Raw genomic sequence first — 72089 nt, 5'->3', positions numbered from 1 at the left:
CAAATCCTTCTAGTGCTATTTAACTAGCTAGCAGGAAGTTTTCTAGGGACAGCTAGCGCAGTACATATACAACAAGAAAACCTTTCAAAACTGCCAACAAAATTGAAAAGACAACCAGAAAAGATACAATAATGCTTGTGCCTAACCTAAAAAGCCTCAGTCTAGTTTTACAGTTCATGTGTGCTGCAGAGTTGAAGGATCCTAAAGGGGCAACATTGGTGTCTGTCCTTCTCTGTTCTGTGCACATCAAGCAGCAGAACATGCCTGTGCATCCTCTTATTGTCTGCTCTTTCCCTTTCTTTAAGAAAGTTAAAATATATCTGGAGACCAAGTAAAAGTCTCTTCCTTATGTTTTTATGGCAGGTTGTCCAGAGTGCAAGCTAGGAGAGAACAGATTCTTTTCCAAGCCAGGAGCCCCCATTTACCAGTGCACTGGGTGCTGTTTCTCCCGTGCCTATCCTACTCCAATGAGGTCCAAGAAGACCATGCTTGTTCCTAAGAACATTACATCGGAAGCAACGTGCTGTGTAGCAAAGGCATTTACTAAGGTGAGTGTGTGAATGAGACCTATTTAAGTTTCTTTTAGGATGCGATCTTTAGCTGAAACAGTGAATAGAGAAGAATATGTTTTTGATGGAGGACATCAGAGAACTATTTGAGGGAAGCACCCTTGGCATTTATATTCTTCACACTTGGGTTCTTTTTTTTCTAAAGAGGAAATTAAAATGTCAACCAGTACTGAGTATTGTCAAGCAGTATTCAGATGGGATGTGGAAATTGGTGTAGTGCCACTGACTTCAGTGAAATTGCTTTGACTCATGACACCTGCAGTTCTGGTGACGGACTTGTCCCCTCATTTTTGACTCTTCTGGTTGTGCACCCTTCCCTTAAATGCTATGCAATGTGTATTTGATTTAGTAAGTCATTTTCCTAGCTTCTTTCCTGCATAGGCAGGAGTTCTCTGGGAAGGTGGCTGGTCAATACTATCAATTACATATATGGGAATGAGGGACCAAAACCATCTGTGCTCATTAGATTAATTGCGATTGTGTGTTAATAGAGGGAACCAAGAGGGAACTGTAAACGTGTCAAACTACTTTGAGCATTTAACACTGTCATCTCGAATGTTGTTTTAAAGAGAGATTCTGCTAAAGCTGATTATTTTGGGAGTGATTCACCTGCAGGTGGAGAAACCTTAAATTTGATGTAATAAATGGTGACCTAGTTGAAACAAGCTAAGGTGTCTTTTCTGTAGTGATCTGCACACACCAGGCTCATTAAGCGTGTCAACTAGAGGCTCAGTTCAGTTACCCACTCACAGATCTGGGGCCATTTGAGATGCCCTGGAGTACTGAAGACATCTGTGTACGGCTGGGAGGCACAGGACCCATGAAAGACCATCTCCAGTGACAACTGGAGGCTTGTTGAGATCCCCTCCGAAATCTCAAGTGGCAGTTGACAGCTCTGTGTGTGCAGCTGAATGGAGCACTGTGTCTCCATAGGCTGTGAGGATAGCCCAAACACCTGACTCACCTACAGACAACAACAGCTGAACTCATCCTGGCTCTTCATCTGAGTAAAGCACAGATCTTTATCTAGACCACAGGCAGCAACTAGATCTTTATCTAGACCACCCTGAGGCAGCAACTAGAATTTGGTCGAGATTAAAAATAAGGATTTCTCATAGTGTTTGTGGCCTCCATTTTTATAATCCCCATGTGGAATATTTTAAGGACACTTCCTGACTTCTCATAGATTGATACTTGACACTTTTTGAAAATTAGACACTCTAAGAAGTGCCAAATGAAGGACACCAACCTATATTACTGTGCATGTCACTATTGAAAACCTTCTCTTTATGGCTCTCAAAACCACTGGTGATGCAGCTTCACGGGTTGGTGTTCAGAGGCCATTCTAATACATGTAGCCCAAAAAGCCTGTGTAGCTCATGGTTAAGAAGAAGGCTTCAGACACCTTTTACTTGAGAATACTGTTTCTACTGTGTAGCTAATGCTAATTATCTGTTATGTGTGTGTGTTTTCTTTTTTTAAGATCACCCTTAAGGACAACGTGAAGATAGAGAACCATACAGATTGTCACTGCAGTACCTGCTACTATCATAAATCCTAAAGCCAGTCCCTTTGTTAATGATCAAGGACAATGGTGAATGGAATGTTTGTTTTTGAGCTTTTATAGCACCGCTGTGTAAAATGTTATGTTTTCTGGTCAAGACACTGGGTAGACTTTTGAGTAAGATGGATGGCTGTTTTATTTCCTCTTTGCTTCTTCATGCATTTAAGTAAGTTCAATTATTTCCATTCGGGATAAAATACAGCACTTGCATGACAACCGAACGCTTGATCTATTTTTAAAATAAACTATCAGTTAAATCATTGATGTTTCTTGAGGAAAAATGGTGTTTCAGTAGTTTAAAGAAAAGAAAATAGATACTGCTGCAGTTAATTTCTATTTTATCCTTTTTTTTTTTTAACGGGAGGGGGAGGGAAGGACTAGTGAGGGATGGGGAAGTGGACAGAAGAAGAAGCAATAATTGCTGTTTATTTATTTAGTTATTAGATTTTTTTAAGACTTTTTCCAGGACATTTTGTTTCTCCAGTTTATCTTCCGTTTTTTCATTACCTTATGGGCAGAAAGTGTAACAGTGTATCTATCATCCATGCACAGCCCTCTGTCTTTCCGTGCTAGCTTTTTGTTTTCTCTGAACTTAATCTCCTGCCATATAGATAGGTAAATGGATGTAGAGTCAGACGTTATAAAGAATTGTACAGTTTCATATGACAATGGTGGAACAGAGGAGAGGTACAACCATATTAGCTGTTTAACGTATGCCTGAGGAGCATGGTGCAGGGCTTTAGTAATTCCCAAATGTACTGTGCTGGACCCAGATATGCAAATGGAAAATGTAGGGAATATGTTAGGTGAGAAGAGGACCACAGAATACATAGTCTTAATATCATAAACTGAGATTTTAGAGATGGTACTTGTTCAGTTGTAGTGGATTCAGTCAGGGTCTCTGGAGGAACTGCTTTCTGGAGCTCACCCACGGGAACTGAAGTGAATGGATTCCTTTGCTTTTCGCTCTAATTTCTGAGGTAAGAACATCAGCCTTGCTATGGTTGCTGGCTGCAAGGGTTTTAAATGTGCTGCCTCAAAAACCCTCTGGTGTATTTGTGGGGGATTTCCCTGCAGCAGATGCTGTGAGAGTAGCAGTAAGAGCTTCTGGTCTTAGGGACGGGGAAACTTGCCAGGGGTGAGGTTGTGAGGGTGGCTGGTCTGTCCTGGGGCATAGCCATGGTAGGTGTCTGTGCCTGTGCTGGATGACTGAAGTAGTTTAGACAGGCCTCCAGGGCTAAGCTTTGATGGGGCGCTTGAGCAGTCCAAGACCTGTGGTCTGGGATCTAAGGGTAGTTTAAATCCACTATTCATCCACCCTTCTGTCTATTGGAGTGCAAATTCTGTGCTATTTTCTAAGAATACAATCATGGGGCTTTGAGGAGAAGAAAAGACTTATCATAGGTAGGGGAGATGAGGTTCTTAGAGAAGCATTATTCAGCATATATCCAGTAAAATTTATTAGCCCTATCTCCATGTCTGATTCAGTCTCTTCCCCACTGGGAGCCACTGATCTGGTCCAGTCCCATGTCCTAGCTGCACCATGCACCGTGCCATTCCTGAGAGATGTTTGCCTGAATTGCTCTTGGAAAAACCCTGCCAGTGGTTACTTCAGACTGTGCCAGGAGACTGGTCTTCTTGTTTCACTATTCTTACTGTGAAGGAAATTGTCAATCTTCTGGGAAGTTTTTCCATAAAGTTTTATGTCTCATTTGCTTCGACATTACTTTTGGTCAAAAGGGAGGTAGTCCAGCAGCGTGGTCTTTGGGATGAGTTTAATAACACAAACAACATAGTTTTTCACAATGAGAAGTTTCTCATTTCTCATTTCATATCATCACACAAGACAGTACAGGAGCACATGTCAAGCAGCCACTATAGCTGACTCCCAAAACTTGTTGTACAGTTTTATTAAATGTGACTGATGCAAGTACTTTTGTGGGAGAGCCAGATTCTGCCTGGAATTTCTGGGCAATGAGAAGGAGTGATTTGAAGCTGCAAGATGATTACCTTTGGGAATGGTATTGCACCTTCTTATAACTTTGACATGACTGAAAGGGAGAGCAGGGAAACACATTCTCTAAAAATCACTTGCATGGGAGATGTGCCTTTTCATCTTGCCAAACTTACTGGATTACCTCTTACTTAAGTGAGCTCCTTTGGCAGTATCAAGTACTTGCTTTTCTATCTATGCCTCTGCTGCACACAATGGCAGGTTGGTGACATGATAAACTTCTGTTTGCATCCTCTGAAACAACTTCCATTCTGTGCATTGTAAAACCATGGGAATAAGGACATAAGGGCATAGACTTGTTGGAGTGAGTCCAGAGGAGTCCACAAAGATGACCAAAGAATTGGAGCACCTCTCTTTTGAAGACAGGCTGACCTAGAGAAGATTAGGCTTTAGGGAGACCTTATAAGCAACCTTCCAGGTGCTTACAAGAAAGCTGGAGAGGGACTTTTTACAACATTCCAGGTTGCCTAGTCTTATTTTTCAATGTCTTTTCCCTCTTGCTTGTACAAAAGCATTTAGTCATGAACTTCTCAACTCATGGATCCCTCTTCCCCCTGAAGGAGACCTCAAACATCAAGAGATCTCCAAGTGCATTGTGGGGGTAAGTAAGTGGAATAGGAGAGAATCCACTTAATTAGCAGACTCCAACTCAGAAGAAACAATAGGGGACAAGGAAAGTGGTAAAATAAACACACGGATACACAAACCTAACAATAGGTGATAAAGGACACAATAAGAGAGAGCAAAGCTCTGTAGAGGCTGCTTGGTGGGCCATCAGTGGTGGTACTGGGGCAGGTGGCAGAGGGGCAGCCCCAGATCTCTAACAAGAGTCAAGGCTCAAGGCTGCCCCGGCTGTGCTGGGGCCTTGCAGGGAGGCATGGGGGTTCGCCAGACTCGTGGTGGGGTATCAGAAGGGGCTCGTAGGACCATGAAAACATTGCTATAGGGTGTTTAGAGGAAAGGCCAAAGGTGCAGAAAGGCGGCGGTGATCATCAAAGAGGACCGGGGAGAAGCAAGCGTGGGAAAAGAGAGAGGGGTATTAAAGGGGGTTGGTCATGTGTGCAAGCTGCCAGTCAGTGTGCGTGTCTGACTGAGCTACTAAATCACTGCAGTCTGTCCTATCTTCATATTCAGTCGTTTACTTAACTTTTTTTTTTGTATTTTCTGTGTAATCTCACGTTGTATCCCATATGTGAGTGCTGCAAGGCCTGAGTGCTAGCAGCTGGAGAAGAAACCTATAGGTCTTGGTGCCAACAACTAGAGACCAGTAGGCAGGAGAGACATGTCATACCAACTGGAGGGACTGTAGGCCAGAACGCTTGTAGGTCTATGTGTTTAGGTTTCAGAGGGGCCATGATGTGTGTTTATGTGGGAGAGGTCTATAGCAGTACTGTAAATACCCCGATTGACTTAATCCTGTGTGCATGTGTATGTGTGATTGCACACCAGTTTTTAAGTTGGACTAGTTGGTGAGCAACTAGCCTGCCTCTGGAAGGACTTGAGGTCTGAGCCCATGCTGGATAAGGGGACCAGGGTCTGGGCACATGTGGACTGAGAAGCTGTGCCTAATATTCAATGAATCCATGATTGTGAGGATGCTTGTGAGACAAGTGTGTAGTGCACACATCTGTTTGCTAGCAAATGTCAAGGTGGAGAGTAGGAGGAGACCTTCTTACCAGGTAAGGGAGGAGTCCAGGTATGGGTATTAGAGGGCTTTACAAGCTGGGTGGATATTCAAGGATCTGTGAATGTGACTGTGCTTGTGAATCTAGAAAGTGAGGGCAAAGTTTTCATAAAGAATTTCAGTCCTGATCAGCCAAAGAGAAGGAACAGGACTGGGCTTGAAAGTAGGAGTAAAAACCAAGGCCATAGTCAAAAGAGAGGTGGTAGTAAGTCAGTGAGCCCATAAACAGTCAGGGCTAGGAAAAACAATGCTACGTGCTGTTAGGAAGCTAATACAGTTAACCATAGTAGAAAATTAATGAGATATGAATGGGAATATATGCTGGAACACAAACTAGATTTTTATGTGTAGGGATTAAAATCAGATTTCCAGTAGGAATGGAAAACAAGAAAAAGAAGTACAGTATAGTTTTCTTACATTAGAAAATGGCTGAGATGGAGGCTAGATTGGTCACATATATTGAAGAGGGCATGGAGAAATGGTATCACAAAATCAGAAGAGAGACTAATCTCTTGTTTACATAGATAACTAATGTGCATTTTCTATATTTTAGGAAAAGGGTATTTGTGCATGGAGATAAAATGAAGTCCTTGTCAGTGTGGTTTATAAGTAGTAATAAATCAGGCTGATATTGAGGATTAAAAATGCTGAAGATCAAGCAGGCTGAAGATAAAAATGATAAGTTTTTACTGTCACAGTGACCTGTATAAACCTACGTTGCCATAGTCCTAATAACAGATTCATGCTGTGAGCAGAGGGACTAGTGAAACTTGATTTCCTGACTATCTATGCCCTACCTCACCAAAGATCCATTTTGCCATGTCCTTAGCAAACCCCTCTCCCTCCTCCCTGGGAGTCTCCATCAGGTGCCCTTCTGAGCTGCTGCAGAGCCATCAGCCAGAGCCAGGGCCATGCCACTGTTTGTCCATCCAGCATGTTTTCTTAGGGCTGCTACTGGTGTCTTTTCACTCAGGCCCCAGTTCTTATATTTTGCCATTAGCAGGTGTTGATTTTCACAAGACTGGTAAGGCCTTCCAAGGGCTGAGGTCATTGCCAGAAATGCTCAAAACTGACCAAAGGGTTATAGAGTTGCTGCGGAGCGGCTGTCAGACAGCTGTGTAGACTTCCTCACTGCTTTGAGAAGCCAGGATAAAAATCCTTCTGATGAATCATAGGTGTTGTGATTTCCAGTCCACAGCTGGTGAGCGCAGGAAGGGTGTCGTCTCGGCAGAAAGATAAGCTCTCCAGCTGTAGGGATTTAATGAACTGAAATTTCAGACCAGATTGCTTGCTTACTTTTAGCCAACCCAAAAGGCTCCAAGTGAGCAGTAGTCTTCATTACCTGTCACACTGTCTAAACAATGATTTTAAACAGTGGTGAGAGGGAAAGAGAAAGGTATTCTGGCGCTTGGGCTGGATAAGTATAGGCTGTATGTTTCCCCTTTACAGCTGGGTGAAAGCTCTTTGTTGACTTGGAAATTGCCTAAATATGCTCATATATAGCAGGAACCTCTTGCAGTGGAGGGAAGGGGGTTTTGCTGCATCAAAGAAGATTGCCATGAAAAAGATTTGAAGATGATGTCAGAAAACAAGTAAACACATTTGGTGATGCCATAAAACCAACAGTTAATCACTTTATTAGTTCCTGGAGGATTTACCCATTTAAAGGGTTTCTCTGTTGCTCGGTTCCCATGTCTCTGGCATATGTTAACCCAGCCCTCGGCCCACAATCAGGTTAGAATAAAATGCCATCTCATTATATGAACACATCTAAGCAGTAAATTTAACAGTTAGCGTCCTGCCAAACCATGCTGGGTGTTGAGGTATGACATAAACCAGTATTCTTTTGGTTGAGGGAAGCAAAAAAGCCAGCAAATTTCCTCTGGGAGGGGATTTTAGCTCAGTGTAATTTCCTGTGATGTTTCATTTTTCTTAATTTATTTGATAATTTATTTTTAATGTCATCTGTCATTCCATGTGTTTTGGATGCCTTTCTGGTCAAAGCAGTCATTCTTAGCCCAAGTACTCTTTTTCTGACTCAGGCAATATCAGATGCTGTTTCCAGCAGCGCATGAGTCTGGCCACTTCTTGCAGTCAGTTCCCTTTGTGGCACCCCAGTATCTACATTTGTTTAATGAGGGATATTTCTCTGCCTTGTTCTTTTTGTACCTACCCATGTGCTTCTTTTCTATGAATTTATATGTTCTGGTTTGAACTTGCTGTTATTATCTGCCTTCATAACCTCCTGTCACAGTATGTTAGAGAAGTGTAAAAAATACTTGCTTTACTCTGTTTTAAACTAATTTCCTAGGTATTGCCTTCATTATTTTATAATACTCAACTGTTGCTCTTCTTAGCTTTTTCCTGTCCATCACAAAGAGCCCAGCATTCATAGGTTTTCTCTTGCCATGCAGCTACTTGGATCATTTTGGTTGGTTTTCTCTGTACCTGCTTTAACTCTACTGCATCCTTCCTGAGATGCAGAAAGCAGACCATGAACTGTACTCAAGTGTGGTTTTATCAAAGTTATATGTAGCAGCAAAATGATGCCTTCTGTTTTGTCTTATGATACTATTTTGGCTCTTATCCATAACCATAACTTGTCTGATGACTCTTTTTATCGGACATAGTTCTGTCAGTTCTGTATTCAGCATCATGTAGGTGTGGTTTGCATTATTTTTCCTGAGATGTATTAATTTACATTTATATTTTCTGAAGCTTACCTGACACCTGTTTGCCCATTTCATTTTGTGTGGTTTTTGTGGGGTTCTTCACTATCAGCAGCAGAGTTGTCTGCCTGAAAAAGAGTTCAGTACAGTCTGTGAATGTGGAAATTTCACTTCGGGTTTCCTTCACTAGGTCTCTGATGAACAGTTGAGTAAAACTGATTCCAGCATTTTTCCTCAAAAGTAAAAAGCTTAATTAAGCCTTACCCTTTGCTTCCTATCCTTTAGCCAGCTTTTACTTTGTCAGAGAAAACTTCCCTCCAACACTGTGGCAACTGAAGTTTCTTTAAAAATACTCTTTCAGCATTATTTTGACATGTCTGCATTTTCTGTGGTGTCACAGTTGTAAAACATCCCAAATCTTAGTACCCTAAACCTGTCTCAAGCTGCTGCTTGACAGAGATGGAACAACCACCCAGTGGCTGCTAAGACTGCCGTTACCTTGCTGCAGGGTTTGGGGTCAGGTCTCCTTACAGCTGAGTCAGTTTTCCTTTCTTGAAAATTACATAAAGGTATTTTCTTTTGGAGCAAGCCTAACTCTAGTCAGGCTCAGAGACAGCAAGGCTTGAGCTTCCTGGCTGCATTGCCACTTCCTACATCTCTGTGTGGAGAGAGCCTGGAGAAGAATAGGTCCAGAAATAAAACCACCACTCTGACAACAGCTCCTATTCCCTATCCCTGTTTCTCCTCCATTCAGAAATGATTACAGTAAGTTACTGCCAGCCTGTATCAACACAATAACTTCTACCACACAGTCACAGATAAGCTAATCAGTGTTTACAGAGTAAGAGTCAACATGCTCCTTTTCTCTCTCTGTTCCACATCCCCCTCTAATTTTGTTCCCCCCCATGATTCTCAGTTTACCTCCTCTGCAGTGACACTCGAATGAGTGCAGAGGCCCATCAGCTTTCATCCTCAGCAGACAGGGATAGAGGATGTTCTTCCTTGTTCTCTTTAACATGAGTGCACACCCATTACTTTGCCAAGTAAGGTAAGGCCAGATGAGGGCATGAAGGGAGATTTTCCCCCCACCCCCTGCAAGTTTCTGAGTTAGCTTGAATTAGAATAGCTATGTTTTTGCATGTGTTTGTCATTTCATTTGTTTTATGTCTTTATACTAAGTGGTTCGTAATGTTCCTTTCATGCAAATACACTCCCAGAGGAGGATACAACAACAAAACAATTCTGAAAAGTCACCAAATAAATTAAAGTGCATAACACTCAGCCATGTATTCTTGGAAAAACGTAAGGGCAGCCCAGGGAGAGGAGCTCCAGCTGATGGAGCCTCCAAGTGCAGGGTTGGAGGTAAGAGTCTGAAATGGCTCTAATTTAATGGTTAAAAGAGATGGGTAATTGCATGGCCATTAGTAATGTTGAATACAAAGATAGTGGCAAGCATGAGCAAATCCAATGATTCAAGAAGTAAGCTGGCCCTGTAGGCATTCAGAACAATGTTTTTCTTCACTGTGGTTTGGTCAGATCAAATACTTGTTTGTGATAGGTTTTCTTTATTTTTATTTTTTTTTGTTACCTTTCCTTGGGCTTGAGGCGTTAATCATTGCTGGGTCAGTGATACAGGGGTTCCTAGTGAGGATCTTCTCTTGTTTCTTAGTGTTACTGAGTATTTTCTGTCTCAAGCAAAAGAGAAAACATAATCTTGCTCTGGGTGTGTTTCAGTGAGGAGACTGAAAAACAGCAGAGTGCTCACAATAATAAAGCAGCCCATGGAGACAGTGTAAAGCTATTTATTGTAACAACTAGCTTTTCTGTGCTCTGCAGTTTCCCCACCCTTGGGCAGCATTAGCTCGCTGACCTTTTGGTGGTGCCACAGGTGCAATAGATTTCTGTGAAGTGCTTGGGAAGAGTGGTGATGCTACGAATCAGTTCAGTGGTTAAGCTCTGGATCAGTCTGTTGGTTGTGTTATGGATAATCTCAGTAAGGAGCTGAGTTCCTTATTGTTGAACAGGATGTTAGGGCTCTACAGGCATAAGGTGATGACTGTGGAAGAACGTATCTCATTATCTGACATGATTCTGGGTGTTCATGTGGCTGTGAGTGTAGTGCAGGTAGTGACAAAGGGTTTCTTCCTTTTGAGCTGTTTGATTAGAGATTGGCTAAGGGGTGAAGATAGCACTGGGATTCTTAAATGAGGACTGTATTAGAACATAATGCCTGTTGAGAAATGATCATGTACTTGAACTGTGCTTTGTAGCTTCTAAAACTCAACTTACAGTCACCGTTTTGATACTTACAGTTAAAACTCTGACCTTGATGTTTCCTATTACTTTTGGTTTATATTACACTGTACTATTAAGTGTAAAGTAAGATCATAAATATTTTCTTCTAGCAAAAGAAAAATAAATGTGTTTTTCTGCTCTTATTATTTTAAAACCTCATTTCAGTGGGTTGGGCAGAAAGTCTTGTGCTTGGTAGATTGTAGTTTAAGACTGAAAACCACTGCACCTACTTTCACCTTTTAGGTAACTCTTCAGGGCGTTGCAGGGAAGAGGGTTTAGACTAGGTCTATATCTGATAAGAACTCCTCTGAGTAGGTGGTGTAAAAGAAGACTAGAATACTGCTCTGTGAAAGCCTCTCCCTGCCTTCAAGCCCTGAGGTGAAGAATAGTGCACAGGCTGGGAGAATGAGGTTGTATGAGCAGGACTGTTGTAACTCCATCCTCTTCTTTCTACATCTCATAACACATGTCAGAGAGATAATTACAAGTTAACATACATCAAAGACACAGAGACCAACAAGAGCCTCTCCAGAAAACCAGCAGCCAAGCACCCCTAAAAGTTGTGTGTAGCTGGGTTTTAAGATACCACCACCCTGTTGTGAAGAGAGCACCCTGTGTACTGCTGGGGATCTCTGAAAAAAGGACACATTTCTGGGGATTTGAATATATATACATACATATATATATGTATGGGTTTTTATGAGCTACTTGAACACTACATTTACTGCAACAGGCAGTTGAAGCTCTTTGTTGATTGATTTGATGCTCTGTTGCAAAGCGCCTGAACTAGTGAAGATCACATTTTAACTTAGGTATTTTCAGATCCTGCCTTTTTACCTTCAGGCATCTATCCCCTGAGCCATGGCAAAATCCTCACCAAAAGCAAAAATATCCTGTAGCCACCATATCCCAAATGGAACTAAACTGGAACAGAGTCCTGAGTGCATCACCAGAACCACTATGACCAGCACCCCAGGCACTACAGCCTGAAAACAGCCCACGGGACACCTTTGTATTAGTGAGACCAGACCACCACTACGAGTCACACCTTCAGCAAGTGGGAGGAACAGTGATTTCCCAAGGCAGACGTACAAAAATTAAAAGAGGGAAGTAATATTCATAGCTAGGCTTCCTAGCAAATATTACAGACTTGGCAGGAACACTGGTCTCCCAGAACATCACAGCTTTTCCTGAGTGTTTTGCTGCTTGTACCCCATCTTTACACCGCACAGGCGGTGGCTCTGTCAGCTCTCCTCTTCCAAACCTTTCTTTGTACCACAGAGGTGAAAACTACCCTTTTCTTTAAAGTCCTTTAATCGATGAAACTCAGCAAATATTGCCTGTCTGCAGCTAGCCTGAAGCTTGCCATGCTCTTTCAGACCTCATCTGTTCCTGGTCTCACACCTCTTTCCCAGGCATATTAGCTGGCATGTAAAAGCAGTTGTCTCCGCAAACCCGACCATACTTGCACTCCCAGATCTTTATGGCTACTCCCCCTTCCCCATCAAATAATGTCACTGCTGGTGGGGTGCTCTTCCCATCTATAGAAAAGTGTCAATCTGTCTTTATTCCTAATAAGGCTGTGCAAGCAGCAGGTGGTTCAGGTGGGAATGGACCCCAGGAGGTCTCCAGCCTGACCTCATACTCACAGCCAGCTCAGCTGTGAGACGGGGTGGCTTTTAATGATGCTGCCTGGTGGTAGGATGGGTCTGAGCTTTGAAGAAGGAAGACAAAGGGAGCAATGCTTTAAAGAGCTTTTTGTGTGTGCAGGTGTTGTACAACTGGACCATCGCATCTGTGTAGACCCAAGGTCAAATTAATACATCTCACTTTTTCTCTCCCTGTTGGGTCCATATCTGAAAGGAAAAACAAAAGTCCCACCTGATTGTCTACTGCCAACCTGTATTAATATTGATGTAGCTGAGACACCTAGATATGACGGTTGGATTCCCCTAATTGAAATGCAGCTTTCAGATCTCCTGTCCTGCATTCTACATGCATATTCAGTCATGTCTCAGAGGAAAGCTCCTTTCTCCTCAGAAACTGGGTTGGGTTTTTTTTTTCATTTTTCCGGATTTATTTCCTTGGAACTTCGAAAACACGAATATATTACAGAAGCATTACCAAGGATCCAAAGGCTTTTGACACTTTGTGTTTTGATTTTCTATGAGGCATTTCCTTTTGCAACAGCTCCCGGTGTGAGTATTTATGGCCTTTGAATGCCATCCAGTGGTGGGAAGGCAGGGCATCTCCCAGCCTGCTGATAAACTGCCTCCAGCCATGGCAAGTTCACACGTGAAATTTTTACATTAAGAGCATATCATTCCTGTGCCCTACTTGTAGTGAAACCAGAAACCATGAAAATGTATTTTCTACGGCAGGTCACAGCAACAGAGAAGACATCTGCTGCTTCACAGCTCTTTAAAATAACAGACAGACATATACCCTATATATAATTTGTATTTGTCTAGCTTTAAAGCTCAAGCTTTAAACAACTGCAAGGGCTGCCTTTCCCATCTTCATCATGGTTTTTATAAGGCAGAATTTTCTCTTGGGATTTTTCTAGACAGGGAGAGCTAAAATGTGAGCTCATGTGGAAGGGGACTGCTTCATTAACCATTTCCATGCAGGGCTGTGCAAAAACTGGGTATTTCGGAAACTTGACATGCAGAGATTGCAAAATATGCCTTTACATAGGTAAAAGTACTTTCTGGCTTTCATATGGTGTGGATTCAGTAAGGATTTGACCCTAGGCAATTACAAAAACACAGACTGCAGGTAACAAAAATGGTTAGTTCAGGCTGTCCAATAAACAGCAGGTTTGTTTGGGAGTTCCAAATACATACTGTTATCTGAAAAGTTTGTTTTTCATACCCTCTCCCCAAATAACAAATAAAAATAAGCAGAGTTCTTCAAAGAGTTACCATTGATCACTACTTAAACCGCTATTTCAAAAGTCAGGTTTTCACTTTTTTTTTCCTCACCCAGTTTCTGCTTTTCCAAATCCCTGCCACTTAATGGCAGCAATATAGAATGAGTGAAGAGGTAAATGGCCAGAAAACAGAAAGAAACAAATAAAAAACCACTCCAAAGCAACAACAGAACAATTTCTTATTTTCTTATTTCTTCTTGCAACAAAAAATGTCTTCATTTTTATATGATTGCAAAAATGTTGTTTTCAGTCTTTTAAAGCTCATGTCATTTGGGGAATATTTTCCCATTTAAAGTCTTTCCTGCCCAGTCACCTCTGCTTTTCAATGAGATTCATGTCAAACTATGGTTTCTTGCCCTCCAGCAAGATTCCTCACTTGCACCCTGAGCTGGGGACACTTACATTGCCCAGTGCTGACCACCAGTTTGACAATGAGGGTGTCCTCTTATCGGTTAAACCATGACAAAGGATCAGCCCTTGTCCTGAGGCCCCATGCTGTGTGAACCCTTCCTTACAGATTGCCTTGCAAGGATTTGGAGTACAGAGGTTAATCCATTACCCTCTCCCAGTCTACAGTCAGTGCCAGGGGACATCCCTAGCTACTTGGTCATTCATACTGGTGACCTGTTAGCACAGTCCATGACACTGTGTTGGTTTATGTGTTGGTAGTTGGGCACAAATCCCAGACCTGGTTCAAGAGGGATCATTGTGGGCTGTTCCAGTATGGCTCCGGTTTTGGAGGGCAGGTTTGGAGAAGGACAGAGAGCTCCTGATCTGGCCTCAGGAGCAGGGAGCAAGGACTTGTACTGTTAGTTGGATGAATGTCTGTATCTTTTTGTGTACAAGTTGTGGGCTTCCAGAATGTAGTACTCGAATATCTCCTGAATCCCAGACACTGTTTATAGTTATGTTTGGCATTGGTATTAATGGCTACTCAATACTTACCTGTTGTGTTAAGGCACAAAATAGTACATACTGCAGTTTTCATTTTATCCTGAGTATTTGGGGTGGAGGCTCTGGGATCAGCAATGCCCTAGAATTCCCTAGGTCTAATTTTCAGGGATCCTAGTGCAACAACAGTGGCACACATTTTGTGCTGAACACTCCAAGTCTGCCTGTCTCTGAACACTAATCTGAGAAAAGAGGTATCACGCTTCAGTTCTGCTGATGTTATTTCTCTTTACCCTTTGCTTTGACAAGCAGATTCCAAAAGCCTTTTTCATGAAGATCCTGCATACACTTCTCTTGATGAGGTAAATCACATCCCGCTTTTATCTGCCACATCTCGCAAAGAACAAAGTGCTTTTAGAAACCAGAATTTGTAGCAGTTCTACAAGTGCTGGAAAATAAGCACAGATTGAGCCTTGAAAATTAAGAGCCTAGCATAAAAGTAATGAAATCATCAGCAGCAATAGGTTGTAAGTTTATATGTACCCCTTAGCCATACCATTTTAAAGCTTCCTTGCCTTTCTTGTGCCCACATATCTTGGAGGAATGCACACAAGTGGACAGAGGCAGGCAGAGGGAGGCAGGGCTGCCTGTGGTCCAGGGTGCTTGGTCCTTCCAGCATTTGCCTCCACTCCCCACTTCTGACTGCCCATGGAGTTCAGCATATCCCCTGTTTTGGGGGTTAGCCTCTAATTCCTGGCAGAGGGATAGAGGGAGCTGATTCAAGAAGCAGGGAACGAATGTGACTTCTACACTGAGTTAGTCTTGACACAGGGACCGTTTGCACAGGTGTTTGTTCCTGCCTGCATGGTACCCTGCAGTCATTGCCATGTGTGCTGCAGGTGCTTGGGACAGCAGTGATACCAGCAGGCAGCACAGAGCTCTGTTCTTGGCAAAACCAGCCTTAGTTTGTGCTATACACCTGCTTTTCTGTCAGTCCTGCACAACCAGAGGCCATGGATCTCATATCTGAAGAAGCTGATGGGTACATTGTGCAGCCACATTGAGCTCCATGCTATCCCAGGGCTGCACAAGTGTCTTCTGCCCTGTGACAGGGCTTCTAATTGAATTCTCTCCTAGTACTTCTGAGTCTGGTAATGTTGCACAGTTTGATGTGTTTCTCTCTATTCGCATGAAGTATAGTTAAAGTCTTGTTTCCATCAGCACAGGCACAAGCTTGGATGTTGGGTAGAGATAATTTCCTCACTAAACAACCCCGGTTTCACCAAGACCTATCCTTACAGTTCTGTCTCGCTTTATTTTCTGTTGTGGGGGTACAGATATTCCTGTTGACAGTCTCTGTCTGTCTCCTGGCTCCTCTCTACTTCATAGCAGCATATCCCCTCTCTGCCAGTAGATGCCATCAAAACTAATAAAATGCGAGAAGCTACAGGTTAGCAAGGGAAGGACAGCCCTGCTTCTTTTCCACTTTCTCCTCCCTTCTCCACAACCAGGCCAGAAAGGGTAAGGAGTGATTAAAGACTAGGCTAAAAATAATTCAAAGAACAACTTAAAGAACGTCTAAGTTTGATGTCTTGAGGCTGACCGCATCTAATTAAACAAGTGTGGAAAGAGCTAGTCAAAGCCATCTCAGTGTAATTAACAACTATCACAGAGAGTTAAAGGGATGTGGGGAGGCTTCACATGCCTGCATTTAGAAAAGTGCAAATAGGGCCTGAATAATATCATTCCTAATAAAGAAAAACCTACAGGCCCAGCCAGACTAAGACTGACACCTGAGAAGATGTAGGACACACTTTTAAGCAATCAATCTGTATACACCTCCTCAAGTAAAAAGAAATAGCATTGATTTGTTGAAAATAAATTGTGTCAAAGAAAACTAGTTTCATTCTTTGACAGGATAATGGCTTTGTCTATGAGGGGAAATGGGAAATGTAATTTACCTTGCACTTAAGTCAGACTTCTGTTACAGATTTTGGATATATTATTTTCAAATCATGTCTGGGTCTAGAGAAAATTTTAATTCCTAGATGAGTGCATTATTATATGCATTGTGGTGAATTATCTGAGTGCATGGCTGGGGTTGATGGATAGCAGACAAAAACCTGGAACTGCAAAGTAATCCCAATCCCGCAGGAGAAATCTGACTCCAGTCAGTGCAGAGCTGAGGCTCTACCCTGCTGGCTGGGGAAAGCTCTTGGGAAACAGGCGCTTTAAATGTCAGTAGGTTAAAGACTGTCATCATTTGAGCCCCCAAAGGCCAGGAGGATCTGAACTTAAACAACCCCACAGGACAACAAACTGAATTAAATTGCACTCTGGAAGGGTCTTTCCCCTTGTAGAGGATGATCACACCATTTTTCACTTAGTTTCTTTGTTAAGAGAAATCATGGGCTGAAAGATCTTCCCCACAGAAGTTGAGTTTGTCAGAGTATAATTCATAGGAGATGGATGGAAAACTTGCACAAGAAGTTACTTGCTTTGATGCTGCCTGTTATTAGGAAACTTTTCCTGCTGCCTTACTGGAAAGTCCATCAATACTTGTGTCTAGAAATCATCTGCAGAGCTTCTCCAACAAATGCCACCTGTCAATGCTCCACTGCAATGCAAATGAATGGAAACGTTGCGTGACACTTCCTTAAGTCATTTGCTTTTCTGTTGCTTCTGCAGCCACGAATGAAGCCTAGACTTTGATTTTCTGGGGACTCTGCCAGTTTTTAAAACACGTTTTCACAGTGTTTCTGCCACCTGTTTCAGGGAGACTCTTTTCAAGGAATTGTTAAGATCTGACAAATAAACATTCGTGATTTAACACTGAGGTTAATTGGTTTCTTGCTGTTTCAAGATGCCCAAAGCATGAGTGGTTGATGGCCATACTGTTGGTTTGTATTGAAAATCTCCTGAAATAGATGACTTTGTCTAATTTATCTCCAAGAGAGGAATTAAATATTTGAAAATGGGCTTAAGGAAACATGGTTGTTCTAGTCTGTTGTCCTTTTAAATTCCCACTAGCTGCAGCTGCCACAGCACTATGCAACCATGTAGGAGGGGGAGGAGAATACATATAGTTGCATTAATATAATATTACATACATTAGTAAATCACTGAACAATAAGATGAAAAAAAATAAGATGAGATATTTGTCCTTTTAAGCCATCCCTGCACATAGGGAAGATAGGTGGGGAACCAGCACAGGACCTACAGCTGTGCCAGCTGAACTCATTGAGAATGCCATCTGAGGATAAATGGTATTTTTATATATAGGGTTTACATACTTCACTGAAAAGCAACTTTTTAATGCATGTTTGTAAGGCATATGCAAAGTGATGTACCCCTTTACCTTTACTTTAATGGGCCATTACCTAAAACTAATACGGGGCTGAGCAGAGAGCACACTGTAGAATTAGTTACCAAGGATCAATATGTTGTCTTTGAACATATCAAGGCCAGATTGGACAGAACCTTGGGTGACATGGTCTAGGCTGAGCTGTCCCTGCCCATGGCAGGGGGGTTGGAACTAGATGATCTTAAGGTCCTTTCCAACCCAAACCATTCTATGATTCTGTAATTGGTTGTAAAGCCTGGAGCCCAGAGACAAATGTAAGAGATTTCTCTGGCTGCTAGAGGTAATTCATTTTTCTGGTAAACACACGCTTGTTTAAGTGATGTGCTTTCTGGAATACTGCTCTCCTGGAATAACAGTTACTGAAGAGTATTCTGATAGTTAAATGTACACTGTGTGGGACATTTAGTACTTGTAAGTACTTCTTGTAATAGGCACTCGACTAAAGAGGAACAAAAAGGAAGTGTGTCATTCTGAAGCACTGATTGAATGTAGGCTGATTTCTTGTCTTCTACTCCTGTTGACTTGAGGGGTAGTTGATGGTTGTCTTTTTCACTTAACACCTTGTGTTAAGTGGATCTCAGGCTCCACTGAGCACTGTGCACTGAGATCTGAAGGAAAACACGGTCTTAAGAAAAGATACCTGTCTGTGCAGTGACATTTTGATACTAACCTTGACATCTTCATTATTAGGTCTGAGACAGTCCTATTTTGTTCAGACTCTCCTCCTTGTCTGAGTTTTGTGGGAGACAATATGAAATTCAATGTATTTGCACTGATGATGGAAACTATTTCTCTTCACTGGGAGTGGAATTTATTAGATCACACAGGGCATAGGACTACCTCTATAACCAGTGGAGAGAGACACATCCCTGTACAGGGGTCATTTGTGTCCTTATTGGTGTAGTGACAAATACTACATGAGTGGCTCAGGTGCCTCATTTTTTGTGGCCAAAACAATGTGAAGCAAGTCCCACCTGAGTGTTCCCTGAAGAACTAATTGCTGACTGTTGAGATGAACCTTGAAATGCTGCCACCATTATACATCGTGAGAGCAGAGCAGCATCCACCTCGTTGAGCTGTGCTCAGCTTGCTGGTTTGGGCTTTGCAACAGCACTCCTGGGGCTGAGGCAGAGAGGAGGACATTGAGGAAGAGGAGGTGGTTGGTGGTGCCTCAAGGAGAAGGCTGGTGGGTCAGGAGATGCAGAGCTCTGAGAAGCCCAGGAGGTAGAGCCTGGGAGAGGGTGCAGGTAGGAGGTGACGGTAAAGACTGGTGTTCAATATCCTCTTAGAAGTGTGTGCATTGAAACACTGAATGTCTGTCTGCAACCAAATGCTTTGGCTTGCTTCATATATATTTTTGTGCAGCCAAAGTTTACTCAGCCAATATTAACATTAAGCAAATTTGAAATCTGCTGTTGGCAAAACTCGCAGCAGAAGCTGGTGTGGAAGTATTAGTGTCTTTTTCCATGGCTGAACCAAGCAGAAGAGGTCTCAGGGGGTCTGTGAAGCAATTGCAGCAGAACAGCAGTCTTCAAATTAAGCCTTAAGAATACATGAAATTTTGAGAGAAGCTTTTCTGACCATAATGCCTGAATAGTTGCAATCTATTAATGGCCAAGACATAAGCAGAATAGGAAGGAAGATGAGTCAGGTGATAAGTGTTCAGAGGCTGCTGCAAAGAACAGTAGAAGAGATGAAAAGCATCATGCTTCAGTTACAGCAAGGGAGATTCAGATTACATAGTGAATAAAGTTTTCTGTTGCTGAAGGAAATGAAGCAGGGAAATAGGCTGTCTGAGGAAGATGAGGCTTCTCCATCACTGGAGGACTTTAAGAATAGATTGAACAAACATTTGTCAGAAGTGGCATGCCTGTAGGTGACCTTGCATTAAGGCTAGCGAATGGATGAGACCCTTCCAGCCTTATGATCTGCTGTCTGTCTGAGATGGATTACCTACTACAGAAAAGTCTGTTGGCATCACCACCACCACAATGTTTTTGTCAGACTGTTAGACCACTGCAAGTACAAACAGTAAGCCATGAGTTTAACACTTCATGTTTAATTGGGGTTAATTTCCTAAAATGAAGCGAGGGAAATATGTTTAGGAAGCTTATTTTAAAAGCTCCAAGTGTAACCCTTGCTGCTTCTAATATTGCAGATTCTCATACAGCACCACGCTTTCTGAAGAACTGGGGTTTGGAGGGTTCTTTTTTATTTTTGAAGTGTGAATTATTCTTCATTCAGGTAGGACCAGAGTGATACAGAACAGACCTGTGTGAATTACAGCATCTTCCTGACATCTCCCTGTGCGCAGTGCATCTTTCCCATGTGCTCTCTGTGCTTCCAGTCCTGGCTCTCCCTCTCTTGCTGGGCTTTTCAGCAGCCTCAGGTGACACATGATATATGTCCCCTACAGGAGCCGCATGGACCAAAGCTGCTTCCACCTGCTCAGCATCTGCTTCTCACCATTTCCCCATAGTGTGTGAGATGAATGGTTTAGTCATGGTGATCTAGGCATCCTCCTTGGCTCTGGCTGGTTTTGTAGCTAATACCAGCTGGCTTTTGGCCAGAAAAATCTGTGCTTGACAGAATCATGAGGAAATGGTCTGTCTCCCAGTGAACACTGTGATTGCTGGGATGGCAGAATGATGGTAAAATCAACAAATGTCGTCATCATTACACCCTAGGTGTCAGTATAGGTACATGACTGAGAGGAAAAAACAGGGCTTCAGAGTATGCCAGCATTATATTTGCAAATGACATTGATATGTGTGAATTATGGCAGTGACTGGTGGGGCCCCAGTGTATGAAGAAATTGCTCCTTCTGTGACTGTGATAACCGCTACTTCTCTTTGTGGGATTGTAAGTGTGATATAGATGTCCAGTGTGTGGCTCCAAAATAGTCTGGCGTACTGGTTGCATGGGAGAGGATGGAGAGGCTTGGTCTGGGACAAGTGGAGAATGACCTGGAGAGGCAGCGGATGACAGTATGACTTGAAGGCTTCCATGATAAGGATGGTCACCATAGTGGTTAATGGTTAGCTCCTAATTTAGGACATGAGGGATAGGAAGGTGATGTGACCATCTTTCAGAGGAGGACAGTTACCTGTATCTGTACAGGGGCTATGGCTGGATATTGTTGAGCTGCCACTACAAAGCTGGTGGCTGCTCTAGGCCCAGGACCATGAAGATCCACATCCTTAAATTAGCGGCCTATCATTCTCACACGTTAGAAGTATAGGGTGGTCCCAACAGGGTGCTTGTGATGTGTGTATAATGGTCAAGGCATAGTAGGTCTACAGCTCATGGCAGCAGCTCCTAGCAATAGGCCATACTTCTGGTGCATGAAAAGCTGTCTGTTGCTGGTGTTGGTGCTGGGGGTCCAGCTCCTCAGGTGCCATTGGGATATCTGCAGTAAAGATGACAGAGAGCATTGTGGTATGACCCCATGGCATGTGCAAGGATCTCCTGCTGCTTTTCTCTCCCTTCTTGGGAGTGTGGGGAAGGCTGACATAGCAAGATCAGGACTCTGTGGGTGGGAAGGAGCCTCCAATTGGACATGAGATGAGGATGGGAACCTATCTGGAGTGTTAAAACTGACTGTGAGGTAGTTTCTGTGGCTGATATTACCCTGTCTGTCTGGCAGTGTCAATGTCATGATAACCTTTAAGAGCAGGGAAGGGAAGCTGTGGTCCTGGAGTCACCCCCTGATCATGCTGCTCCTCAAAGTGCTTGTTCTCTTTGTGTTCTCAAAGTGTTCCTCTCTTGTGCAGCTATACAAACCAGGGCGTTCTGGAGAGCAGATGCATGAGGCTGCAGCTCACATATGCATTCATGGTTATTGCCAAAGCAAGGAGTTGCCACCACATTTGCATTTCCTTTCTCTGCCTGTAGACCAAAGGATGTTTTTATGCAGACATTAACAAATATTTCAGCACCACAGGTACATTATAAGTTAAAAGTTTCCCACAGGAAAAATGGTGCTAACACAGCCACATGTAGCACATGAGCTTATGAGCAGGAAAAATGTGCTGCCTTGGCTACAACTAGTATTTTTAAGCTTTATTTTTTTTCTTTTTCCTTTGGTGCAGAAGCTTATCTTTATCTCCAGGTTTTCATGCCGTTTGCTTTGAATTAAGTGACCCATAAGACTGCCTTTGTTTGTGTTCCTTTTCCCCTTTGTGCTCATGTAGTCCCTGCAAAAAGGTGGCTATTTCCTTCATCTGAACATATATCCTTACCTTTATTTCCTTGGGTAGCCATGCTGTTTCCAGCACCCTGTTGATGTACATGACTATCTTGAAGAAGTGAAGTAGAAAATACCTTTATGTGATTCAAAGGAAGACTGAAGCAAGTGCTTAGTGGGAAAAAGAAGACAGGGATATCTCCCTAGAAGACAGGCCATTCACACAGAGCACGTTTTTTAAAGACTATCTTAAAAAGGTCAAGCTAGAAAACTTTCTTGGCTGACCATGTTTCAGCATTCAGGAGTGTACATGCAGTTGTCTGTATGTAGGTCAAGGCAGGAGTCCGAAGTCCCATTGGAGCCAGTGAGAATCTCGGGCGTAATTGAGTTGCCCGCAGGTAGGCAACTAGTGGTACCTCAGGTGCACTAAAGAATTCTGCTGTTGCTTCGCAAAGGTACAAGTCTGTGAGGCCTGTGTCATGCCTGGGTGCAGGTTTCTCTTCCAGGATGAAATTAATCACAACCCCTGACTTCAAAGGCTGCATCAGACAGATCTCTCTTGGTTGTAATGGGAGTAGACAAAGGCAGCACACATGTAGGTATTTCTCAGTATAAATCTAAATTTGGGTGTCTTCACATGCAGCCAGATCCCATCCTATCTGTGTCCATTCCAGGGCCTCCCCGATAACTCTTTTGAGCTCCCAGTCTCAGCCTCACTAGACTGGGGATATGATGCAGCCTTTATTATTTGGATATTCATTTTGCATCTGCTGGCAAAGAGCAACTGAGCTCTACACTCTCTTGTTTTTAAGCAGAATGCTCTGTGAAATAATCAGAGCTTCCATTTTTTTTTTAGAAAACAAAGCGTTCATGAATTGGGCATGAAAAAGCTTTGGATCGCTGAAATTTCTATACACCAGAAAGCCAAATACTACATTTCTAGCAAGAAAATGAGCTTCATGTAAGGTATAATGTAGCAATTACAGTGGCAGGAATTAGAAAAATAAGTGGCAAAGCTGCCTTAGAGCCAATGAGAGGTCTTATAGCTATGGAAACTTTTGAGTTTGGCTCTTTTATTAGTGTGGCTTCTCAAGATACTTCTCAATCACCTTACATAAATAGGTTATAAAGATCATGAAATTGGGGGTTATCAGGAAAAATGAAAAGACTAATGTGTTAGAGTACTGAGAAGTTCCTCAACATAATTGAAGGCTTATAAGAACAGATTCATCTCTGGAGCACCTCCAGCTGTTTTCTTCGACTTAGCTCAAAATGCCCTTAAAAAATACAGGTTTTCTGCTTTTAGCGAACATCTTAAATGGGATTTGCTTGATTTTTAGGCTTGTGCATGTTAATTTTTGAAACTGTTTTGGCAGAGTATGTGTCTCACAAATGATGTTCGAAGCCTGTTTGTGAAATAAACCATCCTAATAAACAGAACTTACTAGTTAACTTAATAAACAGTAGCTTTTGTTTTTCAGCCCAACCTGCCCTCAGGGTACTGTAGCTGTAATACAGGCACTTGTTCACACTGCAAAGCAAGCTGAGTGTTTATGACTGTTTCTGAAGGTGACTGTCTTGTGACCATACTGAGAAATGGAAGTTTTCAGTGCTGGGCGTGTACTTCTGTCTTCCCTCTGCCTGCCTGGCGCAGGTAAGTGACATGAATGACACCAAGATGCTCCTGGGAGAAGTAAGTGACATGAATGACACCAAGATGCTCCTGGGGCTGGCAGACATGCTTCTGAACCCAGCAGGCTGTGCCTGGTAGGGTCAGTTCCTGGCTTCCTCTTCCAATCAAACTCTTCAGAGACGTTACAAAAAGTCAGTTGCAAGTGGGAAAAGAAAGCCAAACTCTGTAGAGGCGAAAGCATCGTTTCCCTAGCTTATAGCATGTGAGAAAGCAGTATGTATAGCCCTGCATCCAGCTTTCCTGAGGCCCCAGCTCCATGACAAAGTCCTTTGCAGCTGGATGAATGAGGAGGTTCACTTCCATACCTCTACTTTCCTTGCAACATATCATCTCCCCTCTTCAGTCACACTCCTATGCAGAGGAAGACAATACCTGACAACTGTGAATTAATCCCAGACTTGAGCTGTGTCAATATTGAAGGTGAGCAGAGCGTCCCTGACAAGTGCCATGAGGGTGGCAGTGCAGCATGTCTCTGCTCTGTGACAGCCTAATACAGGATCTGGGGCTGGGCAGCCCTTCCCTGCCTCCTGTGCCAGGGGTCTGTGTCAGGGTGTGAAATTATGTCTGCCTCCAGCTGCTTGCCTGCCAAGGAGGCAAGACTTGGTATTAGAAAAGTATGCCTTTTAGCTGAGATGACAGCAGCCCGTAGCTCTAATGCTGCTGATAGTAGTTCTTCCCCTAATGGTGCACATATATATGTAAAAGCATAATACATTTCACCTGGCACTTCTTCAGCTTGCTTAGGTTTTTCCCTGTCATTCCAATGTCCAGAAGTGTTGATCTCAGAGTACCATTAAGTGGAGAGTGCACTTGCAGAGATACAGAATTACTGAGAAATACAGTGAGGATGTAGGGAGAAAAGTCTGGACGGCAAATCAACCCTCATCCTGGGTATGATCTAGCTCTGCTGGTGCTTCACATCCTGCTGTTCATGATTGCTGTGGCTTTTGGTTAACTGATCAGGGAATGCACATTCTAACCTATGTGCTGTTGCTGAAGTCAAACTGACCCATTGGATTGAAGGTAGTGGTTCACAGTAAAATATTAGTCCAATAGGATAAAAGGGGAATGTGTGGAAGTGGAAGGAAATAGACAGAATCAAGAAAAGGTCTCTCATCTAAAATAATCAGCATTCACACGTCATTGGTTGTTGTAACTCTGAAAGGCAGATTATAAGTCAAGGTTTCAACCAACCTTCAAAAATAGCTTCAAATTTTGTGCATCAGAGACTGATTCAGAGGTAGTTGAAGACAGTAGTGTGTCTACACTATCTTGTGTGACTTTGGATCCAGTTCCCAAAATTTTATGGGTATACAATACACAAAAAATTAACGTGATGAGCAGATCACTGTGCTCCAGAACTTCTCAAAACAAATCTCCTCCAGAAGATACTCTTCAATATAGAAATGACTGTAAATCTTCAGAATGCAATTGGCCCAGAGGACCTCCAGCTTTTGTATGCTGTTAGTCATCACCATTGACTTATGATGGCTGTGCTGCTCCATCAGAATCCAGTTGATCATCACTATTGACTGATTTTCCAAAGAGGGAGAGGAAAAGGAGCAAACAGGAATGTGGGAGGAGACAAGAGGATGTCAATAAACCAGGAGAGCCAGTGGGAGCTGCTCAGTGCTCTCTGTGCTCCATAGGATCATACTTAGGTTGGAAAAGACCTTTAAGATCATAGAGTCCAACCATTAACTCAGCACTGCCAAGCCATCTGCTAAACTATGTCTCCAAGTACCACATCTACACATCTCTTAAATACCTCCAGGGATGGTGGCTCCATCACTTCCCTGGGCAGCCTGTCCCAGTGCTTGGCAACCTTTTTGGTGAAGACATTTTTCTTAATATCCAATCTGAACCTCCCCTGATACAACTTAAGGCCATTTCCCCTTGTCCTAACCCTTGTCACTTGGGAGAAGAAACTGACCTCCACCTTACTACCACCTCCTTTCAGGTAGTTGTAGAGAGCAGTAAGGTCTTCCCTGAGCCTCCTTTTCTCCAGGTTAAACAATCCCAGTTCCTTCAGCCGTTCCTCATCAGACTTGTGTTCCAGACCCTTCACCAGCTTTGTTGCCCTTTTCTGGACATGCTCCAGAACCTCAATATCTTTCTTGTAGCAAGGGCCCAGAGCTGAGCACAGTGTTCAAGGTGCAGCCTCACCAGTGCTGAGCACAGGGGTACAATCCGTCCCCTATCCCTTCTGGCCACACTATTTCTGATACAGGCCAGGATGCCGTTGGCCTTCTTGGCTGCCTGGGAACAAGCTGGATCATGGTCAGTGGCCATCAACCAGCACTTCCAGGTCCTTTCCCACCCGACAGCTTCCCAGCTACTCTTCCCCAAGCCTGTGGCATTGTTGCACGGGGTTGCTGTAACCCAAGTGTAGGGCTGGGCACCCATGAGCTATCTCATGTGCTTTTACATGCCTGACTGCTGCTGAGTGCCATGACTGCTCTTGGTGTTTGCCACATGGCACATTTAAGGATGACATAAGCTATCAGCTTTGACGAAAACTCCCTTATTCTATACTTGTGCCCACACAGAGGCTGGAGAGCAGCAAGGCCACCAGCTTGTGGTTGCTTTGGGGCTACAGTGGCACCAGCTTGCAGTTTGCTGGCCTAGCAGGAGCAAGGGCCTTTGGTCTCTTGCGTTGCGTTTCCCCAGTTGTTTAAACTGGGCACTGGGCTGAATTTGCTGTCACCATAAGTCATTAAAGGCTGGTAAGGCCTTGGAGTGCTTGCTTTTGTGAATGCTGGTGGCCACTCTGCAAGTTGTTAGGAAGCCCAGCTGTGGGCTTCCAGGGTTAACGGGACCACTGTGTCATGGATGTTATCAGCCCTTCCTTTGGTTTTGTCAACACAACCTTTTCATTCTCTCAGCGCTGAATACTGGCTGGCCTGTGCCTTGGCTTTCGTTGTGTGAGACCTAGTGTCCTGGGTTCAGCAGTAGCAGTCATGTTTCTCCTTCGTGGTAGCTGGTGCAGTGCTGTGTTTTGACTTCCAGCCTGGGAACAGTGCTGGTGATACCGATGCTGAGTGATGTTTACCCTGACCAAGGACTCTGTGAGGCTCATGCTCTGCCAGGGAGGAGGGGAAGCCGTGAGGAAGCAGAGATGGGGCGCCTGACCCAGGCTAGCCAGGGAGGTATTCCATACCACAGCACGTCATGCCCGGGGTGAGGGGTAACTGGGAGTTACCCGGAAGGACACGGGCTTCTGGGTTGGACTCGTTTCTTGGCCGGTGGTATTGTATTCTCTTCCCTTGTTATTTTCTCTTGTCATTGCTGTCATTGGTGGTAGCGGTGGTGATTTGTGTTGTACATTGGTTGCTGGACTGTTCTTGTCTCAACCCGTAGGAGTTGCACTCTTTCGATCCTCCTCCCTGTTCCTCCGGGAGCGGGGAAGAGGAGAGCCCTGGGGGGGGGGGCTCGGTTGCTCTCAGCCTGGCACCACTCACTGGGAGTGAGTGAACAAGCTGGCTGAGTTTAAACCACAACACCTAGGTTTGGTCTCAGCAGTGGGTGTGCACTGTTGGTAACGTTTTGCACTGGGATATCAGGACTGGTTAGTCTGCTTTAGGGAATGGGAGGTTTAGAAACTGTCCCTAGTGTGGCTGTTCTACCCCTGAGTTGGTCTGTTATTGTCATGGGTATAGGTGCCTCCCCGCAGTACAAATTGTAGTTTGGAGGCAGAAACCAGGTCAGCTGAGCAAAGCAAAAGCATCCCTGTAACACAGGCCAATTAATCCTTGATGTATTAACTGGGGTACTGCCGGTGAAGGTGCTGTGGCCTGAACTTTTGCATAGGCTGACATGAATACAACCAATGAAGGACAATGCTCAGCCCTTGCTGTTGCCTGCCTTGAGGTAAGGTGTCATACAGCCTGGGTTAAAGTAGCAGGGAAATGGTAGCACATGTTCAGTGTGGGCAGGTCTGCTCTCCTGGGGCTGTCTGCTGCAGGTCTGAGCGAAGCCACTGGTGTGGAGCAGGTTTCGTGTGCTGGGCCACGCTGCAGGGAGAGGGACAGTGGCTGCCTTGGGGGCTGCGCCTTGCTGAGAGGTGCCTGGGGCATGAAGCTGATGCAGACAGCTTGTTCACTGCCGCCGGTCTGGATGCCTGTCCTGCTCTGCCACCTGCCTGCAACGGGGTTGGAGGACAGAACTTAGTGCACAGCCCAGGGAGACAGTGGTCTTGTCCTTCATACCCCCACTTTTATTTTGTTCAGAGGTGTCCTGAGTCCTCTGGGCGAAGGTGGAAGCAGCAGACTCGGCTCTGAGGAAGGCAGGTGATAGTGGTGACACCACGTCCCCAGTGCACAGGGAAAGACAAGCTGCAGCCTCTGCCAGCTATGCAGTCGCAGGTCTCAATCCCCTTCCTGCCCATGGGCTCTGCATCTATGGTAGGGGTAGAAGGGGTACAGCCTCCTACCAATCTTAATTGAAACCACAGATAACCTGCTCCTTCGTAAGGAGCAAAACTGCTGTAGTGAAAAATTAAAGGATTATGACCTGTAACTTGTGTGTATATGCAAGCATCAGACCAAGACAACCATGCCTCATTTTGCAATCCTAGATTAACTTCTGTAACTAATTGGATTATTTTTTTCTGCCTGCTTCAGAATGACTGTCCAGTCATAATACAAAAAATACCCTCCTGAAATTTCAAAAATAAGTGTATTTTCTTATTACAAAATTTAAAAAATTACAGACTATGTATGAGTAAAAGTAAAATTCTAGCTGATAAATCTGATTTCAGGGGTCAAATTCTGCAATATAAAGCCCCTAAGGCTGGAGATGTTAGCCTGATTTTCTATTTATTGTAGAAATAAGCTTGTCAAGGCTTATCCCAGCACCCTAGCATCTTGGCAGGCTGTTCCTCCCGTAGAGGACTGAGATATTATTTCTAGTGGCATCACAGAAGTGGAAGTCATTTGTGTGGAACTTTCCATTCCCCTGAAAAGGTCACTGTAGAAACTTTTGGAGAGAAACAAGATTTTATTGTAAAATCCACTGGAAGGTCACTCTACTTTTTTGCAGGTATTTGAGGCATGCACGTGTGATTCTGTGTTTTGCTTCTTAGTGCTCCTTTAAATTGCTAGCCAGAAGCTGAGTCATTTCAAATGATGTACAAAGCAACAATTTATACAAAGGAATAGGAATTCTGTCCTCTCTCTTCCCAGAAGTTACATTTTGTGCCTTAACTGACAAAACACACATCTTTTATAAAGTGTAGTTGCAAGAAGACAGTGCTTAATGCCTCAGCTCATAGAAATGTCTCCCATTTGCAGTCATGTGGTGTACGAAATGAGCATGGGGGGCATACATAGTGCTTTAGAAGATTTGAGTACCCCAATGACATGGGATTTTGCACCAGATAGAAATGAGGGTCAGAATTTGTCATGCAGCAAATTAATCCACGAAAACTTCAGTGAGCTGATCTATATGCTAATGTAGTTTAAGAATGCAGTGCAAGCAATTGGAAGAGAAGAGGATGAAGTATGGGCAGAGTGGGAGGAATGGAGTGGTGCAAGGGTGCGTTTCCAACATCACCTACTGCATCTGGGAACTGTAGTTTCTACTGTTAGAAGCCCCATGGGAAAGGAGTAGTGATAATGTTACTAAAGAGAGGTCTTAAAAAATTGTGACACATGGGAAGACACTGTGGTGTATCACGCAGCATCTTTCTTTTGGAAGAATCTTGATGCACATTAGAAATCTGATTTGGGGTAAAACTGCAATAAAACAGTATCAGAGGCTGTGCAGAGCAGTGCCATGGAACAGAGCCTGCAAACCGATTTCCTAAAATCAAGAGCAGGATGAGGCTTAGGTGTATCAACATGGCATGAAGTAGCCTTGCTTCTTGTTACAGGTTACTAGATGCCATAGTGGTGCTGAGGAAGGCTGCAAAGGAAAGGAAGAAGAGAGAGAAAAGAAACAGAAGGGTAAAATAATTAATAGCCACAGACCAGGAAATAGTGAGATGAGGAGGAAATAAAAGTGATTCAAAGAAAGGCTGGACAGAGCCTTGGGCGACATGGTCTAGTGTGAGGTGTCTCTGCCCATGGCAGGGGGGGTTGGAACCAGATGATCTTAAGGTCCTTTCCAACCCAAACCACTCTATGATTCTATAATTTGATGATTAAGAAGGAAAAATGTTGAAACAAATCATTCTCCCTTAGGTCTTTGAGCAGAGGTTCGTAAGATTTGCTAACATACGTTTTTTTTTTTGTCCATAGCTTGGTTATGGTTACGTCTTCTATCTACACTAGCAACACTAAAAGTTTACCTTTAAGAGCTGATGCAGTGCTCATGGAAACGGGAAGAATTCTTCCTGGACACACTCACTGATCAGTCATTGGCAGTGGAGTTATTGTGTACTTGGGGGAGGTGAGACATTAAACCATGAGAAATTTTGTAAATTGTTCTCCAGAGCTGATAGTCATGGCAGGAGATCATTTCCAACTTACATTAATGTAATTATAGTAAATGGCTAGTTTAGGCTGAGTGGGAAGGAGTAATTTAATCATATAAAATCATCTACATGCAATCACCTACATGGAATTGAGGAAAAAAGTAAAAGTCCCCTGGCAGTGGCAGGGAGGAGGGGAGCAATGTTGGCAATATTATGTACATATTATGAAGTAGAGAATGTTAAAGAGTAGTTTTACAGCTGATGAACATTTATCCAAAGTCAGATAATTTAAAAAGAATTCATTCTTTTGGCTTCAAAACAGCAATGAGGGAGTATATACAAATATACAAAGGCAGTACGTGTTGTATGGGACTCTTATGAAATACAACTTGTAATGTATTGACTAGACCAATAAAAGATATCACAATATTTGCTGTGTGTCCTTAAACAATTTAAGACAATTCTTCATACAAATCATTTGGATGGGTCAAAGAAGAACATAAACCAGCCTGTCTGTTACTGATACTTGCAATGGTTAAAAAATACGCAGGCACAAGGACAACCTCTGCACTTGTGCTGGAAGCCTGTATTTCCCTTCAACACTGCAATGCTCTTTACCTTTTGATAAATGGGGTTGAAAACAGTAGTGGAAATAGAGTCCTTAGGAAAGATTCCCTTATTCTTTTAACACCTTCTCCAAAATAAAGACACTTTTCATTTTGGGGTGCGTGTGTTTTTGTTGCACTGTTTTGATTGTTTTGGGGGGGTGGGGGTGGGGGTGTTATGTGTGTGTAGGGTGTTTTGTGTCCCCCCCGTTCCCTCCTGGTACATGCAAAAGTCAGAGTCTGCTGGCCCCACAGAGAAATAAGAAGTGACAGCTATGGAAAACTGGACAGCTCAGGTACATGGCAGTGAAGTCTGAATAGTGACAGCCTTTTATGTAAACTTGGTGAAACAGGAACTTTGTTAGAAACTCTTTTGGAAAGTTCAATCTCCTCATATACCTCCATTCAGGAAGATTAATAAAATTAATCTAATGTGCTGCAAACAGCTCAGTATATTATTGTGGTGGGGAACCCCCAGCTTTAAATCAAAGTGGCTCAGGACATATGCAGTTCTTGACATGTTTTTGCTGTGTCTAGGATGTGCTATGTGAGAGATAGCTCACCTCAGAGAGGATGTTGTCTATGTGGGAAATACACAGAAAAAGGACAGACAATACATGCACAATAATTCCTCCATTGCCCATGTTGACTTTCAGGAGTAATGTCAGAAGTGGGTTTGAGAAGGCCATACCCCCCTCAGCTGTAAGGAACAGGAGAGATGTTTCACTGCATGGAGGTGGTGAAGACAAAGCTTGCAGAGAAGAGACCTGAGGTTGTCACAGGAGAAGAGGTTGGCACAGAAGAGCAGGAGTTGAGTGTCTTTTGGGGAGTCCAGCTGACTGATGGGTGCAGTCTTTAGGGTTAGGGATATATAAAGTCAGTCCAAAGCACTGGCTGCTTACAGAGTGAGAAACTTCTGGATATGGCCTGGACACGTGTGACAGAGTAACACCTGACAGACCTGAACACCCACAGTCATGGGAATCCTGATAAGAGCACTGAGACAGGGGGAGAGAGTGGAGGTCACTGCAGTAGGACCGCAGTAAATTTAGGGATTAGAGAGAGTCAGAAACCTAAAGGCAGGATGGTGAGTGGGATGTAAGAATAGAAGGAAACAGCACTCAGAGGAAATATGTACAAGTGACGAGGGGCTGAACAGGCAGGTCTGTATGAATCCTGCTGTAGAAAGCAGAGGACTGTGGAGGAAAAACCTTTGGAGAAATATAGGAAGAAAGGTAGGAAGACAACTGTACAAGGGGAGCATTGGGGAAAATAAGACTTTGAGGATGAAAGATGTTTTAGAGAGGCCAAGGAAGATGGATGTAGGCTGAAGGTCTTGCATACATCATTAAGAGCCTGCTGGAAAGAGCATTGCAGAGTGTTGTGTGGCTGGGCCTGATCCAGGATAGGTATGAATGGCAAGTTACCATTGATAAGAAGTTAAAGTTCAGGAAATGCCTCCAAACCCTTTGTAAATTCAGCAAATACACAGAAAAAACCCGAAGTGACCAAGCAGTGGTGCCAGACTAGCAAGAGTTTTTATTTCCGTGAGATGACAGGTAATTTCTGATCAAGTTAAATTCTTTTAAGTAACAAATCCTTTAAATTGTTCCTGACTTGGAGCATGAAGAAAATGTAAAGGACATTTTTATCAGTCTAGTGGCATTTGTTGGAAAACATAGCTCTGTGTTTAGCTAATGACTTAATTAGAAAAGCAGTAGTCAGCTGGCAGTGAATGGTGAGTCTTTATTTAACAGGGAAGCATGAAAATTAGCCATCCATCTGGTTTTTCCTGTTAATTACCTCTAAATATTAAAACTGAATACAGTCTTCAACCTGATTGGTAGTCTGAATGGTAATAGTGGAGATCAGATACTAAAAAAAGACATTAGTAGAAATTATGATGCAGCTCCTGTATTTTACAGCTTTCATACCTGACTGAAACATTTCTACCAACCTACAACATCTGCTGTGGAGGTCATGTTTACCATTTCTGGTCCTTCAGACATGCTTCTGGATTTAAATGAGCATCAGTATAGATGACAGAATTAACTGAGCTGTTACTTTTCAATGAGAAACGTGACTGCACACTGCATAACAGCAGTGCGCATTTACTTTTTCCTTTCTGATCATTACTGTAGCTGGGCAGCCTTGTAGCAGGGACTTTGCCAAAGGGACAGCAAAACCTACTCTCTTCCAGCAACAACTGCCTGTGTGTCCTGTCTTCCCTTATGTAGCCACCTTGTTTGGGGAAATTGTGCACAATCTTTGTTCTTTACTTATCATTTCCATTGAGCTTGCTGAAAGGAAAAACAGAATTATTCTGCAGCAGTTCTCACAAATACTACTCTTTATTTTAATTCCCAGCTATTTTTTTCTCAATAGCATATGTACTCTGGGGAACTGCTTCGGAAGTTTTATAGATAAGCAGGGTCAGGCCACTCTTTCCCAGCTTCTATCAGCAGTTTGCAAATCCAACAAGTTGCAAAAAGGAAAAATCATAATGGATCTTTGTGCTTCCTCACTAGAAGACATTTTCAGTGACTGAGATTTTGCCCCCCTCTTTTTAGATGTTAATATAAGCTAGTATGGAAGCCAAAGGCAGCTGGAGGAGGCAGCTGTGACAATAACTTCAGAAGGGCAGCTGGAGATCAACTTTCTAAACTCAGGCATGGAAAACTTGGAGTCCTTAAAGCAGAATCCCACTGCATGTGGGTAAGTAGTAGGTCCCATTTTTGTCACCTTCGGACTTGATTTACACTCAGCTTGCAGCTCTGCATCTTTCCAACTGAATGCTTTCTCTCACCAATAAGGATGTCATTTCTCAGCTCCATATGCAGTTTATTACTCACATGTTACTTACACTTCCTTGACTCTTGCTAAGAAAAATGACTGTCATCTTGTAAATTTTCAAAACATTTTCCAGAGATGGCTTCCAATGCTGTTACAACACTTTTTCTACCTCTAATATTTGTTTTGATGGATTTGGAGCTGCCATGCTATAGTTCGCTGTTACTGGATGTCAGGTTGATGTATGTGGTATTTTCTATTTCTATATCAGTATATTCAAAAAGAGCTTGTCCAGAAAAATGGAGAAGGAAGAAAATTACACTGAAGGTAAGTAATTGGTATTTAAATGGAGTTTAGAAGTTGCTAATGGACAATAACAGATTCTCAACTTTGATATTGCCTTTTCCCAGTCTGATTTCCACAATATCTGAACCAGGACATTTCAACTTCCATAAGCACAGAAGACAGGATACAAGAAACTCTCTGTCATGTCTGTCTCTCAAGACAAAGCGAGTAACTCTGTGAAGGACAACCAGAACAAGAGATCCTGCCACAGGACCTCATCAGGGGTCAATCTGACAAGAATATCATTGCAAATAATAAGAGGCAGATGTGCAGACTGCTATGTAAAAAATTACTTATTTTTTTTTCTACTGTTCAAACAGAAAGTAATTTGGGTTTAGATGCTATTTCTGAATTTCTATATATTGGTGGCCTGCTGAGAAGATATCCAGTGGTTTAGGTCAGTGGGGTAAGATGAATCAATCCATGGGGTTCTGCATTGCAAGGTCCAGGAGAATTGTGGCACAAGCGAATAATACCATCCAAGAACTAATGAAGGCACAAGGTCTGAGCCCTGAAGAAGTACTTAGTGGTATCAAAAATGTGACCAGTCAGATGTGCAGCTGGTCTCCTGTGTGACACTTGCTAGCTGCATCCTCTCAGTTGCCAAATAAACTGCACAGGGGTCTGCCCAATACTTTGACCATAAATCCAGAACCTTACACAAAAAGAGCCACTTGAGTAATTCCTCTGGAGTACAAAATGGGATCCATTTTTAGCTGGAATGAATTGAACTTTGCTTTGTGTTTTGGGAGTTTATTCCTGAAGAATTCCTGGAAATGGTTATTTTCCTTCTAAATGGCTGTTACAGTTTTCTCAGAATGCCATGGTTGAGATTTGTTGTTTAGCTGTCATGCCCATGAAGTGTTTATTAATTTTTGAATATGCATGTATGGGGTTCAGTTTATATGCCTTTATATTTTTACAGTGCATGGTAATTTAGACATTTGATTCTTAAATGGAAAAAGTATAAAAGTGAATATTGTTGTTTGCTTCTCAAATCACCGAGTACACAAAATGTCTTAAACACGAGTATCTAATAGTTTCTTTTTGTTGTTGTTTCATTGCTAAAAAATCTTTTCCTTTGTAGAATAAATTTATTTCAAACTTTTTACCACGAATAACACTGGAGGTAAAAAACGGCAGAATGAATTACAGGCTAAAGACAAGTCAAGCAAATAGGCAAAACCAAAAATCCCCTTTAACGAGGGAAATGATGACAGAATTAAATCATTTTGCTCATTCTTAAGGCCAGGAGTCCTGTCAGCATCATCATCTCCCAGTACTTTTAAGTATGTTCTCGACACCTGATGAGCTTTCTAAAGGCTAGCTTGAAGTCTTCGTTAAAGCTAGTGTACAGCAAAGGGTTGATAAGGGAGTTGACATATCCAAGCCAGGTCAAGAAGTCTGCTACTTCTGGAGAGACAGTGCAAATGTGGAGTCCCACAAGCAGCTCCTTGATGAAAAAGGGCAACCAGGACAAAATGAAAGCACCTAAAATCAGCCCCAGAATGCGAGCAGCCTTTCGTTCCCGTGTTGTGGAGATCTGCTGCCGGTCACCAGCCAGGTCCAAGTCATTCTCAAAAGGAGGGATCCTCACAGATGCATTGATTTTATCAAATTCTGTGGTTGGGTCAGATGTGGAGAAGTCCGAGACGCAGAATGTCTGTGTGAGCTTGCAGCTGGCAAAGGAGTTTTGGCTGTCGGTGCTCCTGTTGCTGAGGTGGCGGCTTGAACCCCGCTTTTGGTAAAGGCTCTTTGCAGCGTGATAAATTCTGTAGTACAGGATCAGAATCAAAGTCAAGGGGATGTAAAATGCCCCAAATGTGGAATAAATAGTGTAGATGACATGATCATGCTTAATGCGACACTCGCTGGGGATACTGACACTGTGGTGATTTCTCCAGAACAAAGGGGGCATTGATATGAAAATGGAGATAGCCCACACGGTGACTATCATCAGCCCAGCCCTTTTTGCTGTTCTTTTCCTGGCATATTCAATAGCATCTGTGATTGCCCAATACCTGTCCAGAGCAATGACGCACAGATGAAGGATTGAACACGTGCAACAGGTCATGTCGACACTAAGCCAGATCTCACAGATGAAATATCCCAAAGTCCATTTATCTATCATTATGTAAGTGATGCTCAAGGGCATGACAAGAACAGCAACGAGGAGATCAGTCACAGCTAGTGAACATATTAAATAATTTGCCGGCTGGTGAAGCTTCTTGGTTGTGGAGATTGCCGCAATTACAGCAGAATTCAGCAGCATAGTCAAGGTTGTGATTGTGGCCAAGGTCAGGGTAACAAGCATCTTTTCAGTTACTGTTTTTGGCTTCGCAGCCACATTGGCTTCAGTGGTGCAATTTGTGAAATTCATTTTCCCCTCCAGGATGCACAGTGAAAGAAGTTGCTGCTTCAGGTAAGGAAGAGTTTCAGGTTCAGAAGTGACCCATTTGGAAGAGGGACAGAGATGCTTCAGATGCAGTTTTTTTTAATTATTATTTTATAATCCCATATTTAACAGAGCAGCAAAAAGCTTCCAAGTTTTCTCCTGTTCATCGTTTTCCTAAGAAGACAAAACCACATCTGTTAATGAACCTAGAAAAACCCCGCCTTTTGTCAAAAAGTCATAAGCTTTTAATATTACCACTTCAAATAAAAATTTTGGCCTGTTTTCTTCTCTGCTGCCTTTTCTCCTCTTTTTTTATCTGCAATTCATAGTTCATTTCTTTTTCTTCTCCAAAGGGCACTTTAGGCCAGATTTCCTACTGGTGTGGTTATTTCTCCTTTGGTTTTGGAGATCTCCCTTGAAGTGGGAGGTTGGACTAAGTGACCTTCAGAGATCACTTCCAACAATCATTTCTATGATATCTGTGAATTACTGATGCTAGGAGCTACTCCTTTTCCATCTTGTTGAATAGGCTCCAGCAGATGAAGAGCTGAGGAAATCTGCCTTTTCATTTTAATTGCTATACGAGAGGGCTCAATTACTTCTATATATCATCTCTGGAAAAAAAGAAAGAGCAGTAATCTCAGTGAAGGCATGCCAGCATTTCATAGTTTTCTATTCTGCTTTTTCATATCCCTGTTTAGATTAACATGTTGGAAACAATACTTAAAAATTACTCAGGTTACCTTTAACATGCAGCTTTCAAACAACGTTTAAAGCTTTATGGCAAACGTTTAGTTTTACACAGCACATCAGTGTTGCTAGGAGCTTATATAGCTTTGTCTAATTATTCCTGACATTTCACATTTCCCACTGCGTGTGTCTGTAGAGGAGGCAGACAAAAAGCTTTTGCCTTTGCTTTGAGATTTCTATCAAACTGTGCTCCCTGTCAGGCAGTCCAGTATAATGCAAGGTACAAAAAGGTTTAATTTTGTGTCAGGAATTCATCTGTATTTTCCATACATCCCAAATGCTGACTTAAGCCAGAGATAGCGGTCTGTAAGATGCCACTTGGGATACCGTCTGGGACCTCATTTACTCATTTGTAATTTATTTTGGCACAAAGGATGTAGAAAGCAGAAAGCCTGAATCCTTTTCCATTAAAATAAACAGAACAATTCCTTCCCCTGGCTTTACTTTTTTGAAGAGTAAGGAGTTGTACAGGCTTCTTGTACTCTTTTAAGGAGTTGTACTCTTGTACGGAGTTGTAACTCTAGTTGTACAGGCTCCCTCAACAGGCAGGGGCATGAGATAGCAGCTGCCAGAAACACACTTGTCCCCTCTCAAGACAAGTCTTTCAGGCAGATGGTGAAAATCACATCCTGGAAATGCTGATCTTTCTCTATTTTGACTACAAGTGGCTCCTCTACAGTAGAATTTAGAATACATGCCTGATTTTTAGATGGCTAAATTTGAGAGGTAAAACCCATTCTCACTGACACCAGCGGGATTGGATTAGGCTGTGGTGAGAGTTTGCACATGCAAGCTAATGAAGAATTTAAAATTTGAATGAGGAGTTACAATCTTAAAGCTAGTCAGCTGCTTAGCTCTCGGTACATATGCTCTTATTGAGCAATTGGAGTGCTGTCTCCTGAATGAGATGAACAGGGAACAACCAAAATAGAAACTTTAGAAAAAACCTGCGTTTTGTGAATAGACCCAAGGAAAGCAAATCTGTATCATCGTAGACTCTGGGTTAGCAAAATGAGTTTTAAATTCTACCTGAGGCACAGCAGAAGTCTCCCCCAAAGCTGATTCCAATCTTCAGATACTGCTTTAAAGTATGAATAGCCTTGGAGAAAATATCAGGCCTGTTTATTAAGAATAGGCTGGACAAGCCAGATGGAAATTCATCCATCAGTCTTCAGGTTGTTACTGCGTTGGAAATGCCAATTTGGTTGCTTAAGCCTAAAGCAAAAACTTCAGTTCAAATCTTCTTCACAAATTGTTCATGGGAGTCCTCTCTGCCAGGCCACATCTTGGCTTTATTAGTTTGCACACTTATTATGTCTGTTTCTTTGACCAGAGGATAAAGCAAAGAGGCTTTCTCTACAATCTGGAACACAGTTCGGAAGCAATTGCAATCTATATGCTTTCCTTAGCAAGTGCCACCTGGTCCACAAGCACACTCAAAGGTATCAGAAGATACCATGGGATTCACATGTCCTCCACAACCACTGATTGATCTGGTCCATACACAGGAGAGCTCTTGATGATTCTTGATGTAAGCAGCATTTTTTTCTGCCTGTCCTTCACTTCCCTGGGAGCTCTGAAGTTTCACAGCCCAGGTATTTTTCCCCACCATATCCTCTGCTGAGCACTGCATCTTTAATCCATAGAAACTGAATCATTGTGGCTCTCTCCCCAAGTAGCCTTTCACACCAATGCCACCTCAGGGAAATCCTTTCTAAGCTCTATTCACTCCCTGCACCACAAGATTATTCTTAAAAATAAACTCTCCCTTTTCTTAATGAACTTGTCTTTAAATAAACTCCATCACACTTTATCACACCCAAGCACCAGGTTTCCATTAGGACAAAGGATACTGCTGATCACACACAGGGGAGTCTGCTCACTGCTCAGCAGGGCAAACATTTATTTCATTGGAAAAATCACTGCAATAATTGAAGATGGGAAAAATAAAAACAAAGCATCACCCCTGCAGAACACCAGCCTGCGGGTACCTCAGACCAGGCAAACCCATTGCTTCATGTTGAAACCCATCATTGGGGAGCTAATTCAGTTTTAATTCCCATGTCCCCTATAGGAAATGAGCCCTTAGCAATTCAGACAATATAAATACCACATACAAGAACTGTATTAAACAAACATTATTAAGGAAGTATATTTAAATGATGACAAGTCTGGAGATACTGGGCTGAAGGCTTCCTCTGTGGGTTAAGTCTGTGCCTCTTGTCATCCTTACCGACATTGTAAGGACACACACTGGCATTGTAACATTAATTAGTAACATTGACTGTAGTCATTGTCTTTCTTTTCTCCTGCTGTTTCCCCTTGCTGCTCCATTTTGCAAGCCACCCTTGTTTCTATATGATCTAATCCCAAATCCTGCCTCCCAGAGCACATGCAGTCCCTTAGCCCTTGCTTTTTTTTGCCTCCCAGCCCACCTCCTGAGCTGGAGCAGCCTGAGGCTCCCCTGACCTGCTGCTGCCATCATCTCAGAAGTTACCTCCAGTGGCTTGGCCAGGACTCTTGCCTAGCCACCCTAGCCTGTGCCCTAGCCTGTCCCTCACTGTCCTTGGTTGTCCAGCTTTTGTCTCTGCTTTTGAATTAGAAGGCTTCCGTATGGAATGTTTTAGCCTGGAAAATAGATGGGGTTTTAAAAGCGGAAGTGATTTATTAGAAGATGCCAGTGATGGACCTTGCTTATTAATTCAGGGCAAGGATTTAATCATTATCATTAATCTTCAAAAATGCAGTTGTGTTTGTGATCATGTATTTTGTAGACCTTATATCTTAACTGTTTGTTTACTGTCTTTGGTAGTACCTGGCAGCCCCAGAGCAGAGCCAAGGACCATGCAGTCCAAAACTTCACAAAAGAAGCCACACTGTGGTTCAGGAAGGCAAAGCCTGCTGGGATAATCCCAGTGTAAGGGGTTTCCATCACTTAGTTAAACTTGGGGAACTGATGTTGCTTTGTACACTTTGCACTCATTTTCTGATTTGTCCAGGGCACCTCAATGATCTGCTTCTCATTTGTGGCTGCATGAAAGGTAGGGTTAGTGTGACTGGGACAGGTACCCATCCTGGGACACTGGGGAAGGGACACAGGGACTTAGAGATTTGGTCTCATGAAAACATGGTATTGGAAAATTTATAGTCTAAGTGTTAGGCCATTTATGTTAAACATATGTAGAGAGACTAGCTATAAAGGATCCAGGGAAAAAGCCATGTATGTTAACAAGGAGAATTTTACTATCTCTAGCCAATAATAGCTGGTTTCCAGTATCTCTGTCACTTGAGTATATTGCTATATATAGTACTACAATCACTATAGTAATTGATTGTGGTTTTATAAGTGACTTCTTGAAAGGGACATTAATAACATCGTTATCTCATTTAAAGTATTCTGACTAAAAGCTCTTCCATGTTTATGTTTTGCAGCTGTATCCCTTTTGGCTGTCAGTCATTTCATACAGACTGAATTTTATGCACACTTGGTGGGAAAAACTCATGTGGGTTCCTCCAAATGGGAATCAATCATATTTCGTATTAGCAGATGATCAGTAATGGCATTGAGTGCTGTCTGGGAAGAGGAAAGAGGGGAGGGTATGATTAATTATTCCTTAAAAGCAACTGGACAGCTTTAAGCGGTGAGATGGCAATGTTCATGCCTGCCCCTGCCAGAAAGTATCTCCACCTTCTTAGCAGAAGACCACTATGTAGCAGAATATTCTGAATTGATAGACTGACTTCTACTCCTTGGCCACTGAACTTTTCACCATTTCATAAGAATGGAATTTCATCACTTGCAGGGAACAAAGGGAACTAGCATTGAACATGTGTTTGAGCAGAGCAGGTTAGTTCCCTTATATCCACGGTTTTACATTTCCTCTAAGCAATCATGGTACTGTGCAAATGATATACCTTTGTACCCTTGACAGCAATAAATCAATTTGACTTTGTTAAACCCTGAATTGATCTGAGTGCTTTTCACTTTCAGTGATCATAGCTGTGAAGGGCAAGAATCTGTGTGATGCTTTGTGAGACGGATGGTTAGCTTATGACTTAGCATATTTATGATAATGTTAATATTTCAAACTACGGAAAGATGTTAAACTTGCAACACTTTTCCTTGTTATCTCAAAGAGGTTGTTTCTTCCAAGTTCTTATACAAAGCACTGAAATTCAAGTCTTTCACTTCAAATTTAGTTTGCAAAATCTTGCAACTTTCTAGACCATCCTGCCCTTGTAAAGTCGGCCCATCTGCTTGGACTTAATGGCTTCTTGACAGCCGACTTGTAGAGCTGAGTTCAACTGAAGAGTACAGGTTTCCAGATACTTGGTACTGTATTCTGGATTGCTGGTGTTGCTTCAGGCTTTTGAGCATCTCAGTGCTGCCGGGGCCGTGTTATGGCAGCAGTTTTAATTTGCTGCAATTTATACAGGCAATGATGCTGTCTGGAACATGTCATACTGGGAAAAGTGGTACCCAGTAGCTGAGAAAGTGGAGATGGTCAGAATAACACTAATATGTGGCAGGATTGTCAGCAAAATAAAATCTTGCTGTCACCACGCAGCTCATATTCACATTCACAGAATGAGATTTTGATGCCAGCTATGTTGTAGGCAAAATGAAGGCAAACTATCAGAAGGTGGGTCGAGGTTGCCTTACAACAGCATAAACTGGAATAGAGCAATAAATGAAATGGCTATTTTTGTGTTAGCTCTGAAATTTCACAAGAACCTGTCTTTGAGAAATCCCTAGCTGCATGATGGGTCTCAGATTTAGGGGTGTGACTTTTTCTACACAGACTGAGGCCAAAAATGAATTTTACTATGAAGTTTGTATGAACTGAGCTATGAATTTGACCTTCAAGTTAGATTTTCCTTGTGCACACCACTGAACTGAGCAGCATGATGAAGAGACAGAGGAACTCAGCACTAAGCAAGGTGTGTGGAAGCATAGCTGTTTATGTATTTGTTTGTATATCTGTGGACATCCAACTAATACTAATACATGTACTCACGCTGACGTAAACAGCCAGAGCACAGTATGTTGTAATCAAGGATACAATGGCGTGTAGCCATTGTATTTGTCTAATGAAGACTACTAGGGCTGCAGGGAGACCCTTGCTTGGTCCTGGCTGGTGGATGGGCTGAGTGAATAGCACAAGGGACACTGCTGGGCATGATGTGAGAAATCACTGGATGTGACAGATACCAGCTCAGGCACCTGACAAGTCACAGATGGTGTCCCAGGGGATGGCTTGATTTTGCAGGTGATTGAGATGGAGTTATGTGAGAAATGGCCAAAATTCACAGGTAAGTGGAAGCGGAGTGCTGGAGACTTTTTGGGAGCACAGCCTTGCAAGACCCACAGCACCTTGGTCACCACATCAATAATTGCATGTAGAGCTGAGCTTGCCAACATAATCATATCAGAAATAACAGATTTGGATATGGATGTTGCAAAACTGTGACTGACTGGGAGGAGGTAATTTGGGCGGGGTTGTCCATCTGGGAGGAGACTGGGATGGAGAAAAGGTGGGTCAAGGCTGGTGAAAAGAAGGGATGAGAAGAAGGGATAACAAATATAAAATGGGTATGCATTGCTCACCCACAGCTGAAATCAGGGTAATAACCCAACCTCTTTCTCAGACCAAAGCACATGAATCAAACCTACCACCATGGTTGGGAGGTGTGGCAGGACAGGCGCTTCTCCTCATGGTAGACCTGGCATGGGGACCCATGGAACAGAGGGCTTTAGCACCCTGGTGCTGTTGTGTCAGTGTCTGCACCAGACCTGATGGCTTTGGTAGCTACCCATCACCTCCTTGGGTCAGAGGTGTGATCGTGTCCTCTTGCCTATGCCAGAGCAAAAACAAGTGCTCATGTAGGCCAGCTTTGGGTGTGTGCACTTCAGTGGCTCTGCATCTGCATCCATTGAAAACTAAATGCTGTTTGCGGGGTTTCCAAAACAGCAAGCTGCGAAGAGGTGCTTTAGCACTGTTACTACTGCCTCTGGATCTGCTGTTTTGTTGCTTTTTTGCTGAAGAGCTTAGGATGACTGCCAGCATGACCATAATGTTTTAACTCTCATCACTAGAAAGCTTATCTCCCTGCTTGTCAGCGTGGCTTAATGTCTTTTCCCAGTGGACACTGCCAGGCTGGAGGATTTCCTTCCCAATTGGAAGCCTAGGGTAAAACTGATGGGAAAGGGGAAGTGCTGCTTCCCAAAAAAGCCATGGTGCTTTCATCAATACCTTCTCTCTGGAGGGGCAAGAGAGGCTCTCAATCAAGGTGAGATCAGGGCTAAGACTCATCTCCCTCAGTATGCCCCAGCTCCCAGCCTTTACACCCTCAAAATGGGAGAAATTTGTTTATTCATTGCTGAAATTCCTGGCTGCACTCTTCTCTAACAAAATTTATGGAGAAATGCAGCTTGCTACAGGTATGCAGCTTCCTATGGATTCTTCCCATCCACTTCTGTCATGTTGGCAATACTAAATATAATTATATTTGAAAACAATTATACTCTAACCTGAAATTCAAGCTATAAGAAACTGTACACTGTTAGTTGAACACTTTAGGGTGGGCTTATTGATTTAGTTTCAACTGGTAAGGCACCTTTTTAAGCCAAATTCATGTACACCCATTTTAAACCCATTTAAGAATCTCCAGGATGTCTTTTGCTGTGGTGTAACTAACTCATTTGAAAGTGCACCCTTTTGCCTAACTACTGCAAACTGGCGCCTGAATCAATCTGATATGGAGTCAACAGAAGGCCACAAGCTGGCAGTTTTGCAAAGCTATTTTTAAAGGAATCCATCCAGGACCACATTTCAGAGGTAAGCTTTTCTGGTGTAGATCTTGGCACATCCAAATGAGAAACAATAATTAGTGACGCTCTTCAGACCATGCCTCCTCCCACAAGCAGCAGTACAATTATCATTCACAGATGATTACTCATTTTTATCTACTCTCAATACAAAAATTAGTAAATCTTAGGCAGTGAAAGCTCATAAGATGCTGCTGAGCCATGATCTGATGCAAACTAGGACTCTATGCAGGTTTTATTCCATCTTTAGTCAGACATAAATAAAATTCTCTGGGATGGTAAAATACCCAGATTTCTCATAAACAAGTAGAGTAACTGCCTACTCTAGTTGTAATAATTTGTAATAAATAAGCCTTTAAATTTATAATAATTTACTTTAAAGAGACTATCAAATGAAAAAAACAACTTTAAACACATCATCACTTCTTGTAACACTTTAGACTCTTAGCACTGTACATTTAAAAAGTCCTTTTTGTTTTATACTACACAAAATACCCAGGAAATGTTCTGATCATTCCTTGTAGTTCACTTCAGTTTCCCCTTTTCATGCCTACATTAAATCTTGAGATGTCTAACCTATGAACACCAGAGGCTGTATTTGCCCTTACCATGGAGCTAAGAGACATGGGTAGCTGGATCTTGCAACATTTTGAGGGGCAGAATTTATAGTACCCAGATGTACAACCTTACACTGTCAAAACATGTATATGCTGCCTTTCCAAGCTGTGGCAGGAAGACCTTCTCTCTGTGCCTTCTCTTTCTCCAGAGATGAGTTATGGAGATAGAAACCTTCTTCCACTATAAATCTGTGCCTGACAGTGTAGAAAAGAAGATGCTCATTTGTTTTGCAGACTGCATTTGTTTAAGTGCCAAAATGAGCTAGCTTGGGTACCAGAAACATGCTGTGTTAGCATGTAGTGCTGAGTGGGTTAATTTGCCCAGCCAGGAAACAGTAAATTCTCAGCCACAGAGCTCCAGTCCCTGCAGCTGGACGGCCTTGTTATGTGAGTTAACCTGACTCAATTTAGCTGACATGCTCTTCCCTCATCTGTGTGACATCTATGTTAACAGAGGCAGCCAAGCTTGCTGGATTGCCCCACAGCAGCTATGACTGCTCCAGAGCTGTGTTTATCAGTGGACCTTGTCTTAGTGCAAAGAAGGGGCTCTTGATCCCTGGTGGTTTCCTAATTTTGTAGACAGGCAGGCCCAGGAGACACGTAACCTACACACTTAACCTCTCATCTGGGAAGAAAAATATGGTCTGTACACGTTGCTGACCCTTGCAAGCTTCATGCTTAACAGTTACCTTCACATAGAGAGGTTCTCTGGTCAATTTTCTTTTAGAAAACTTGTGATTAAGACTGCCTTACTTCAACCTCATATTTCTAAATATTTTTCACCACTAAGGAAAACTTTTCCCGTGTATTTATCTGTTTTATTAGTCTTTGTACATGCATCTTTGGAAGAGGCACATTCCCTCTCCTATGTTTTTAACTACTTTTTTAAAGCTTTTTATTTTTCCAACCTGTGTCATTTCATAAGGCTGACCATGCCACTCATCCCTGCTATGGATTTTTAAAGATGACAAACACAAAACCTGCTTCAGGGAAAACATCTGAGCTTCAAAGGTCTGGTGGCAGACCCAAATCTCTTGTTGTGGAACAGGTGGCTGTCCCAAGGGAAGACATTTTCCTGCAGGTTTTGTGCTGCTGGTTTTGCTCTGCGCTTCCCTTTTGTTTCACTGAATGGTTTAGCAAGGTGCACTCACAGGCACAAGACAAAAGAGCGCAGATGCTGAGTATTGGTGGATCTGTGGAGCCCTCCATAATCCTTCTTCCCACTGTGCAAACTTCCATTCAGACTATTTATTCATTGATTGTATGACTAAGACCTGCAATAAGACAAAATACAGGTGGGAGGACAGCTTGGATAATGAGATATGGTATCAGACATAGGCAGCTAAGCTCTGCGATCCCAGTCCCTCCATGTAATTCATAAGGGGGAGGGCAGCAGAGTGTGCCATTTTCAGCACTTACAGCCCTCCTTAGAGGAACAATGCTTGGGATGATGCTTGACTGATGGGTGGCTCAGGGGCAAATATTAATGAAGCTGGTTAGTAAGGTTTAACTGTAAAGTGAAGCCCCTCAATGTTTGCTCTTGCAGTGGCATGTGAATGGTCCTGAGCAGGCAAGCCCATACCTGGTGCAGCCACATCGCTCAGTTAGCCAGGCAGCAGCTAACATGCAGATCTATCTGTAACAAGTCCCAGCAGCATTTTCCCAAACCAAATTAAACTACAGGCACATATGCCTCCCAAAAGAGTAGCAGGCAATTCTAACTGTAGAGGCCATCCTATCATGAGACTGGAAGACCAGCACTGAAGAGATGCACATTTCTTAGCTGAAAATGGCATAGACAGCATCTTGGTGTTTGAAGGAAATAGAGAATGACACAACAAGGTGCTGGAGGACTTGGAAAGAGAGGAGTTTGCTCTATTATCTTGCGAAAAATATTCTCTTGCTTCAAACAAATAGATCCAAGGACAAATGTTTCAGTGCCCCCTTGGTCACTGAAAAGTTTAATCTCTCTAAGTAAAAACTGTTTGTTTCCATTTTTGAATGGAATTATGAAAAAAAAATCCGTTCTTCAAAACTCATTTTGATTAGGGTGCACTCTTTTTTTAATTCATTTATTTTTAATTCTCGACTTCCCCAGAGGTTGCAGTTATGTGGAGAATGGAAGAACTGTCCATAGAGCTTCAGGAATGGGAAATTTAAAATAATATGAGCTATTTTGAAGGCTAGTATGCTTTAAACTAATACAAAGTTTTGAGTGTTTTGTTACTAGAAACAGAACTGCCTCATTGTAACTCCTCCCATAGTCCTTTGGAACAGAAATTGCGCAGAACTTGTAAATTTGTTGTAAATAATAAAAACTGTTTTGCTGGAGAAAGAATCCTATGTGGGAGAAGTTTCTTTTTTTTAATCCTTCATTATAAAGAAATCTGTTTCATTTGCCAACTACTAAGAACCTCACTGGAACAGCTTAAAAATTCCCCTGGAGAGCAAAAGGACTACTGATACAGGGTTAACCAATGTACAGGGGGGTTGTACAGGGGGGTTAGAGGAATTCACTTGCTTAAACAAAAGTATTGTCTGTACCTATCATGCCTACTAAGCAGAACAAAGGCACTAACCATTGATAAAGAAAAGCAGACACCTGGTCCTATTGACAAGGAAAAGCAGACTGATTCTACTGATAAGCAGCTATGGATAAGGAAAAGCAGACGCCTGAAGGGGGAGAAGCAGATGGTTTATGGCTGGGACACCGACCAAACCCTAAGGCCATACATGAAGACTAAAAGGTGAAAAGTGCAAGAAGAGGAAGACTCATTTACTTCATCTTGAAGACCCCTACCCAGAGGAGGAAGACTCATTTACTTCATCTTGAGACCCCTGCCCATGACCAGAGGGGGCACTGCGCAGGCGCAAAGGACCTTCTAACTCATTATAATACGAAGCGGGGATAAGACATGAATATGTATAGGCATATTTTGCAACCTTATGAATATATATAACTTTAGAGAATAAATGTAGAGGGAAACAACACTGAGGTATGCATGACTTTGAGGAATTATCCCCGTGCGTCGCAGCGCTGAATAAAATGCATACCTACTTTACAACTTTGACGAGTCTATCTGCGTATCACTACATCTGATATAACTAGAAAAAGTTGCTGAAGAAACAGTTGGGTTTTCTCCCCAGTTGGCAACCCTTATTTTTACACTCTTTGAGTTGAAGCCTAACCCTCCACATACTGCACACAGGCCCTGCAGGAGGCATGGTCCAATTCCTCACTTATTAACGGCTCGGCGGCGGGGGGCGGGGGGGAATGCAGCTTTGTGAGTGGGAGACTGTGTAAAGACAACGGGATTGATTTGCCCTGCAGCCCCTGATGCCTTACTGCTGAGTCTGCACTAGAAATTCAGCAGTACTGTAACCTGGTGATGAACTGGGCCTATCTCTAGGCACACGACTGAAATCCTACTTTACTGTTTTATGGCCTAAAGGGAACCTAAATATGTTTTTAAGAGTGGAACTTGTAGAGAATACTCATTCCCTATGGTGAATGGTTATTGCTCAGACACCCTTCCTGTGTCACCTGTGGTTTTAAAGACCTTTGTTGTCATCAGTCAGACCCTCAATCTTCTCTTGCCTACCCAAAGAGTCTAAGCCTGTGCACTCATACTGATGACCAGTGCTGTTGTTCCTCATACAGAGCAAAAAGCTTGTTACACAGGTGTTACACTATTAAAGATGCTTAAGTCACTTAGCTCCCACCAAAAAAGAAACCCTGGTTCATAAAATCCCTAATTCTCACAGAAAGACAGTGGAACATTAGCTCCCGGGTGAATAAATCCTTTCGGAATATGAGTATGAAACTCCTAAATTAGCTACTTCAGGTCTTTCTGAGGAGTGTTTTCAGGCTTGAAGCCCTGCAGTGTAACACAGCATGAGTGCCAGGGTCAGGAAACTACTGGCAAGAACCTATCACGCTGTGGTCTGTTATGGTTTTGCTGTTTTGCATTTAAATCACTAACTACAAAAGGAAGGATCTGCTTTTCAAGGTCTCCCAAATGTGTTGACAAAAACTGTGAGAAAAATCTCCACTGAATTCTCACCTGTAAATGCATCTTCCATCTCGATTTCTCATCTCCCTGCTTAGAGGCATGTCAAAGACACACAAATATTTACTGATGAATATCACTGATTCAGCTCTGCGGAAATGGTGCTATTTGTATTTATATGGAGACTATCACTTTATACAAGCTAAATATCACTGTACATGCATTGTTTTTCAAGTCAATATTTGTTTCTTGCTGCTATTCTGTGTCAGGAGATCGATATCAGTGGGGTTTATTTAATCTCCACCTGACTTGGTTCTTACGTGACTGCTCTGTGATTCATAAATGCCCCAGATGAACGAATTTGACAGACTAAGACTTCAGTAGTCCTTGAAGCTTGATCTGAGATCCTTTGAAATCAATGGAAATATTTCCACTCTGAGCAAAAGATTTCAGATTAAGCATTAGTGAATATATGCCCGATTTTTTGCTGATAAAACAGATGACTCATACAATGGCTCCAGACTTGGTTTGAAAGGAAGATTTCCAATGACTGAACAAATGGTTTCATTGTAGCGGAAGGTGCTGCAGGTCCTTGCTCACGTTGAAAAATGTCTCATTTTGGTGAAAAGCACTGGGCTGGTGACATAAGACTGCTGCTGGGGACTGCAAGCGTGGGATTTCCATCTGGCCACTGTGCCTGTTGCAAGTGCAGGAGAAATGAATTACTGACAGCCCACATGGTGTACAACACGCTAAAGGTCAAGGACAGACTCCTGTTTAGAATGAGAAAACACTTCTTGCACAAGTCTTGGGTGAAAATTACACTTATGAAGAGACATTCAGGTATTAGACTGGCTAAACTCTGACCTCCATGGTATCCTAATGCACCCTGAGTTTGCCACATGGGAAGAAGGTCCAAGGATGCTGCAGTACATTTATAGTAGTGTGAGTTTGTGCAAATGCTTGTGGGGCCTTGGGTATTGGGCCCTGACATGAACAAAAATCTCAAGTTAAACTTGGTCAATAGCTCCTGAAAAATCACATGAAAAAGAGATATCTTGCTTTTATTTCTGGAACTTTGCTGTTGGTATTGGAAGTAATGGGAGCTGACAGATCAATGCCAAATACTCACTGAGCTGACAGCACACCCAGACAAGTTTTGGCTACCTGTGTAACCCAGCCACTGTTGTGATACTGTAGTTACATTCTTCAGGGCCTTAGCAATAACTAGTTCTAGCTGAAGCTTTCATATGAAGACATACTTTTTCTTGAAACCCTTACTATACACACAACCTAAGCTAAAATGTTTAATTTTGTCCATTGGCTGTGATAACTAAATCGTATCTCTGCTTTTGGAGACTTTTAGTTGCATTTAAGCTCCCATAACTGACACTGTAACTACGTGTCTAGAGCTATCACAATGTAAATACAAGATAAGCAAAATGTATCATTATGAAAATAATTGAATATCAAGCATTTCAGACATGTCATTATATGAATTAGTGGTAATTAGCTGTCAAAACCCATAAGCACAATATAATTAACCTACAAATACAACACAAATACAGAGTAATTACAGAAGTTCTTCCATCAGAAAGATTGAGCTTCTAACTGGTGTAATAAAACATGATGAATCAAACTCTGCTGGAAGTAATGTATATTAATACAACAGGAGTTGGCGTGGATGTAGGAGAAAGGACAGTATTTGGCTCTAATTCTCAGCAGAATGCTACTTGAAGTCATGTTTTTCAGCTATATACTGTTTATACCCTATTTCTATTTTCCCTTTTTGTAGTAGATTGGTTATACTCGATGCAGAAGACTATGGTCCACACTAATAACATACTATGATGACTAGAACATCATATCCTTTTTTTTAACCAGAAAAATGCTTATGTGAACATTTGTCCTGCCCTTGGTTGTGTTTTGCTGCGGCAGCTAATACAACAAATAAAAGGTATTAATATTGTGCTAACAAAGAAAGGGTCACTAAACGCCACCATCAAATCAACCAGTGCCCACCCTACTCCCCGCTCCCTCCAAGTGCCTGTCTCTGTGGCAGAAGACTGATTTTAAAGTCATGTTGTATTTCACACCTACGGTGCGCATTTGAAATATATTTTTCTCATTAAGAACAATATTAATTTCTGGAATAAATCAGAGTACTTTAATCATCAGCACAAACAAAACCTTAATTTACCCTGCCTCAGAAATTAAAGAAGATGATGAGAAGGTAGAAGATGGAGAGTGTCTGCCTCTTGCTTTTCCAGACATCTACTTCAAGAAGCTTGGGTAGATACAGGCTTGGATAGAAATTATCATGAGATCAGAGATGAATACAGCAAAGCAAAATGTTTTAAAATTCATCATTTCTAAAAAATTCAAACAGCATATATTCTCTAACTCATACAAGGACTAAGAATGCGCATAGATATGTTTTGCACATACACAATTACCCTGAATTTCTATAACTAGTATGCTATCCTTAAAACTTACTGAAAGCCTGAGGACCTGAAGATCCTCAACAATTTGAGGATTTGATTTCTAATCATGAACACCACAAGTGTGCTGACTCACCTGCCCCTGAGATGACAAAATAAAAGGAGCTGGCGTTTCATAACCCCTGTTCACACCAGCAAGGGCTGTTTGCAAGCCGTCAGTGCTTACATGGTGTTTGAGGCTTCCTTGTCCAATGTGGGAAAACTTAGAATCATAGAATAGTTAGGGTTGCAAAGGACCTTAAGATCATCTAGTTCCAACCCCCCTGCCATGGGCAGGGACACCTCACACTAAACCATGTCAGCCAAGGCTTCGTCCAACCTGGTCTTGAACACTGCCAGGGATGGAGCATTCGCAACCTCCCTGGGCAACCTATTCCAGTCCTCACCACCCTAACAGGAAAAAATTTCCTCCTTATATCCAATCTAAACTTCCCCTGTTTAAGTTTTAACCCGTTACCCCTTATCCTATCACTACAGTCCCTAATGAAGAGTCCCTCCCCAGCATCCCTACAGGCCCCCTTCAGACACTGGAAGGCTGCTATGAGGTCTCCACGCAGCCTTCTCTTCTCCAGGCTGAACAGCCCCAACTTCCTCAGCCTGTCTTCATACAGGAGGTGCTCCAGTCACCTGATCATCCTTGTGGCCCTCCTCTGGACTTGTTCCAACAGTTCCATGTCCTTTTTATGTTGAGGACACCAGAACTGCACACAATACTCCAGGTGAGGTCTCACAAGAGCAGAGTAGAGGGGCAGGATCACCTCCTTCGACCTGCTGGTCACACTCCTTTTGATGCAGCCCAGGATACGGTTGGCTTTCTGGGCTGCAAGCACACACTGAGGCCGGCTCATGTCCATTTTCTCATTGACCAGAACCCCCAAGTCCTTCTCCTCAGGGCTGCTCTGAATCTCTTCTCTGCCCAACCTGTAGCTATGCCTGGGATTGCTCCAACCCAGGTGTAGGACCTTGCACTTGGCATGGTTAAACTTCATGAGGTTGGCATGTGCCCACCTCACAAGCGTGTCGAGGTCCCTCTGGATGGCATTCCTTCCCTCCAGGGTATCAACCGAACCAACTATCTCCCTTTCTGGTTCCCATCAGATTTGCAGTTGATACCCATCCCAGCATTGCTTGCAGTGAGAGATTATGGGCAGCATCCACTCAGGTAACAATATGAATCCTTTTTGGATGGGCTGCCAGGTCGGACACCCCTCCTGCTCCATTAAATGTGGATTTTGGCCACTAGGCAGCACTTCTTCTCTATCTTCAAAGCAAGTACATACCGATCTGAGTGACATGAATTAGACAAGAGTTCATTTCTGAATGGGATGGTCCTGAAGAGCTACCTACTGAGTGATTTTTGATCTGTCAAAACTTCTGCAAAGTAAATACTCTTTCTCCAGGTAGTGGAGCCTCTAGGACATTGTAGCAACATAACATCCAGAACTTGGGGTAAGAAAAGGAGCTGCTGCGATTCTGTGTCACCACTACATGAGTTGATTTCTAGGCTGACATGGTGCCACTCATGATGAGGAATACAGAAATCACCAAAACAGAACAGATAGAAAGGAATGGCTTAGGAAATAAATAGGAGTATTTGCCCCCAAGAGGAAATCCTTTTTGACAGTTTTAACTGCAGGGACAGAAGAATTGGATTCCCAGGATGTACGTGTGAGTTTATTTCCCAGATTAATAACCAGACAGTAGTGCAAAGTAACAGGAAACACAGAGCCTGGTAGCCAAAAGGTGATTTTCCCTTTTACCTGTTTATCTGCCTCTGCCACCTTTACAACTGGGTGGTCTCTATTTGGTGTCTTCAAAGAGAAGGCTTAACACGGCTTGGGCTAGGCATTCTTCCTGGTAGCTGATAAAGAGCATGTCTGTCTGTGAGTCTGGGCATAAACATCTTCAGGCCAGGGTAACAGATGGGTCTTGCAGGGTCCAGCACTCTAATGTAATTTCTGAGGATGTCCAAACCATCACTAAGTTGTATATGCAGGCTTGGGACGCGGTAGAGAAAAATGTCTATTGGTGCCTATTAATGAGCAGAAACACTTCTCAACACACCACCACTGAAGTGAATGATTGCTCTGAGGTTCCAGACTGAGTGTAAACCAGCATCAATATTTCTTTTTATATACGGACAAGCCAAGGGGCAGAGAGGTGAAGTATCTTCTCCAGTCACCCAAAAAGCTCCTGGAACAGGTGGGGCTGAAGGCCACATTTTCTTCTTCCATTGCTCTACTTGCTCTTCACGATCATGTACATCCAGGAATTCTGGCCAGTGAGAGCCACAGCATCATGTAGGCAATGTGCAACTTTGATCTGAATATTAAAACCACTCAAAAGGCTCAGGATGGAGCAAGTTTTATTGAATAGTCCCTACCATCACTATTTGGTGGGAATCCTCCTACCAACTGTTAGCAAACTCTTTTTTAAGCTTCTAGTCTGAAATTGCTGCCTAGACTCCTTCTGTAGTCAAAGACAAGACAGAAATATCTCTGGAGGGCAATTTATTCTTCCGGCATTTCAGGATTAGCTGATCCACCTGACTGAGCTGCCTATTCCCCTCTATTACTTGCAGGTACATAGATGAGCATTTCAAACAAGACTCTTAATTTTAAGATGGCAGATATGTGAAGAGATGAATTCCAGTTTCCTGGTGTGCCCAGAGAAGGTTTGGTCTGCCTGACAAATGGTTGGTAAATACCACACTATGGCAAAGCCCGAGCATCCCACTTCAGTTGTGTGGGGTGACACATCACTGAAATCATAGCAAGCCAGCACTCGCAGATATTCATACTCCCTTTTTTGCTAGCTCATTACCTTTACAGTCAGACTTATTTCTTCTTAACCTCTTGGAACTTGCTACTGCACCTCCTGAAATAAATTGCCATCCTTTCTTTCCACATTTCTGTATTCACTCTGTCCCTTTTCATGGTTAGGTCACAGAGGGAACAACAAATAGTTTTGAATTATGCCTGTCATCTAAGGCTAGCTACAGGACACGCTCTCATGGTAATGACTGTAAATCACAGCTTATGTAAAATAAGTGTTTTAAAGTGTTTCATATGTCAATTATGGTAATAAATATAAGTGAAAAAAACAGCTACCAGAGGTCCAGCAGCATGCTTTGTAGTGATTGAAAGGAATAAGAAGGCTCCCCGCTTTCCAGATGAGTAGCTATGGGGCATGTCTTGGGAAGCAGAGCTTTCATTTATCTGGTGCTGGGATGTGATTCTTTTAATCTAGCCCAGGTGAGAGCAGCCACCACGCAAATAAATGTGCTACAGGATTGTTTCCACACCACTGCACTGATCACTGGGCTAGGACACCGCAAAAGTTCTTTGGAAATACTTTATGTGAAATTTTTTGTTCCTTTGATAGGCACCATTGCTGGACTTGCAATACATTACTATAATATCCCTAGCTCTATGTACTCCTATTTCCCTCATCTGCACCCTTAGACCAAAGTGTGCTCATGTTTAGCAGTTTTGTGACCCATCACCTTCTTATTGTGGAATCAAGCTGGGACATCAGAGATGGTGGTGGGTGCTGCTTGGTGTCATGCAAATGCAGGGAAGCTGTGCTGGACTGAGACCACAAAGGCTACATGCAGGGCAGGAGAGATAGGGGCAGCTGAGGTAGCATTTTGGGCAGCAGTGCCCAGATATTTCTGGTGGCAACCCCACTTCTCCCTGTTCACACTCCAGACCCATGGGAATGCTGGCTGTCCTTCACAAGAGTTCTCTAGCCCTGCTGGGGATCAATGGGACTGGGCAGGGAATCACTGTTTTTTATCAAAGGGATTGTATCAACAGCCTGAGCAGAAACTGGGAGAAACCAACACATTCTCTCAATGGTCTTGCTCAAATGTACCATCTCATCAGCACATCTGCTCCAGATCTCAGGGAACACAGTCTGCCCTGTCATGCTGAGGACTGCCCCAGAAAGTTCAAAGTACAGCCACCTTCTGCCTGGAGTTTGTTCCAGCCCTGCATCCTCCAAACACACTGAGGAAGAAGATGGGGAGATTTAGAGGTGGACTCTTGATTGCCAGTCCCCTGTTCTCCCTTGTCTCCAGCTGCAGCATCCTTGGTGGCAATGGTAAAGTCTCAGCTGTTCTCTTTCCCAACAGCCCCTGCAATTTCCTGAATAATAATTTCTCATGATCCCTCACATGGCACAACATGCTTGCAGGTGGCTAACCTTCATCCCAACATCCATGTTTTATCACAGCCATATGCCACATGCTGTGGCGCGTGACCCCATCTGACCAAAGGCTTTGAGGCATAGGCTGGATTCTGTAATGTCCCAGCCCCTGTGAGAAGCAAAGTTCTACCATCCCATGGTTGGGGGAGACCAGCAGGTCACTGCTCTCTCGCTAAGCACTATCACAGGGTACAGGCAGCACAGGAGGCTGCTGGGGCAGTGAACCACATCACTCATAAACCACAAAGCATGACAGGATGATGTGTCTTGGGGCCATGCTGGAGGGTAAGAAGCAGCTGAATGCTCTGAAGGCATTGCAGTGCTCTGTTGATGCAGAGGTGCTGGTGACACAGGGACTCATCAGCTGGGAGAGCATCTCTCAGAGCATCGGAGGGTTATAAAAGGGAGAATGAAACAACTTGGATGGCTGCAGGTTGCTGCAGCAAATTAAATATGATGAAACACAGTAGACAGCTTTATATGCTCTATTAACTGTATTAGACCTTCATAGTGGAATAATTTGTTGCTGGATTCTACACATCACAGATGAAGTGCCAAACCTCCTCCAGTTCAGGTCCTTTCCTTGGTGTAGAAGCAGGAGTTAGTAGGAGCTGGAAATTTATTCTAGAAACTGTACCAGCAATGTCAGAGGAGCAGCTGTAGCCCTTACTCTTGCTTGTCTTTTGCCATGGTAGCACTGCTGGCATGCTCAGTATGAAATGCCAATCCAAAACAGTGTTGATTTCATGGAGGCTGTCCAGCAAGTCTTCTTCTCAATGAGCATGTGAGAGGTACTCCATGTTTCACATCAGTTTGAGTTTCCTCTCACCTGAAGCAGCGCTGGCTGTGGAGAAGATGACCTCCTGCATACTCACGCTGGTGGAGTCAGCCCACTTCATCCAGTGCTGAGAGGTAGCAAACACAGCCCTGGGCTGAGTGCCTGCAGGAGGAAAATGAGGCAATTTAGGGGAGTCCCACTGCAGCCACTGCAAGCAGGAATGTTTGTCCTGCTCTTCAAGCTCCTCTGCATCATGGATGTGCAGGCACTCACCTTTGATGGATGATTACTCTTGGATGAGCTTGCTAACGGCTCCCGCTATGTCACTGAGGAAACTGATCTTCATGATTCCTGAAAGACCTCATTAACACTGCATTAGAATCCTGATGGCTTTCATTCACTGAATTATTTAATTACTTAAATTTTTTAAACATATGAGAATACCTTCTAAGTCAAACGTGACCTCTTGGTCTTCTATGAGAGGGGCTGACCTTGAGCACGCTTCAGTGGGCTGTTGCAACCTTGCTTTTCTCTTCAGAAGCACTCTCCCTACAGCTCTCAGCCTGTACCTTCAGAAAAAGGTGTTACTGAGGAAAGCAGCATGCTAAGCGGTTTTCTTTTTTGTGATTGATCCAAGTGCCTGTTTGCTCCCACATGCTGTGAGTGGATAATAGCAGTTCTCAATCAAAGTTAAAATTACCAACGCTCTTGTCTGTGGAAAATTTAGTGCAGAAAAGGAAAAAAAAAAGAAGGTTAATGATGCTGCTATACTACTGTTCTTACTATGGCTTCTCTTATCTTCACCCCTGCACCCCTGTGCAGCATTGTCATGTTGACTCGTTATTCCAGACCACCTCTCTGCTGAAACTGTTGCAAGACAACTGTACCCGATACTCTGCTTAAAACTGTGAAACTAGTGTGAAAAAAGCCACGTAAAGAACAGAACCCCGATGTTTTTTTCAGACACCATGTACATCCCTCAGTGATACTGACAATTCACAGTAGGCTGTCAGTGATTAGTGCAGAGAATTACACTGTCCTCCTCTTGAATGTGTTTATAGCGGTAAATTTTGCCTGCTTATTTCCTCAAAGCTGGAAGCTGTTGAAACTATTTTGCACAAGAAGTTGGAGTAGTCTGGAAATGAATCAAAAAAGAGCAACAACAGCAGCCATTCTTGCTTCAAGTTATTGACACTTCAGTGTGTGCCTGCAGCTCCAACATACATAGACAATATACTGTTAAATATCTTTTTCTAATTGTGTTCACCACAGGATCTTTTATGACTTGCAAGTTATGACCACTTTTTAGTTGCAGTCTGATACAGTCTTCTGTCAGTCTAAAAGGGCAGAGAGTTGATTCATTTCATTTATATATTCTCCCAGTCTTCTACTCACCACATTTAATTTATGGGAACAGTGGAACTAGAAAATGGGACAGAATTAGAATTTCATCTATTCATGTACAAGGTCATTTTCAGTTGAGACAGATGAACTCTGATGGATTACACAGTGTCAAATTATATGCTTCAAATTATACGTATCAAATTATATGATGTAGTGATGGAGTGGTTTGGCCAAGTTCCTGTAGACTCCTTATCTGAAAAGGTCTTATACCAGGCATCTGAAACCACTCTTGGGTACTGAATCAAAAGCAGTCTGGTTTGTAGGGATCATCGGCACACGTGGGTCACTGCCTAAATTACTCCATCTGTATGGTGAGAGTAACTCAAGTGATTGCTTGTTCGGTAGTCTGGGATCAAGTCACCCTTTGTCAGAGTGTCTGGGCCTCTAACCACACTGAAGCCTTCAGCAGATGGATGAAGTTATCCTTTGGGTGCCTCATGCCCAGGTAGAGCCCCATCAAATACTGCTAGTTCCCTGTGGCCTTTAAAGAATGACCAGCAGAATTTCAAAATTGTTTTTAAGATATAATTCTGCCCAAAGATCGTCCTCCCCTGTATCCCAGATGTCTTCAGTGTGCCCTTGTATACTCTTCCTGTGCTACATGGAAGCTTTGCTGTCACACTGCCTCCACTTCACAGACATTCAGACACATCCTCTTGATATAGCTCCATACAGAGGCCTACGTTTCAGAGGTCTAATACAAAAGTCTCGGCAGCTGGTGGAAAGATTTCCATTTCCCCCCAAATTCTGGAAGAATAACTCCCAAAGCCCCCAGTTCCAGTTTTCCAAAGACTCCATGTTTGTTGGAGTCTTGCTGCAATATAAACCTAAATTCAGAAGTCGGAAGCACAAGCCTAATGTGAAATATGACAGTAATTCCAGAGGCAGCTGCTGGGGCTGTTCCCATGCTGAAGGTGAAACGTGTATCTGTTTCCCACTTAATCACCCTTAACAATTGCCTGCATACAGCCAGCATGGGTAAGGGCTCAGAGACCAAGCATGCAAGATGCTGTCCTAACAGACACAAGACATGGGTCTTTCCCAGAGACCTTGCAGTGCTGGGTCTGCTTGCCTTAGGAGGCAAAAAGGGAGCTAATTTAATGCATGCATGTGATCAGGCACCCCTAAGGCACTTCTTGCCTTAATTATATTTGCACAGGAATAAAAATGAGTAGAAGGAAAGCTCTGCTGTTGTCAGCACAGTTTGACATTCCCAGTGCATTAGCACATGAAATGATACAGTGACAGGGTAAATAAGACACAGATTACTCTTAACAAGCTTTTACAACAAATGCTAAGATGCTTACATCTCAAAGCTGACCTGTAATTGTTAACCATTTCCAAAAATCACATCAGTAGAAATTAGGGTTACAATACAACTATCACAAATGCTTCAAATAATGAAGTTAAGGTATTCAGTACCACTGACTTCAAACATGCCTTTTCATTTTCAGCCAAGGCCATACGACAAGTAGGCTGGCTGCATGCTAAAGCAGACAGTAGCAAATGTCTCCACAAGGAGCCCTTTGCTTTTGCAGAGGCAGCACAGCTTCCCTGCTGAACCCAACAGTTTTTGGGAGTCCTTCAAAAAAGCCAAACTTCGTAACCCTTCTGGAGGCCTTGGAAGCTGAAGCTGTTGTCCAGCTGTAAGCTTTGTCTCACTGTAAAAACAGAGATTTAATTTTACCCCACTGCACCGCAGTATGTCCCTTGAGCAGGGAGCTGGCAATCTGCCCTGGATGTCTGAATGGCAAGTGCAGGTAGGCATGAAACAGGCCACATCAGGGTACGGTGGTCTGCAAGACAGCTGCCATATCCAGGTGTGCTGCTGGAGGCAATGCACAAAAGTCCCCCTGCATTCAGGACAAGGACTTTAACATCTCGATAGGATTTTAAATAGCTCTTATTGCCTGCCTTGTATTATACCCACCAAAGCCAGTGATTTATTTAATTTAGAACAGCTTTATTCAAAGTTGTTTACCCACACGATATCCCAATCTGGAAGCACAGGAAAGGAGGTCACTTACAGTTTATTTATTTATTTATTTTCTGGTTATTTTCAGCACTCCTCCATTCAAAATAACTTGGAGCTGTGCATAAAGACCGATTATCAAACCTATCTAGGGGATTTAGTCACACAGTTGTACATCTCAATCTCCTTAACCATGTTTCAACAATCTCAAACACATGGTGTTACATTTGAGATGGGATTTTTGGATTATAGATGGTGAAATGGAAGATGGAGAACCAGGGTTAGAAAGCAAAGGTGTGACCTCTGCACAGGGGAACTGGCTGTGATGTTAAGCCATGAATGATGGTGTGGAGGAAGGATGTCCTCGGCTTGGGAAAACCACATGGCATAGACTGCACCAAGCTCTATTATACTCCCCAATAATACCATGCATTAGGACACCTGCCCTAGTATTTTGCACAGAGTATTTTGCACCTGAAGAGTTTGCAGTTTGATAGCTTTACACCTTTGGAAACAGCCTTAGAAGGGGTGCTCTGCTCAGAATTTGTACAACCTGCAGGAGCTGAGACCCAGAGCTAACATGGTTTCCTGTTAAGCTGAAAGCAGCACAGTGGAGCTGCCCTTTCTCCCCGAGACCCTAGTTTCACAGCTTTGCCAGATTATTTTGACATGTTTCTCCACCCTGAGGATTTTAACTTCACTTGTAATAATACCTCATAGCTTGGAAATAGTGCTCATTTTCTCTGCAGATTCTTGCCCCCCAAAAAGCTGGGAGGGGGAGGGAGGGAGGGAGAGAGTTAAAACTAAGTTTAAAAAAAAGAGTTGATTTCCAGACACTTGAGTACTGGAAACTGGAACTGTTCAGGTGCTGAAGTCAATGCAAAGTATCCCCTGACAAGTGTGAGGCCTAAATGCTAAAAATCTCAAGACAGCAAGCCAATGATTTGGAGAGGCCTTCTCTCTCCTGATCGCTGCTGAGAAAGGATTATATTATAGTGAACCTTGTTAAAATGTAATATTCCCAGCAGAGAAGAACTGATACTAATACTAGTGTCAATTGAAGATGTGAAAGGGACTAACTACTTTTTCTGCTAGGAATAACTTTCCATTTTGTCATTGCTTCAATACCCGAGCAATCCCATTAACATCAAACATCTGAATCCCAGCTCATCTGCTTAATTTCTGCTGGGAATTGATTGAAATAGCAAAATTAGGCATGCCAGAATTTACAGTAACTGAATTTGATGTCCTTAAATCAGAAGAATTCTGGATGGTCTTTTATAACTCATTTTCAAGGAGCATGCAGGGAGCAGGGTGTCTCATGGTGGGTGCTGGTTTGACCATGCGCTGTTGGGACAGGGAGAGAGGGATCCGACCCCCACACTCTTTCATGGTGGCAGTGAGGAGATGCATGGGGCTAAAACTGGGAGCTCAGAGGAAGGATGGCTCTGCTTGTTAGCAGTAAATTTCTCTCCCCTTCTGCCTCACTGTCATTAGCTCACGACAGGGAGAATGTGCTCTCTCTCCAGCTTCCATACTGCTTCTGCAGAGGTTTCTATTTGGTCCTGGCTCCTCTACTGAAGGAAAGCAGTTAACTACCTCCCCTGAGAGTCTTCGCCTGTTAGCTCTGAAGCTCCAAGAAAAGCATGTGCTCAGTTTTTTGAGAACATCAAGAGAAAGCATCAGCTAGAAACAGAGTGGATTAGCACATCTACACAACTACTGCAGCTCTGCAGTGTTCCAGTGGTCTTCCCTTACTCTGTGTTAACTCTGCTCAAGTGCTTCTTGACGGTATTGTGCATCTTCCTCAATTTTGTTGCAAAGAACGAGAGAAAAACTGGATGAACAGATTTCAGACAACATGCTACTCTGCCAAAACTCTGCCAAACTATTTAACATTGGCAAAGAGGAAAGAAGTTTAATTGCTGAGAGCTGGGAGGAGGGATATCAAACAACATTTTATTGCTCTCCACAATAACATAGAAGTTTCTGCAGCCTCCTTGAAGAGCATGAATGTGCCACTTACATGATGCTGTAAAAATGCAGAATGCAAATCACAATGGAAATGCCATTCTGGACTTCAGGAGATGTTGTGACCTGGCTCCTCCATGGAGCACAGTTAGCCAGAGCAGTCTGGAAGTGCAGCCTGTGTCTCCTCTTACCCAGGGCTTCCAGGAGCAGTTTCCTCTGGGGATGAGTGGCCCACTGCTATGAACAGTGATCAGGCACCACAGGACTAGGGGAAAATGAGAAAAATCCCATTCAAGGGATACTGGGACAGTTGAAAGCCCCAGCAAAGTCACAGTTCTGGAGAGTGATAAGAAAACAGGAACTGACTGAGATCTTTGCTCTATATGTGGGCAACCTGGAAGGACTCACTGCTCTGAGAAATCTCAAGAGCAGAAGAGCAAAAGGGCTGGTCCAACTGAAGTTCACCAGCAGGACTTCTCTCCCAGCCAAACTTAGACCCTTTACTTGGTGTAGTCCCAGAAGCAGTACATATAAGAGCAATGTTCTCTAGTAACTGAAGTAGGAGCCAGTAAAAAAAAAAACAAACAAAAAACAAAAAATAGCTGATGCTAAATATTTCCTACATATGAGGATATTAACAGAGTTTGCGGGTGGCAATAGGAGAACAAAGCTCACATTTGATCCCCATCAGCACCAGAAGACAAGGCTTTCTCCTCACCTACGTTCTATCTGGCACCTGAAATGTCAGGAAAATGCAAGTTTTTTGTAGTCATGGGAAGCATTTATCTTTGCCTGTATGACACTGATTTGGGGAAAGAGTCTGCAGGTGAAGGTGTAGGGATCTCTATATGAACAGAAGCATTCCAGTTCTTTCCAAAGGTGCTGGCTACATCCACACACACTTGTGAATTTGGCACAAAGGATAACGAATCTGAGGACAAACGCTGACACAAGTTTAACACTGGAGGGTGACTGGAAGCAGACAACTGTGTCAACATACCTGCCCAAATTTATAAGGAAGAACCAAAAACGTCCTTGAAATATCTTCAAGGGAAACTTATGCCTAAATGAGCTGTCAAAATCAAAAGTTTGGGGTATCATTTTCTAGCACACCTGACAGGCATGTAATAGAAATTGAATACAAATTTTGAGGGACCAAAGAAATTAGGTAGAGACACCATCTTAGAGATCTACTAGCAGTCAATTGTCCAGGGACATCTCTGAAGACAATGTTGGTTCTTCAAGAAGCAATGACTACCTAGATCTCTGTGTGTTGATGCTTCAGAGCAAAAATGCATGGAACCATCAAGGAAATGTTGGCAATTTAACTCCATCATGTTAGGCATGGGTGGATTGCCAGGCTGCGGCACTTATCAATGGGCATGGCTTGCTGATGATTGTCTTACCATCATCTGGCTTCGCTGTCCAAGGTCTACTTTTACACACATTGTACGTTTCAAGCTCCTTTTGGCCCTATGACATCCAATATTTAGTTTTGCTGGTTTGTTGTTTTTTTTTTTTTACCTCTATCTGCCAAAAAACATTATAGTATAAGTGAAAATTCAGACTTACCAATTTTCAGAGTGATTTTCAAGATCAGGCAGTACTGTTCAGTCTTGTACTGCACACAGATTGAACCATACAAGCAGGATTTCTTTCCTCATGGAACAGCTTAGAGTAGTCTATCTAATATGGCCCAAAATTATATCAGCATTGGTACTGCTGTACTAGATAGTGGAATTATTTAAAAGTTAAAGAATCCATTAAGGTATTTGTTGAATCATCAATGTAAAAACATTACTCTTAAAATAGTAAAAATAAAATTACTTCCATGCTTTGCCTGCTGAAGATAACATTTTAAAAAATATAATTTTATAAGCTACTTCCAGAGAAAACACATTTTTCTAAAAATAGACTATGGTATCAATAGTATCATGTATTAAACTCACAGAAAAGATACTACACGCACCCAGGGTACCATTTCTTAAATAACTCTATATTTTTTCCCTCTTGAATAATGCCCCTTGTGTGCATGGTTAGAAAACAATAGCTTGTTTATGAAATAATGGGCATTTTGATGATGAAAATGGCACCCTCACATTAAAATTGTCACACAGCTCACTGTGTGCTGCTTGCAAGATTCTCTGGTATAAATCTAACCATAAATAAGGACTATTTTACTGTGGCTCTTAACCTCAGGGGAATGTCTTATTAAATATTTTATTAGAATGTGCTATACACTATCAAACAAAGAAGAGATCAAATTAAGCTGTGCTGTAAAAATTGAACCAAAAGATGAGAAAATGCTGGCCTCTGCATTTTTAACCTACTTTTACATTTTACAGTCAAAGTTCAAGCTCCAAAGATTGTACAGTAACAGCTCTATTATTTGCTTCTTGCTGGTGTTCCCATTACATTATTACATGCTCTCTTGCAGCTGGAAGTCCTAGAGCACAACTGCATGAGATGGAGACCCCTGAGCTCCCCATTCCTATACTGAGCTGCTCATACCTGGGGGCACTTGGAAAGCATAGGAGGAGGATACAACTCGTTGTTACTCACTTTCAGGAAGCTGCTTTAGCCAAGGATGCAAACTCTGTTTTCTCTCCATCACCTGGCTCTGGCTGCTCAGAAACCACTCTGAATCCCTGGGTTTTCCAACCCCCCTCTGATGCCCAGGCAGAAGCACTGGCAAGGGACAGCCAAGGTGGATACAGCCATGGGGAGCAATGAGATGCTTGTCCCCAGGTCACAAGCCTTGCAAAGTGGTAGTGAGTGTGAACAGAAGAATATGATGAATGCCATAGTATACTGTCCATGAGGGAAAGCTACAGGATCATCTTCAGTGTGACACAGCCTGGGTTTCAGATGCAGGGTATGAAAAAGCTCTGTCACATCTGAATAGGTTGGGAAAGAGCCTGCACTTAGCTCTAGGCACATTTGCTGAATTTCCCAAACTATGAAGGAAACAGAATAATAGCATTTTCCCCTAGAAAATTCCTTCAGCAACCAGAAAATAAAAAAAAAAAAAAAAAAGGGATTAAGAAAAGCTACACTCCTTAATAAGGTGTAGAAGACACTTCAGTAATGTTTTCTCTCCTATCTGATAATATATTAATAATTAATTTTATGCTCTCAACAGTTCCCAGGTATCTATTGGCTGTGGTGGGCATCTACAGTGCCTAAGGGATGCAGACAAAACCCCAAAGCACATGAAGCAAATTTGTCTAGAAACCAGGGACCCTCATGAGTTTTTTCTTCAAATATACTACTGTGATCGGTCCAAGTCCTTACTTCTCCCATGAACCTCGTATCCAGGCTTTCCCGTACTCTAGATTTAAGTTTTCCTGGTAATGCAAAACATTACCTCAGTATGAGCCTCGAGCTCAGCTCCCTGCTTGAGCTTGGCGGCCCCTATGGCTTGGCCAGGATGTTCTCACCTATTCTCACTTTTCTTTTGGCTGCTTTTCAGCAGCAATGGGCAGGGTTCTCTGCTAGCACTTACTAACAGGAGCAGTTAACAGAAATGGTGCGATTATAGGTTTCCAAACACCCATGAACTGCTTTTTGACAGCAAGCTAAGAAAGTTAGTAATAACACCAGCAGTAAATCCCAGCCACAGATCCAACTTGCCTCAAAGCAACCTGTGCCTAAACTCCTTGTATGTGGCCGATCTGGTTTTCGTTTTCCCACCTGTATGACATATGGTAAATATTTTCCTCCCTTCCCCCAACCCCCCCCCCCCCCCCCCTTAATCCAAGCATTTGGAAATAGTTCTTCTATTATCAAATACTCAGGAAAATAAAAAAAGTTTTACTCTTTTTAGCATGCATTTCCTTTTAAGCTTAGTATGTTAAATCATAAGCTAGAGCCAATAAACAACAGTTACAGAAAACCGATATTTTGACACTAAATATGGTATTCTTTTCAAAGAGACAATTGGACTACACTAAGTGGCAAATGCCATTTAATATGAGAAGGTTTCAAAGCAGATTTGGTACTTCTGCTGTTAACGGAAGACTTCTCCCTCTTTCACAGACACTTCCGTATCTACTACAGAGAAAAGAAAGTCTTGTGTTTGCCTCAAACTCTTCAGGACAGACTGTGAAAATCCAAGAGGTTAAATGCAGGGCTTGTTTTACCTCTTTAATAATGGTAAGAAAAATCGCATGTAGACGATTCCCCAGTTTCTGGTTCCAAACTTCTCCACAAGTGGGAGCAATTAGGATTGTAGTACCTGGCCATAGACAGAACACAACATTTTGGACTCCCCCAGATCCCATTGAAGCTCAGCCAAGCTGCGCAGCCCAACCGTTGGAGACCTAACACTGGGCTCCAAGCAAATTGCAATGACTTTCAATAACTACTTCTTGTACTAGAATAATAGAGTCATAGAATAATTTCCTATTTATTCCTTTTCTTTGGTTTGTTTTGTTCTTCATTGTAAGAGGGGCGCTTGTTTTGTGTTCGTGCATTACCTGACACAGCTGGAAAACATTCACAGAAGGAGATCACAAGTTTCCTAATTGCAAAAGGCTCAAACAGCTACTAGCAAATAGACCTCCCCCTCCCTGTGTCTCATGCTTTTTCAAGGACCCATGGGAGAATGCAAATATGAACAAGATGATCGCTGTTCTTCAGAGGAACACTGTGTGTTTTAATACCCCTGAAAGCTCTCCCAAGACTCAGCAAGCACACACTGCGTGAAATGCAGCCCAGAGAAATGCTTACATGTGTACAGCAGGAAAGTGCAATTGTAACGCAGGTGAGTGCTCTACCTGTATCAACCCCATATACATAATTTGTCAAATTATACAGGATTTTCAGATCTGTGTTTCAGTCCAGAGACAAAACCCAGTGATGATCTGGGCTTTTAATTCAAGAAGATAATGACCGATTTGACTTTTAGCTGTCTCTAACAGCATGGAATTCACACTCACACTGTGCAACACAGCTTGATCAAATATTTACAGCTGTGTAAGACTGCTTGGCTGGTCTGTGCTAGCCTATGAAACATAACAGCTACAAAGTCATTACTCTCAGCAAAAAGAGAGGTGGATACTTGACTTTCACAACTCTAGGAAACTTGAATCACACAGAAAATCATCTGAGCAGCCACACAGCAACAGCTATCACAGTGAGCAGCATCAGAAAGCTGGGTGCCTGGACATATCCAGCTGGACAACTTCACTCCAGCAGGAGCAAGCAAGTGCTGCTCTGGCCCTCAGAAGTTTGGCAGAATCAGTTGGAAAATATCTACTAAAAGTATGTGTGACCCATTTCAGACCTCACTCAATTTCCAAATCGGGTGCTAACTACTGAACCTAACCTACTTCAGCAGTGAGAAGCACTTTGTTATTTCAGTGCTATTAATGAGGTGACTGGGTAAATGTATCAAAATTAAGTTATTTTTTATTATTTTATTATGACCGTATGAATGTGTGAATCGTGCCTGTGTGTTACCATCGCTCATTCCCATGACCAGATCTCAGTGGGCAGCCAACTTTGGTTTAGCACCCTTGGATATTTTGGGACATGAAGTTAAACCACAGCACGGATGCAAGTTTGCTAAGCCTCAAGTATTTCCTCTCATGTGAAACTTCACACATACGAGAAATGCTGCTACTCAAAAGTATTACTGCAAGAACATGGTGATGTTAATGGGAAGCTGTCCATTTCAAAACTAAGATATTACCTATTTGACTGGCAGTCACTGCATGTTTGCAATTCAGGAAGACAGTTACAGCTCAATTGTCTACAAAACTCTAGAAGAAAATATAAAGATTTTCATCAACAAAATACTTGAAGCAAGGTACAGGACGTTCAATCCTGTGAAACACAAAATAGTGGAATTATCCTGGCAATTTCCATGCTATCTCTAAGTCAGTGCTTTCAGGCATGGAACAATTCCACATAAAGGATCCCTGATGAAACAAGATCATAAATCCTTCCCGAATAGTATTTTTCAATTTATGTGCTTGGCTTCAAATTCTTCTCCTACAGGAAAGACACACAGAGACAGAAGCAGCACAGGACCCAACCCAAGAAGCACAGTCCAAAAGAGTGTTTTGCTGTGTAGGCCCCCATTTAAAAGCTCCTACTAGTTTGAAATGGGTATTCAAATGGGTATTTCAAAATAAAAACTAAAAGGAAAAAGAGAAACAGCAGGGCAGGTAGCAATTGTTCCCCAGGGTAGCAAATAGCCTGGTCTGCTTGATTGAAAAAAAAAAAAAGGTAAATCAGAGCCAATAATACCTTAATCGAAAAACTTATCTAACTTAGCCTGTGGAGAGAAGTATGTTAATCTGCAAGTAAATAAATGTGTAGGTTGTTTGCTATATAAATATCTTTGTTTCTTTTGCTGCCTGTGCTATAAATGTAAAACAAAATCTACTTTCCAAACAGATTAAAAAGGGTGGATGTGGAGCTGGTGAGTGCATCTGGGCCCTGGACAAAGTGGAAAACAGAGATGTTGTCACAGCACAGGTAGCTGCAAAAACACCCAGAGGCATAAAGAGGATATCTGGAAGGATGAGAAAGAACCAAGGGCTCATGGGGCCTGCAATGGGACTAGGGCTGTTTGACCGGGGGAACTGGATAGGTGCTGCTCCTCTCCTCTGAAAGGCTCTGCCAAAGAGATGACACTTCATCTGCAAAGCTTGTTCAGAGGGGGATCCTCCCTGGCCTTCCGTGACTTCTGGCTCTTAAATGAGCACAAACTGGTAAATCAGCTATCAGCATAATTAGGAGCTGTCAGCACGATACCCCACCAGGACATTCAAACCTGGGAAGTCTTGCAGCCAGAAAAAAGATAGTTCTGCAAGGGCGATGCTGGAGGTCTCAGTACAGCTTGTTGTTACCCTCCAAGCTGAAGCCATAGTGTTTGCCTAGAAGTGTGAAGGAGAAGGGCTTCCAGTGGTAACAACCTATTGGCAATAATGGGGACTATTATTTAAAAGCTAGCCATTTCCTAGCTTTTAAATCATAGCTGGCGAGCTTCTGTTATTGTACCACTGTGTCTTTCTGAGAGTACTGCAGAAATTGAACAATGGCTCTACCATGGATGGAGGTGCTACCAAAACCTCCTTTTTTAGGTTCCCAGATGGACCCCTGGAAGGATATGGGTGACCCTCAGAGGCCATTTTGCTATGAGCTGGTGAAATAAACCTAAATCTTCACTTGCCTGCTCCTGGTGGAGATGTCCCTTTGTGCCTTCCTGCAAGAGTGGGACTGGGCAGGGAAAGGCTGCACTCCATGGTCCCTTTGGGAAGTGCCAAGCAATGGGCTTATGGGTGACAGAGAAGGAAACTTTGGCAGTGGGGAGTTGTGTCCAGAGCAGAGACAGAAGTGGACATGTGCCCTGGCCCCAGCAGTGGAGTGAGGAGGAGCTTTCCCTGCAGGTCCAATGACAGCAGGCAGGCTCTGCGCAGCCCAAGAAGCCGACAGCTGGCTGAAAGGATCCAGCCAGCAAAGGCAACAGAGGAGTAACTAGCATGCAGAAGCTCCAGGCAGCAGCCACAGCCTTGGTGACTGCCTTGTGTAAACCTAAGCCTCATCCTTCAGTGGGTAGCCTTAATTTCAGCATTTTGGCTCCTTGTTCCTACTATTCTGATTTGATGGAACAGAGATGAAAACAGTAGTTCTGTGTGAGCAGGGGAGCCACATGTTGGGGCTGATCAGCGTGCTTCTTGGATTTCTAAATAATTCACAGCCACAAACAGTTCTGCCCAACCCGACTTTACTGCCTATGGGACTAAGGAAAAAGTATCCCCTTCTAGAAGGAGCCCCTTGTTAGAAAAGCACTTGTGCAAAGTCCTGCCAGAGGCCAGGATGCCTTTCAACACCATGTGATTCTTTTGTAGGTATCTCCTTGCAGTAGTACAGCCACTACTGTGAATGTGACCAAGCCTTAGAAACTTTCCTAGTGGGAAGTTTCTCAGGAGTCCAGCACTGTTGTATGCATGGCAGCTCGAGCCCATGCTGGCTGCACAGGGATAACTCCCTTCCTCTTGGAGCACACTCTTACAGATCTTCAGGCTATTAGCATGTTCTGCTTCACTTCACTCTTCAGGTTAAAGAACCCAATTAATCTCCTTCAGACAATACTTTCAAACCCTTTCCTGCACTCTCACCAGGCAGCTGACACAGAATGGACACATGGACACATCATGGACACATTCTGTGTGGCAAAGTCCTCCAGCCAGGACCTCACCAATGCTGAGCTGCAGAACCAAGTCCCTCCATGTGTTTTGTAGGGTGCAGTCCTCCTTGTGCAGCCCTGTGAGCACAGAACTGCCTTTTTTTTTTTCTGTGGAAGTGCTACCAGGGAAGCTGCTTCCCATCCTATATTCGTGGAGCAGATTATTCTCAGCTCAGCATGATGCTTCCTGCTTGGCCTTCCTGAACCCACGTGTGCAGATCACATCTCCATTTCACCTCAGTTGTATTGAAATTCTGACCTCACGTGCACCTGCTGAAATTCCCATCACAATGCCCTCCACAGACCCCATATTTATTACTGCCAGGACAGCCAAGAGCACCAAATTAGCACCAAATAAAAAGGTTCAGAAGGGGTAATCTGCCAGATGTTTGCAGAAGTAAGTCCTTGGGTAGCTGGTGAACTTTACGCAGATCAAACATGTTGAATTTATAAGGGCTGCTCATGAACAGCCATATTTACATGCTTGAGTGTGTGGAGAATAGATGCTGGCCTTTTTAATACACTGGTCACCTTATTAGGGAGAATCAGAATGACATTTTCAGTCAAGTTCTGCTAGGGATTAGTTTGGCAGACTTAATGTAATTAGATGGAGATGACTTTGGCCCAAGTGAGCGTTTTCTTTACCATGGTGTTTTCCCAGTGTTTGTCTAATGACTCTTTAAATAGATTTGAACTGATTTAAGGCTTTTCTCACTCTTTGCTTTGAGATATTTTTCTCTTTTTAATATCAAAGACTACTCTGTGTCCCAGAAGAGATCTTCACATCTTAAACATATCACTCTTCTAGGGAGGTTATGTTAAATCCAAACCCCTCAGTCAGGAGAGGTGCTACTGCCAGGTTCCCCTTCTACATAATCCTGTGATTGCCAGCAAGGGGCAACTGGATTTCAGTAGAAATACCAGAATCAGAGAAACATGAGATTTAAAACTGGTATCCACTACCTTTAGGTGGCCACTTGGTGAAGCTGGTGGGTTTTAAAGGAAAAGAACAGCAAAGCTTCAAAGCACATCAACAACAGGCTAAAGCTCAGGGGTCCTAAACCAACACCATCTCTGCCTGAATGCTCCTGAAGCTGCTATTTAACACAAGCAAAAGTGCATCTTGATGTTTCTTGGAAGTCTTAAAACAGGCATGTTCATCTGCTTCCTGAAAAGAAAGGGAAGACACCCGAGGATACAGATGATTTCAGTATGCAAAGGACTTTGCCAGCAGAGGAAAACCAGGGAGCAGTTAAGTACAATTTTCTCTAATTTTGTGGGAATCAAAGAGTACCTTACAGAAAAATCAAGCCATTTAGAAATAAATGCCACTCTTTGGACATCTTAATGTTATCATATTCTCTTTGTTTTTAATGCTGAAAAGTGCTCTGGTTCCATCTATGGTTTTGGTGCTTGTGAATGAACTGCAGATCACAGCTTTACCAAATAAGAGGTTCTGCATTTGGTTGTCTTTTAAAATAGGACAGATCATGAAAGAGCTGCACTCCTGAGTCCCAAAGTTTGAAATGACTGGAATGCAAAGATAGTCTGAAACCAGCCCATGGGCACGGAGGGCTCCTAGCTCTTACGAGGGTGTGACCTGCATTTCAAGACAGAGTCAAGAACACTCGCTCCACACCTACAAATCTCATAAAAATCACAGGAAATACTGACAGCACTTGTGATTTTCCTAACTTTCTGTGCAGGGGGCTGGCAACGCTGCTCAGGCCACAATTTTCCTAGTTCAGTCCATCCTGAACTTTTGAATGAGCGTGATTCAGATGACTGGATGCTTCTCAGAGCAGTACTTAAGCCCTGGTTTGGGGAAGCACAGGAGAACATTTGCCTTCAGTTTTGTCTTCAGCTGCTGAGCAATTCCACTGAAGCTCATAGCACCTAAGCCCTCACTTGAGTCCAACAAGCACTTTGCTGGGTTGAAGCTGTACTTCCATATTTCCCTATAGGAAAGTAGAGCACTTCTTGGATCGTTGGAGTTGCAGATTTGGTGAGGATGGTTTAAATTAGAAGCCCAGTTTTTTGACTGCATGATAGCACACCAATTCCAGCTTTGTTCTTTTGAAACTGAAAATTTCAGGAGCTTTTCAACAAGGTTGCCAGCCACTAGGGTATACATAAATGCAGATGGAACACCCTATGCTTTGCTCATTATTTAAAGGCAGTGTGGACCCAAATCATGTACTTTGAGTGTAAGGTTGGTTATAAACAATAAAAGGTAGCCCTGCTCTCTGCCCACCATCTCTGCCTACACACACATATATTGAAGGAATCCCCAAACTGTGGCCAGTGAAGGGTCTCCATTCCACCAGATGCACATTTTGGAACATAGGGACTAACAGGTAGATGGACAGCCCAACAGCTTTATTCCATGCCCCCAGAGGTCCAGTCCTGAAGTGAGAAGCAAATCTACCTTGTACAG

General features: G+C 42.9%; 2 protein-coding genes and 2 long non-coding RNA genes across 4 annotated transcripts in view; 2 read left to right on the top strand and 2 right to left on the bottom strand.

Moving 5' to 3' along the window:
* CGA (glycoprotein hormones, alpha polypeptide) overlaps nucleotides 1-2393 on the top strand; it is a 9779-nt gene extending 7386 nt beyond the window's left edge. Inside the window, exons 3-4 of the mRNA XM_062608127.1 lie at nucleotides 364-548; nucleotides 2053-2393. Of these exons, the coding sequence (XP_062464111.1) occupies nucleotides 364-548; nucleotides 2053-2130 (263 nt within the window). The 3' untranslated portion in view covers nucleotides 2131-2393. The remainder of the gene's footprint in view (nucleotides 1-363; nucleotides 549-2052) is intronic.
* Nucleotides 2394-27646: 25253 nt separating this feature from the next.
* LOC134158424 (uncharacterized) lies at nucleotides 27647-36529 on the top strand. The gene is made up of 3 exons (XR_009962761.1): nucleotides 27647-27731; nucleotides 33452-33596; nucleotides 36409-36529. It is a non-coding gene; the product is annotated as an uncharacterized LOC134158424 (long non-coding RNA).
* HTR1E (5-hydroxytryptamine receptor 1E) lies at nucleotides 33214-37298 on the bottom strand. Its single transcript, XM_062608338.1, has one exon. The coding sequence runs from the start codon at nucleotides 36394-36396 to the stop codon at nucleotides 35302-35304; it is 1095 nt and encodes a 364-aa protein (XP_062464322.1). The 5' UTR covers nucleotides 36397-37298; the 3' UTR covers nucleotides 33214-35301.
* Nucleotides 37299-55802: 18504 nt separating this feature from the next.
* LOC134158422 (uncharacterized) lies at nucleotides 55803-59116 on the bottom strand. Its single transcript, XR_009962760.1, has 3 exons — nucleotides 56550-59116; nucleotides 56379-56456; nucleotides 55803-56267 (listed from the first exon to the last, which is right to left on the bottom strand). It is a non-coding gene; the product is annotated as an uncharacterized LOC134158422 (long non-coding RNA).
* Nucleotides 59117-72089: the final 12973 nt, after the last annotated feature.

The sequence above is a fragment of the Pezoporus occidentalis genome, unplaced genomic scaffold, assembly GCF_034315485.1.
Source record: "Pezoporus occidentalis ecotype Australia unplaced genomic scaffold, CSIRO_AGI_Poc_V1 ctg13, whole genome shotgun sequence".
Lineage (NCBI taxonomy): Eukaryota > Metazoa > Chordata > Aves > Psittaciformes > Psittacidae > Pezoporus > Pezoporus occidentalis.
Note: the sequence above shows the minus strand (reverse complement) of the source record. Positions and strands in the feature narration are given on the sequence as shown.

Bases quoted from the DNA above. Each gene is read 5' to 3' on its own strand.
- HTR1E (XM_062608338.1), bottom strand. From the start codon at position 36,396: ATGAATTTCACAAATTGCACCACTGAAGCCAATGTGGCTGCGAAGCCA.